The following is a 72,089-nucleotide window of genomic DNA, read 5'->3' on the forward strand; positions in this document are numbered from 1 at the left end:
TAATTTTCACATAATCTAACCGTTGGGATTTTCTGACCTAAAGCTTGTGGTGAGAGAAATCTCTCTTTCACCTAGCTTTCATTTTTTTCGCATACACCCAAATTTGTCCCAGTAAAACTACGATCCCAAACTCGTTAACCGTTGGATCATCGTCAAAGTTGAACATTAGGTTGGAAATTATATTCACACATCTCCACCATTGGGATTTGAAAAATAAGGCCTACGGAGGGAGAATTGCTCATCGCACACAGACAGTGCAACGAAGGTTATAATCCCTTCTTCTTCTCTCTAACACTTGAAAACTCTAGCAAGAGGAAACGTTTGGGGAATCTTAGGAAACCACTAGAGATTTCTCTCACTATCAAACTACACTCATGAGCCCACTTAGAGGTAAGAGATGAGTTTATCGCAATTAGGGTTAGAATGAACATTTGTAGGGATCCGTAGAGGATCAAATTTAGGTTTATTTTGGGATGTTTATTGTATTGTAATTCTTCTAGAAATTGTTTGAGGAGTTTTACTCCCCATTTTGTGAGAAGCATCTTCATATAATTTATTTTTATTTTGGACAATATTTACTAGATTAGCGTGATAAATTATTATATTGAAATCATGAAATTGTGATTGAAATTGTGTGTAATAGAAAAATTGAATATTTGTTGATTTGTGAGATACACGTAAACATATGATAGTGAATTGTGCCGTTGTGATATGTTAAAATTATGAACATGAAATTTGGTTGTGAATAAGTGTGTGGTTAATACTTGAGGTTTAATTACTTGTGTTGTGAGTTGTGAATTATACAATAACCCGACTGATGTTTACCTTAAGAAAAAATATTTATGTGCGAGGTGTTAAACGGAAAGTGTAGAGTTCCAAGTTAGGAACTTGAGGTGTTAAATTGTAGTGCATTGTGTTAAATGTGTTTGAAAATAAGTGTGAGGTCGTGGGTATTGTATAATTCATGAGTAGTGTCTGCGTGCAAAAGTTGCTTCAGAGGTTGGACCTAAATCAAGAAGGTGGAGCCCTAACGGATTCTTCGAAGTCTAGGCCTTGGGGGAAAATGCACTTGGTTTGAGTGCTCCTTCAAGCCTATATTGATCCCATATGATTAGAGCATTCTCGCAAAATAGAGTGACTATGATTGGTCACCTTATGATTTTACTTAGTGAGAGTGACCTGACATACATGTTGTGTAGCGTGTCTTGTTATGTACTCCTAAGTGCCCTGGTGTTATTTTTCACTAACATAGTACCACATTGCATATAGATTTGAGTCTTAGTATAATTGTTGCATAATGCCTATGAATTGTTTGTTATGAAATTGGTGAGTGTTGTTATGTCTTGAATCGAGTGTGCGATTCATATGTAATGTGATTGGTGATTGAAAAATGAGTTTTAAATGATAAAGTGTTGAAGTGACATGGATTGTAGTAAGTTGAGCTATGTAATAAATATTTTTATAATGTATTTTGCTTATGTATTTGTTTATCCATATTTTATTTAGGAATGTGATAGCTCACTCCTTGTATGTATTTATGTTTGGATCCTGTGATGATCTCAAACTTTGTGTTCGTGGAAGCAGATGGTTAGGTGGATAACTATGGAGAACCTCATGCTAGATAACACTGGAACACAATATTATGATAGGATGTGACATTGAGACATGAGTTTCTATATTATTTTGCATAATATTCTGAACATGTTACTTTGTTGCTTAACATGTTTCCTTTTGTAAAAAAAAAATTGGATGGCCTTGTTTTCGGCCAGAGATGTTTTCATACTTTTATTTGATAAGTTTTTAATTTTTTGATTAGTGTGAATGTGAACCTTTTATCCATCATCTCTTCTTTGCTTACAATAAAATCATTTTAATTAATTTCAAATTTTCATGTATGACATTATATAAATATGTATGTTGGAGTAGAGGGTGTCATACAATCAAAAGCATCAATTCACTTTTTTGTTGGGATTCAAGAATGAATTGTTCAAATATATCATTTGAAGGGTCAATGATGATTCCTACATATAATAATCAAAATAATTCTTCAAAAATGCTTCTTAAGGTATGGTTTAACTTCCGTGCAATTAATCAACACATGAACATGGGCTGAAATCAACTTTTTTTTTAGTGAACTAGTGAATCAACTCATTCCTAGAATGACGACTAGGTTGATCAAAGATCGATAAAGTTGATGGGCTCCGTACACTTTCAAATTCCATTTCATCTCTATTATTTCGTGGTGACAACATGAAGTTCTTAAAATAATGTGAACAAAAATGTGTGGTCTCACGGCCTAAGTATGATGCACAAATTGATCCTCCAACCTTTGCCTTATTTTTCACTTATTGATTGGAAACGCCTATGAATCTCTAAAATTAAATAATCCAATGATGATTTATAAGTATAAAAAAATCAATTTAAATTAAATATTATATTATTTTATTACCTTTCAAATGGATACATCCATCTATATTTGAATGGTCCACCAAGTCTTACTTCATATTAAATGAATAGGAAGATGTTTCATTGAATTAAAGAATCCTAGGGGGATGTTCTCTTCAACTTGCATAGAATGATTGGGATGGTTTGCTCCGTCATACTTAGGTCATCTTCCTTCAATGTTGTTGAGCACAAATATTTGGAGAAATGACTTGCTTCAGTAAGTGAATTTAAAACATGCAATCATAATGAACTAAATGCAATAGGAAGTGGGCATTCTATAAATACATGACCTTTCATCCCATGCACCCTTTCCTTTTCAACATCAACACTTCTTGTAAAGTTCAAAGAATAACCATCTGGCATCCTAAGTTCTTTCATCCATTGACAAACTAACTTTATTTGTTGCGGAGTTGAAGTGTAGTTAGCTTTTGGCATTAACATGTTCCCATTAGCTCGTGGTAGGGCTATGCAAAAAAATCCAAATATATAAAACCAATCTATATCCAATCCAATATTATCCACTTTAAATTCATTTAAATGGTCTGGTTTCATATCCAAATCCATTTTTTTGGATTTTAAATCCAATCCAATTAATTGGATATGGATTGGATATTTTTTTGGATTTTTAAATCCAATCAATTTTTTGGGACAATGATGGCTAGTTTTTTTTGGTCAACTTTGGTATGAGCCACTTTTTGGTCGATCTCATCTAGAGTTATTTTGGACAATGTCAACTGATGATGTTTTTAAGTTATCATCGGTTGAGATTGTTGCTTGGTTAATGTCGATAAGGGTTTTTCCAGCCAACATTGGTCGGGACTATTTTTTGGCCGATATTGTCCAAAGGTTTTTTTACCAACATTAGTTGAAGTTATTTTTTGGTCGACGTCGGCTAGGGTTTTTTTTTGTTGATGTCTGTTGAGATTATTTTTTGGTCGATGTTAGGTAGGTTTTTCAACCAACATCAGCGAGGATTTTTTTGGTTGACGCCAAATAAGACATTTTTTGCCGACATCAGCTATGATATTTTTGGCCAACATTGACCAAAAAACATCATCGACTAACATCAGTAACGTCGGCCAAAATATTCTCTCAATTAACGTCGATTGAAAAAACCCTAGTTGATGTCAACAAAAAATATCCGTAGCCAGCGTTGGCCAAAAGAAATAGTCATGGTCGATGTTAGCCAATAAACCCTAACTGACGCCAACAAAAAATAGTTTCAACCAGCATCAACAAAAAAACCTAGTCAACATTGACCAAAATATAGTCCCAACTGGTGTTGGCCAAAAACATCAACGACCGTCATTGGCCATAAAAAATCCTAACCAACGTTGACCAAAAATTTGTCATGATCAATGCCAATTGAAAACCCCTGGTTGATGTCGGCCAAAAGATATTATCGATCGACATTGAGTAAAAATCATAGTCGTCCTCAACCAAAAATAACCCTACCTAAGATCAACCAAAAACATCCTTGATCGACGTTGACCTAAAATGCACTAACTGGCGTCAACCGAAAATAGTCCTGGTTGGCATCGTTCTAAAAATGTTTGGGACGATGTCAACCCAAATTGCCTTAGTTGAGGTAGGCCGAAAATAGCCTAACCAAGATCGATCGAAAATAGTCTTGACCAAGGTTGGTTGAAAATAGCTCTTAAATGGGTAGGTGCTAAGTTTTTATCTTTTAGTGTTTCATGACTAAAATTTGTAAAAGAAAATCCTTATAATATTTAAGAGGATATGACCAAATCCATATCCACTTAAATGGATTGGATCTTAAATCCAAACTGTTTTAAAAAAATATATATATATATATATATATATGGATATAGATTTAAGATCCAATCCATTTAAGTAGATATAGATTATATTCTTAAAAATCCAATCCATGCTCAGCCATATCTCGCGGCTTTAACTCCAATTTTTTTCGCCTACAATACAAAGTTATGTTCATCCTAACTTTCTCATTGACTTTTGTCTTGCTACCTACATTCATCATGTAACATCCCATTTTTCGTAAATAAATTAAAAAGGTTTTCTAGTAAAAATAATAATAATAAAGTTTTAGAAAATAGTGGGGTTTTATAATTAAATAAATAAAGAGAAATAGTTGTATTAAAATAATGGTTTGAAAAAAAATTGATTTATTCATTTGATAGGAAATAAAATAGAGTTCCTTTTTATAAAATAATAAAAATAAATAAATAGAATAAATAATAAGTTTTAAATACCTTGGTTATAAATAGAGACGTGTTAGGTCAGTTTTCACACACCGACGATGCCTCCTCTTCCTCTCAATTTCGTTTTCCCCTCTCCTGTTTCCAAAACCCTCTTTTTTCTAGTAGACCATCAAACCCGTCTCAGAAAAATGATGATCTTGGACCCATTGACCGTTGGATCTCTGTGAAATTTAAACACCAGGTTTTCAACTGATTTCCAAGAATTTTCACCATTGGAAATTACGAAAGATGTTGGATTTGAGAGAAATACCCTTTGCATCGTAACTTTTTCTTTTCCTGCAAAAACCCAAAATTGTCTCAGTAAAACTATTATCCTGGATTCATTAACCGTTGGACTGTCTGGAAAGTTTGGTATGTGGTTCGCGATTCAATTTTGCACTTCTTCACCGTTGGGATTTATAAAATAATGTCTATTAAGGGAGAAAAATGCATCACACGTAGGACCATGGAATGGAGGCGATGATCAACATCGACAATGATCAACATGTTATGTGTATATAATTATTGTAATACTAAAATAATAAATTAGATGAAGTTGTAAGGTCAATGCCTAGTGATAATTTCTTTTGATGCAATGTTAAATTAATTGTTATAAAAACTCTTTTGATTAAAAACAATGTAGCTTGATATACTATATGTGTGTGTGTGTGTGTGTGTGTGTTTTGTGTCATGCAAATATGATTACTGTGTAATGTGTATATGAGTTTTGAGGTGTAATAAATTATTATAATGACATTATAATATTATTATGGAGATTGAGTTGTACAAAGTTGAACATGTGTTAATTTGTGAGATACGTGTAAACATGTGATGGTGGATTGTGACACTATGAGATGTAAAATTGTGAATGAGTTTTGACTGTGAATAAGTGTGTGGTTAACACTTGATGTGACATTACTTGTGTTGTAAGTTGTGAATTGTACAATAACCCGACCAGTGTTATCTTGAGAAAAGTGTTGATACGCAGTGTTAAAGAGAAAGTGTAAGTTTCCTATTAGGGAACCAATGTTAAATTGTAGCGCAATTATGTTAAATGTATTTAAAACACGAGTGTGAGGTCGTGGGTATTGTGTAATTCATGAGCAATGTCTGCATGCAAAAAAAAATTATTTTAGGGGTTGGACCTGAATCAGGAGGGAGAGGTCCTAACGGATTCTTTGGAGTGTAGGCCTTGAGGGTCACCCGGTTTGAGTGCTCCTTTAAGCATGTGCTGATCCCACATGGTTGGAGCATTCTCACAAAACAGCGTGACCCTAACTGGTCTCCCTATGGTTTTACTTAGTGAGATGACCTGACATAACCATTGTGTGGTGTGTCTTGTAATGTCGCCCTAGGGTGGTTTTTCACTGACATGGTACCACATTGCATATAGGCTTGGGTCTTAGCATAATTGTTGCATACACTTGCTAATTGTTTATTATGAAATTGATGTGTTATTATGTCTTGATTGGAGTGTGTGATTCTTGTGTAATGTGATTGATAATTGAAAAGTGAATTTTGAATGCCAAAGTAATGGAATTGCGTGAGTTATGTTTAAGTAAGTTTTATTTTGTTTATATGATATGTATATCTAGTTGTCATGCTTCTCTATTAGTTAGGAATGTGATAACTCACCCCTTGTGTGTTGTTTGTGTTTGGATCTTGTGATGATCTTGAACTTTATGTTCGGGGGAGCAGATGACTAGGTGAATTGCTTTAAGGAACCTTGTGCTGAAGGACGTCGGGACACAATGCTCTGATAGGATGTGACATTGGGACATAAGTTTTTATATTAATTATATGATGTTAGTCTATTTTATTTTACCTCATTGATTTAACAAAATATTTTTGTAAATTTTGATAGTATTGTTTTGAGCCGAATATATCTTTAATAAGTTTTATTTGGTAATAGTAAAGTGAATGTGAACCTTTTATCCACGTGAATTTGATTACTAATATTTTTATATATTTTATTTATTTATATATATGTCGGGGGTAAAGGGTGTCACACATCACAGTGTTGAATATTTCATTAAAGAAATTTTTCTCATTGTGCATAACATAACATTGAGATTGTGTCATAACAAAATATCTTTCCAATATGGAAGATCCCAAAAGATACTCTTTTTTGTCCAATTATGCCATTCCATGTATCCCTCTATTGTAGGCACACCATTTTCTGTGACTTTTGGAAAATTCTCAATTCTATATCAAACTTGACTAGGGGTCAACCCAGTTTGGAGGACCGTCCCTATCATCTTTCGCCTTTATGAAGACACTCTTGTTCGTCCTAAATGTATGTTGGTCGGGCAAAAACCTATGATGTGAACCAAACCAAGTAATCCCCCCCCCCCCAAACCCTTTTATCCTTCATGCAATGCAAACATGCCATTCTACCAGAAGTCTCCCAACTAGACAACATACCATAAGCAGGGAAGTCATTAGTTGTCTACATCAAAGTTGCCCTCATCATCAAATTTTGCTTCCTTGAAATATCATATGTCAAAACACCACTCCACAACTTTTTCAAATCATCAATTAAAGGATTTAAATAAACATCAATACCATCCTTTGGATTGTGTGGGCCTGGTATGAGGCAACTCAAAAACATATAAAGTTTAGACATGCATATTTTAGGAGGAAGATTGTATGAGGATGACAATTATTGGCCAACGGGAATAAAGTAAAGATGACGCTTGAAGATATGGGTTAAATCCATCAGAGCATAAACCAAGACGCACATTGTGTGGTTCCATGGCAAAATTTGGATGTACTTGATCAAAGTGCTTTTAGACTTCACCATTAGACGGATGACATAACACATCCAAAGTTCTTCTATTCTCAAAAGCCATGTCATTTTTCCTGTAGTTTGCATCGATGCAAACATTCTTTGTAACCTTAGAATTACAAGGAAATAAAGCATCCCCTTGTTAGGAACTGTTTTTCTATTACTTGTTCTTGTATTATGGTCAAGATATCTTGGCTTACGACAAATTCTGTATTCAGTCAATGCTTCATCATTTTTGTCGTATTCATTGTCATAATAAAGCATGCATGTAACATCCCATTTTTTTTCGTATATAAAATTTTAGAGAATAATGATGTTTTATAATTAAATAAATAAATAAAAATAGTTATAATAAAATAATGGTTTGAGAAAATAGGAAGGGTATTTTATTATTCATTTGATGGAGAATAAAATAGAGTTTCTTTTTTTTATAAAATAATAAAAATAAATAAATAAAGTAAATAATAGGTCGTGAATACCCCTAGTTATAAAGAGTGACATGCTAGGTCAGTTTTCAGACTAACTTCTCAGCCTCCTCTGCCTACCAATTTCGTTTTTTCTCTCTTTCTCTCCCAAAACCCTCTCTTTTTCCCGCAGGCCATCAAACCTATCTTGGAAAAATGACGATCTTGGACTCATTAACCGTTGGATCGTCGTGAAATTTAAACAGCATGTTCGAAACCCATTTCTGAGCATTCGCACCGTTGGGAATTTCGATATCGCGTCGGAGATAAGAGAAATACCCCTCTCATTGTAGCATTTTTCTTTCCCGCAGAAACCTAGAGCTGTCTTGGTAAAACTACGATCCCGGTTTCGTTAACCGTTAGATTGTTGTAAAATTTGGATATGTTGTTTGAAATTTAGTTTGTCACGCTTTGACCGTTGGGATTTGTGAGATAATGTTCTTGGAGGGAGAAAAAAGAATCACATGAAGAAAGTCCAAATGGAGGCTTTAATCCTTTCTTCGTTTCTCTCACGTTTGGGAACTCTATCGGAGCAGTCGGAGGAATAATTGGAGGAATCTTAGGGAACCATTAGAGATAACGCTATCGCTGTGGGAAGACACGTGAATCCGCTTAGAGGTAAGGAATGAGTTATTCACGCTTGGGGATTAGAGAGAACATGTGTAGGGATCCTTAGAGGATTAAATTGGAGTTTTATTTTGGGATGTTTGTTAAATTGCAATTTTTCCTTTATGATTATAAATAAAATATTGATGTCCTAATGAAAATTGCTTGATAAATTTTTCTCTTGATATTTGTATATTTCGACCTATGATTTTGATATAATTGTGTAATATTATTTGAGGGATTTTAGTCCTCATGTTGTGATAGTCTTTTATATAAATTGTTATATTGAGGATATGAAATGATGATTCAAATTGTGAGTATGCGATGAATTGTAGAATAACATGTTGCTTTGAGATTATAATATTGTTATTGAGATTGAGTATAAGTGTAAAGTTGAACATGTGTTAATTTGTGAGATACGTGTAAACATGTGATGGTGGATTGTGACACTATGAGATGTGAAATTGTAAATGAGTTCTAGTTGTGGATAAGTGTATAGTTAACACGTGATGTGAAATTACTTGTGTTGTAAGCTATGAATTGTACAATAACCCGACCAGCGTTATCTTGAGAAAAGCATTGATGCGCAGTGTTAAAGAGAAAATGTAGGTTTCCTATTTAGGAACCAATGTTAAATCGTAGCGCAATTGTGTTGAACGTGTTTAAAACACGAGTGTAAGATCGTGGGTATTGTATAATTCATGAGCAGTGTCTGCATGCAAAAAAATTATTTTAGGGGTTGGACCTGAATTAGGAGGGAGAGGCCCTGACGGACTCTTCGGAGTGTAGGCCTTGGGGGTCACCGGGTTTGAGTGCTCCTTTAAGCCTATGCTGATCCCATATGATTGGAGCATTCTCGCAAAACATCGTGACCCTGACTGGTCTCCCTATGATCTTACTTAGTGAGAGTGACCTGACAAACCCATGGTGTGGTGTGTCTTGTTATGTACTCCTAAGCGCCCCAGGGTGGTTTTTCACTGACATGGTACCACATTGCATATAGGATTGAGTCTTAGCATAACTGTTGCATATGTTTTCTAATTGATGTGTTATTATATCTTGATCGAAGTGTGGGATTCTTGTGTAATGTGATTGATGATTGAAAAGTGAATTTTGAATGACGAAGTGGTGAAGTTACGTGAGCTATGTTTAAGCAAGTGGTATCTCATTTATATAATATGTATATTTAATTGTCTCGTTTCTCTATTAGCTAGGAATGTGATAACTCACTCCCTGCGTGTTGTTGTGTTTGGATCCTGTGATGATTTTGAACTTGTGTTCGGGGGAGCAGATGAATAGGTGGATGACTATGAAGAACCTCATGCTAGAGGACACGGGAACACAACGCTCTGATAGGATGTGACATTAGGGTATAAGTTCTATATTAATTGTATGAATCTTAGACGACCTTGTTTGAGTCGAGAATACTTTATTATTTATTTGGACAAGTTTGAATATGATGTAGAAGAAAATGAATGTGAGCCTTTTTCCCCTTTGAAAGACTTGTAAAAAAAGAAATGTTTTAAAAATACTTTTAATTAATATTTGAATTTTTTTCCTTATTAGTATATATGTGAGGGGTAGAGGGTGTCACAATGCATCTGTCCACATAACAATCCATCCTCTTAACCTCCAATCCCAACTCTGATATTAATCTCTTAGCATCATAATAGTTTTTAGGTAAGTCACTTTTTATGGGTGTTACATCCAAAAACATTTTGGAAATGGACTCTAAACATTGGTCAAGAACATTTTGAGTTTGATGCCTCTTCATACAATAGTTTTTATTTGCCTCTGGCAAAAAATTATAAAATTTTTTAGTTTCTCCATTCGGAGGCTCTTCCATGTCATTTGACTCAGGCACTTCAAATGACCTGTCTTACTTAAGGCTAACACACAACCTTTCCTGCATTGACACAAATTGTCCACCATGGGCTAAATGTACATCACTACGTGAAGCACCCACAAAATTATCATCAACAAGTAAATCATCATGTGACATCTCTTCACTGTGATCAGTCTGAATCCGATAGTTAGGCTTGTACCCATTTTTATAAAGGTGAACCTTAACAACTGGATCATCCAAAATCTGTGTACAATTACATTTATTTCATAAACATCTAATCCCCATCACATTGATAACAATCTTACTGACATGCTTTCTTAAGAAACTCATTAACCCCCACTAAAAAAGTCACTTTCAAAGCTCCTTCGCCTCTTGTACACCTATCATACATCCAATCATGTTGTATTGTTTTGCCACTAACTCTCACCCAATTGGCATGGACCATCATTTAACATTGTGATTTGTGAGAATGTAGGAAATGTATGTTATTATTAAGCCCATGCCATGTTCATCATCATGTTATAAAGGGATTTTTTTTTTCAAAGCATATCTTTGATTTAATTGAATTATAAAAAAATTACCGATTATGGTCCTTTTTTATATAAAGATCCTATATCTTTCATTGGAGACAATTTTTCTCTCGAGTAGGAAAAATCATTATGAACAACAAAGCTCTTTCTCTAGTATTTAAGATAACTGAAACTCAAGACTTTTGATTAAGAATGACTAGTTAATCAAGATGCTCGATGATACTAATTATGATCTATGTTTTATAGTTATTATCTACATATTATATATATATATATATATATATATATATATATATATATATATATATATATATATATATATATATTCAAATCAAGTTAGAAACATTTTTTTATAATGAAAATAATAAATGTTGATTAATGTACTCACACAAATGAGTAATTACTTAGGAGGTCTACATATTAATTTTTTTTCTAGTTTTTTATTTTTAAAAGAGCCTTAGTTTTAGAATGGTTAACAAAAAAGAAAAACACATCTTCAAATAAAATTTTATTTTATTTTGTAAAAAAGCTAAAATATGTTTCTTTTAAAAGTTTAATAGACATGCAAGCATGTAAAAGTTAATCATTTATAAATTATCAGTAATATGAATTTTAAAATAATCATGGTAAATATTAATAAAATTACCCTTTATAATAATCTATAATTAAATTAAATGATAGTATTACGTTGAATTGTTGATATGGACGACTCAAAGACTTGAGAGGCCTAACGTAAATTTAAGAATAAGATCTTTTATTTACTTATAAAATAATTTATTAAAATTATCATTGTTTTATTTAAAATTATTTTTGGGTTTTTTTTATTTTGTCAACCTTTTTTAAGTCAATTTTATAGACCATGTCTCTTTTTTTCTTTTTTGATTTTCCCATGCCATGAATAATTTCTTATAGAATAATGGCATTGTTTGTGGTGCCTCTCCGAGGTAGGAAGGAAGCTATTCTAAAGTGGGTCTATCACATCATTTAGAAGATTCATGAAACTAGTTGGACATTGGATCTTCACTATTAAAAGATATGGTTCAACGTGGGTCAGTTAACATCAATTCTAATTAAGACCGATGTTAACAAAAGTAGGACAATGTTTTTGTAAATAAAATATCTTAATATCTTTATAACCCATGTTATGAGTTTTCCTTAACATCAATTTTTTTAATATCAATGATGTAAGGGCTAATTGGTTTTTAATAAAACCAATGTTGTTATTTTTATGATTAACTAGTATGCAACCCATGTATACGCACGGGTCGCTTGATTAAGGCAAAATTCCAAAGTTTGATATTCATCTCAAAAGACATAATATGACCAGAATTACCCAAACTGTAATGCAAATTAATTTGCCATCAATATGAAGCATCGAAGAAAGGCTAACTACTTATATACTATCATCTACAACTAATTAACTTGTCCAGACTAAGGTACTAAGGTGTATGAGGATAGTTTCTGAAGCTTAACTATTACTATCTTCTAGCCATGTTGTTAACTTTATTCAACCTCACTACGTAAATGGAAAGACAAATTCCTTAAAAATGCATTAATCCCTGATTTCTTTACAGTGAGATTAGCAACATTAGGCCAACATGATAAGAACTCATGAAACAACGTTAATTTTATAGTAGTTTCACTTTCTAGACAACAATGCAATTACAAAAGGGTTCTTTTAGAGCTATGATGCAGCTGCTCTAGGACGCAAATTTTGGTGATGCCAATGTAACGCTGAGTGAATTCTTGCTCTCCTGGAAAGATCAGTCGGGTAACTAACGAAATGAATGTAACAGAAAGTGTTAAAAGGCAAGCAACAAAAGTGTATGTCAGCACTGAATAAGAGATTGGTATAGATACAACAGAAAGAAACCCACGATAGAGTGCATACCTATCTTGTAAGTTTAGGAACAGAAACATTACTTATCTATGTTTCATCATTTAAATAACCATTATATTAAGATGAATCTCATGAGGTTCAAACATAATAAAGAAAATAAATATTTAAAACTAAAAGGGGTTAAAAAGAAGAAAAAAAGTGTAGTCAAATTGAGAATTGAAATTTCAAATAAGTCAAATAGTTTTTTTTATAAACACATGGCATCATGTCAATTATAATACAAATTATTCCATATTTACATTTGTCAGGTCACATAATAATAAGTTGATTGTTAATTTACCCTTAAACAACTTAAATTTAAAAGAGAATGCAAAAGAATAGGACTCACCACCATCCCTATGGCCTTTTTCTCATTGCCATTCACTTCACCATCCTTCTTCCCAGCCTCCATCCTCGACAACATCATCTTTTATCCAAAAAAATAAATAAAGTAAACTCACATGAAACAGACCACTACCCAGAATTTTTGATTGAAAAATAAAAAATCAAACACATAAAATTAATAAACTATATAGCAAAATTTCATAATAAAAAATAAAAGGGTCGATAGATTAAGTACCTGGTAGTGTTGGAAATGAAATCTAGTTCTGCTAATTTAATCCATGCACACCCACCTTCTCAAATTCAAAATTGAAACTCTGTAACCCAAAAGAATCCAATTTTCAGTCACAAGTCAAAGTGAGAGAAACTAAGATGAAGGAAGCTAAAATGAAAACTTACGAAGAGTTTCGAATTTTTTTAGTAGAGCGTGTTATCTTTTTCTCCAATCTCTCTTTCTTGTTTCTTTCTCTCTTTAGGAATTGTTGCAACCTTTTTCAAAACCAAAGAATTTAACAAATAATAAAAATAATTTTAATATTTATAATATAAATGTTTACAACAAACAAAAATTAGAGAAATCAGACTTACTCTGAAGTTTCTTGTCCATGTACGCGCCGAATCCCCAAAACATAAAAGACAATTGCAGATCAATATGCAGCGAGTGTAACAGAGCATGAAAAATTTGAAAAAAAATTAAATTCAAGTGAAAAATGAGAGGAACACTAAGGTCTTAAAATCCTGTGGTTGCCCTGACCTACTCATGGTGGAGAGAAAGGATCACAAAAGAGATAATGTCATGTATTTATGTCATTTGCAACATATAAAAGGAAGAAAAACATGATAAAAATGACAGAAAATGAAAGAAAAAAGAGTTATCTTTTACTTATATTGCACCTCCCGTTGCACATTCACTCAACAAAGCAACAATTTATTTTCTGATTAGAAAATAAACTAAGAAATTATAGAAGAATAAAGACTACATAATAATAATAATTTTTTTTATCGGCACATAATAATAATAATAATAATAATAATAATAATAATAATAATAATAATGATGATGATGATGATGATGATGATGATGATGATGATGATGATGATGATAACAAACTTATAAGCAGTGTAAATTAAATGCCAGTAAGATAACAACATACTGTAGCTGATACTTTTCCAGAATTAACCTGCACGAAGTGAAAAGGTGTTAACAATCAACAAATATGTGAAACTCAACATAATCAAGCAGTTTAATGAGCTAAAAACATGTATTCAATCAATTATGTACATGTCGAATCCCCAAAACAAAAAAGACCAACTAGTGTAATAGAGCATGAAAAATTAAAATAAAATAAAATTGAAGTGAAAATGAGAGGAACACTTACTTCTTCAAATCCCGTGGTTGCCCTGTTCATGGTGACAAATTTGAATCACGGAAATATCCTAGGCAACACCCTAGCATAGTCATGGTCACTTGACTTGAGTAGTAGTAGTAGTAGTAATAATAATAATAATAATAATAACATGAAAAATTAAAATAAAATAAAATTGAAGTGAAAAATGAGAGGAACACTTACTTCTTCAAATCCCGTGGTTGCCCTGACCTACTCATGGTGACAAATTTGAATCACAAAAATATCATAAGCACACCCTAGCATAGTCATGGTCACTTGATTTGAGTAGTAGTAGTAGTAGTAATAATAAACTGGAGAGGGCTTTGCTTAAATGAAATTTCATTTCATACCTACTGATGAGCATATTTAATGTCTTCCATGTTTAAATCTCTAACGTCCCCACTACTGCATAATGCTAGAGCTGGTTGCCCTTCTGCTAGAGCAGCAGCACGTTCCCGTCGTGCATCGAACACATTAAGCATACATTAGCTCCTTTTAATCATAAACTCATATATTTTGTAAAGGATACAATAATTCCCCTTCATTAAAATTACTGGCTAACAACTTAATCAGAAATAAGTTCAAAATCTAAGATCATCAAGAAATAGAGAACTCCATCAGATGATGACGACCAAAACTTCATGCACTATATTTGCTGCATCCAAAAAAAGATAAACCACAACAATTAAAGCATGAAAGGGAGAAAAAGGGTGCACTACCCAGGCAATTGAATGGAACAACTTCTGGATTCGGTACCAAAAAGGACTTCATACATAGAGCATCTCATAACATATCCATCTCATCAAGGATACTGTCTTGAGAACAAAAATACAAACTCTGCATGCAAATTGAAAATCAGACTATGTTAGTAAGTTGGTGAAAAACAGGTTGCTTCCATATAAGGATGGCATACTTCGGATGGTCGACAAATGGATTCCGATTGTGCTGATAAAATTTGTATATCCTTTCATTTCTCAGTTTTTCATCCCTCGATGGTGGATCAACTTCATTCGATTTTAATAAAGTGGAAAGGAGTTCAATCTCCCTCTTTTCTGCATGTAAGACGTAAATATCATTTTTACCTTATATCTGCAGCGAGAAAGGAGTTGCAATATGTAAACGAATAACAAACTAAACATCAGACTCAAAGCAAACTTTAGTTTTAAGTTCATGTCAAATTTTACACTTGCAGAGTAATGCAATAATCAAATTAAACTTTTTTTGAAAAGATGTTTTAAGAATTCACCATAAAAATAAAAATAAAGAAATTTTCATGAAGAATCAAACACGTTTTAAAAATTTTTAATTTTAGATTTTAGAAAACTAATTTTTTTTAAAAAAAAGAGTAATCAAACATGTCCTAATTCAAATCGTGTTCTCCGTATTGGATGCCAGGTTTAAAAGATTCTTACATCTATGAGACTATGACTAAACATGAGCTTGATATGATAAAATTGCCATCAAAAGAAATGCTACATAATATCAAGTGATAAAATTAATCATTTGATAAACAAATGCATAAAAAGGAAGATAGTTCACTTATAATTTGATCAACACATGTAAATGTAAGGCATGTATATTCCCCCTTGGGGTTTGAGCTAAAAACCCAAATACTATTGTCAAATGAGAAATTCAATAGTTCAAGTGTTGAACCTACCAACATTTGGGGCATCCGAGAGGTGAAGGCCTGGGATTCCCCTTGGTTGTTGGAACCCATAACAGACTGCCATGTACATTAATGCCCTTGCTATATCCCCTCTAACCTGAAGGAGGTAACATCCCAAACGTTGTTTGAACAAAAAATAAGTTAATTGTCCAGGTGAAGAAACATCAGAACCAATTATAAATAGATGAAGTACAACATTGAGACTTTCACCATCTATCCAGGTTCCTTTAACTGCTATTATTGGTTTGTAGTTAGCAAGGGTAAAATTATAAATAGATGAAGTCAGCAAGGCTATATATAATTATTATGCTTACCACAAGCAAGTGTGCTACTATAGATAACCACATTTTGAGAATTTTGTAAGTGAATTCCATCAGTGTTGGGGCTATCACCAGGTGATGAAACACTAATGCCCGAGACTTGAACATTTGTGCAAGAGTCAAACTTGAGATGGGTTTGTTGACTATTCTGAATTGTTATGCATGTGACTGTTACACCATCACTTCCATAGAACCTGAGTGCCTAATTATAATAAAGAAGTAATTAATAGCATAGCACATGAGAATTTCAATTTCAATATGTTAAGAAGTTCAACGATACAAAAGGACTTTTAGTGTTGGCTTTGTGCTAGGAAGTCTTCCTTTGCTTTCCAGCATCACTTCTGTGGGATTGTAAGTAGGAGAGTCATTATTCCACCAAACAGAGCCTTGACCATCAATGACACCTTTGCCTCTGATTGTAATATTGTTAAGCTTTCAGAATTCAAGCCATTGCAAGGTACCAGAGCCCCAAGCTACAGAGCCTGTAGGTGCAATGATTTTGCCATCCAACTGCATGTATTTTTATGAACATAATATGTGAGTATTGTATTCCATCTTAAAATCAATTGACATTACATAAAGTTATCCAACATGTATATAACTTGGCACTGGGAATTTAGGTAGGTAACATGAGATTTTTTAATATCCCTTATAAGAAAATGAACTATAGACTCTAATATTATATTAAAATTTATCTTTAAACCAATTTACATTATATTAAAATTATGCTTACAGAAAGATCAAAATCAGGAGTATCTAATTCCAGTGAATCCAGGATAGAAATTCCCCAAGATTCATGATCATTTCTAGCCCTTTGGGTAGCATAGTCTGCAATGTCTTCAAGATTGGTGGAGTCCAATCCAGGGTCATTTAATATAGCAGAAGAATCTAAGATCTCCTTGCACAATAAGACGTCGTCACAACCATCATATTTGGTGTTTTCCTCGGCCCGCGATTCGCCAGCTAACCATGCAGCATTGCCAGGAAAGTCTTGATCCTGAATATCTGATTGTGGAGCATGTGATTCTCCAGGGATTGTCTTGGTATCCTAGTTCATAGAAAGTAAATTTTAGGGAACCAAGTAGATGGTAAAAAAATGTCAAGTAAAACTATTGCATCACTTGTGTACTCATTACTCATTAGATCTACAAACTTCAGGGAGGATCAACACAATTAAAACTTCTCTAAGCTAATACAAAAAAAAAACTTTTTTATTCAGAGGTAGAATATATATTTAATTTCTCTTTTCCATTTGATTTCTCTTTTCCATCTTCTATTATAGCTTTCGTCTTCCCGGTCTGTCCTGTTTTATTTTTTCAAACATCAATTTAAAGACATGCATTGAATTCGAAGGTGCAAAAGGCAGTCAAATTACATTGATGTGTCATTCATGGAACTTTTCCATAACCTGTTCCACAAGGGACATCTCTTGTCACTTACATTGATCAGTCTTCCTTCCAGATGTTTGTGTGGTTTGATTAATGACTTTATTTTACAGGTTCATTGATCAATCAAGTATAATAAAAAGAGCGGTAAAAGTTTACATATTTGAATTGAAAGCAAAAAGGTCAGAGAAATCTCACCTGGAAGATTTTTCGGATGTGTGTAGCAAATTCCTTGGTCTCCTTCCAGTGTTGGGATGAACTCATTGATAAACATGTGTTGCTGAGTGTTTCCAATGCCACATTTTGCTGCTAAACATTCTAAGAGTTCTACATCAGAAGGATCAAACTTTACACCAAGAGGAAAGCCAGGCCACTCAGTAGAAACCTACATGCAAAGAAATATTTCTAACGAAACATCTTCTATCATTCAAACTCATGCTAAACTTTTTCAAGAAATGAATCCTACTACAGAAGTAAAGTATGCAAACTTTCCCGCAGGCACATTAAACAATTGAATTAATTTTGTGTACCACAAGGAAACAAAAACCCGAAGGATAAAGGAATAGGAGCATAAACACTCTCTATAGTAACATGAAGAGCTCTACTGTAAAAGCAGAAATTGCTTCTAACGTTACTGCATTTTTAGTGCATGTGTGAATTTGAGTAAGCTGTTATGAACATAAAATGAATATAATGTCAAATTGTAACATGCATCACTATTATCAATATGATAAGAATAGTTTGGACATTCACGATATGCCCCACAATCCTTGATTTGATCAGTTGAAGATAAAGTAGTGCTTTTCACTTTCTTTGCAAATCCTCCAATGCCAATAAGCCAACTCCTGTAGAGAAAATTAGCAAATATACTCTATATTGCCAGTTTGTGACTAACAAACGAAAAAAAGCTATACCAAGCATAACACTAACATAAAGAAGAGACATACCTTTTTTTCCTTTTCTAATATCTCTTTAATAGGGCGATCTACTGCAGTTATACACAAATTCTGCAGTATAAGGGCAAGCATCAAATATTGAATAATAGTAACTTTAATTTCAAAGAATAAGGTAACAGGAAAAAGAAAACCAGGAACCTTAAGATCACTTCTGGAATATCCATCAGTCATACTTGCTACTGCATCTAAATCAACATCAAGAGACAATTCCTCTTTTGCCAGGATAACTTTCAATATTTTCGCTTTATTAGGAGCACCCCGGCATAAATAAATGATTAAAGTGTGACTCCCCCTCTTATCTAATTTCCACTAAACCCCCTTAAAATTAAAAAATAGGATTTACAATTTCATAACTCTTTTCAAGCTTGTGTAGCGGTAATTCTAGTTGGGAAAAGGTTTTCGCACCTGTTACCCAGATGTCTGTGCAACTTGATAATAGTTTCCTCCTCTTCCTCGGTGTAGTTCCCTATTTTTAGGTTTGGCCTTAGGTAATTCAGCCACCTTAGTCTGCAACTTTTTCCACATCTTGCAAGACCTGACAAATAACAACAACAACAAAAACCAATCACAATGGATTCATATATGATTTTGGTATAATCTGTGCATGTGTATAATTAAACATTGAATATTTCCTCCTCTTCCTCGGTGTAGTTCTCTCTTTTGAGGTTTGGTTTTGGAGAAGGAAGAACACGCTTCTAGAACCCTACCCAAGCCAAGCCCAAAAAGGGAAACTCGGTTGAGTGCAAGAACGACGACGAGATAATGCATGGCTACCCAACCCATCCTCAAAGCCAAACCAAAATCGTAAAAATAAAGAATAGAATGAAGATGCGAAGAGAAGCAAAAATAGAAAATGCTCTAGCTTTGTGTAAAGAAGAGATGAAGAGAGAGGAAACATCTCAACGTGGCAGAAAAAAGACAACACAACAAGCATGTGGCACAAAACAAAGCAACAAGTGGCACAAAACCAAGCCAAAGATGGAGGGCTATAAAATAACCAAAAAACCAAGGAAATGGACAGCTGTTGCAGCCTCAGGCATGGGTATTCTAGGAATTTCCATATTCTTCTCTTTTAATATATACATAGATAACACTTTTCATTGTCGTGCCATTCTCATTCCAAAACCTCTTGAGCCCTAGCCTCTCATTGCCACTTGTCATCAATTTCGTCGCCTCTCATCGCCACTGCTATCATCGTTGCTATTGTTGCTGCTGTACAGAGGCCCCTGTCCTCCTTAGCCTCATTTTTCGTCATTCTCCTAAGCTGCGCCCTCTCTGACATCGCCTTCATTGTCGACGTCGCAGGCACATCCCCAATCCCTTTCTTCTCTTTTTGCTTAGCACAAAATTATTTCTTGTGCTCAAGATAAATTTATGATTTTACTTATCAATTTCTAGGCTGGTGTGATGTACCCGATATTAGGCCACAACATGACTTAGCAACTTATCATAATTTCTTGTGGTTGGGTCACGATATCCAGGTCAAAGGCAATAGATGCCATTCTACCTTTGAGGGATTACATGAACTGCATCTTCATATCATAGTCATAGATTTTTAACATGATAATGGAGATCATATTGGGAGTATTTCAACTTTAAAAATAGTGTAGAAATGTATAATTGTATATACATCACTTGTAAACTACTTTATCAGTGATATGTCTGTCAAGATTTTATATTTTGATAAAAAAAATAGTTCTAGGCATTAACTGATGCTTCAGGGCCTGCAACCCACAAACCTTGTTGCACTGAACGAAAAGGCTTTCAATAAATTCAGTTAATTAAAAGACAAGACAAATATGATTTAGAGAGAATGAACAACCTATTTTTATCATAACACTATAAAATTCTGAAACGTGAAGCATTATGAACCTCAATAAAGATTCAATTTTATAGTAGCTTAGAAATTTATGATATCTAGAAATATTTTAGCATACTCAATAAGGAAAAGAAAGCCTTTAAAAGTGGGAGCAATAGGCTAAGCTCAACCAAAGAAGTAAGTGAATCCCTGGACCATACAACATAATCCCCATTTGTCTCAGTCCAATTCCTCCCCAGCCCAGCCCAGCTCATGCCCATAAATCATGAAGGGTGTTGCTAGGTGCATCTAACAGTATTGTTGGTGCACTCAACATTTTTTATTAATGTCCAAAATGTCCCTGGCTGGTTGTTCCTTTTTAAGTTGCTTTTTTTGGCTGAGTGATAATCCGTAAGCAGATTTTTCACATATGGATGAACTTGATCCGTATGAATTATACAAATGAACTTGATCCGTATAAATCATATGGATGGAGTTCATCCGTATTGGTTTTTTGTTTTTTTTTTTAATTCCTTGAAGTTTTATTTTTTTTAATTATTAATATGTTAAATTACTCATTTGCACATTAATTTTTTTTACTATTACAAAATTTAATATATATTAAATTTTGTAATGGTAAATATTTTTTATTTATAAAAAAATATATGAATTAAATAATTCGTATGAGTTATATCAAAATTAATTATCACAAAATTTATTATTTAAATATACATGCGCATTAAATATACATTAAAAATTTTAATGTTATGTATACCAATATTATTTATTTTATAATATAATTGGCTCTGGCTTGGTTAGAGCTAGGGGTGGGAATAGGCTAGGCTGGCCTACAGGGCCCTACGACCTGGCCTACATAAAGCTTGGACTGACCTATTTAATTAAAAGGTTAGGTTCATGTCTTTTTAAAAACCTATTAAATTAAATAGATCAAGCTTAGGCTTATTAAAAAGTCGTATAAGTCTGATAGGCCTACCTATATATATATATATATATATATATATATATATATTATTTTTCGGGTACAATTAATATTATTTTTAAAAAGCTAGCCGATTTCATTCCTATAATTAAGTAAAATTTTAATTACAAGGTATGAGTTAGATGTTCCTTTATATTTCTCATTATTTTTATTAGTTTTCCTATATTCTATCATATCCTTACCTATACAAAAATCATCCTTTTTCTATCATGTTTTCTTTTTTTTAACTTTCTTATTACGTTTTTAAAAAAAAAAATCATATCGCTGTTACGTTCCTATACAAAAATCATATCCTATTAGGTTTTTGTAAAAAAATCATATCCTTTTTCGATCATGTTTTTTTACGTTTCTAACCAAATAAAAATCATATCTTTTTGACTTCAAGCTTTCTGATAGCGGTAATTAATATTCTGTGTTTAGTCCCGTGTGTTATTTATTTATTTTTTTAAAAAATAACTAGAAATATTAAAGATTTAATGTGAAAAAGACTTTTAATAGAGTTGTGATAATAACTTTGGTTAAAATTTAAAACCCTGTGACCCAGCACCTTCGTTGAAATTATCATATTTTAATTCATGATTTTTCACATTCGTTGCTACTGCAACGTTCAATCAGCTTCTCGATCTTGACATATTCTGGAAACCTCCGAACGCAGAGGAGAAGTTTGGTGGTACCTCCTTCAGTCCGCCGTGAGCTTGGAATTGTGCCAGCCGCAAGCTTGTTATTGTGTGTCTAAGTGTTAACAGCCAGCCGCAATCTTGGCCGTACCTCCTTCACTCCGACCGTTGTGCGGTAAGTAACAATATTGTTTTCAGCTGCCATTGTTTGTTGTTCGTGTTGTCCTCAATAAAATAGGTTTCATTCATGCATGCCTGGTGTTTATGATATTATCAATTTGTTGACATTGTGAGTTTGTGTTTGTTTAAACCCTAAATTTACTTAGTTTTAAGTAGAAACCCCTTTCATCGTTTCCAAGCTTAGTGCAGAAAATTCTTCATCCTGTATGGCTGCAGCAGATTCTTTAATCTCCCTATGGCACTTGGTATGTGGATTGTGGAGCACCATTCCTAGTTTTAACATGTTGAGATTCTTCTGAGTTTTCCTTGCGTTGCCCAGTGAGGCGATGAGCAGCAGTAACATCAGCTTCAGCAACTGCTGCTGAGGCAATGGCCACTGTTAAAGCATGCTTGCTCTGTCTCACTTAGTGTTGTTCCTTTTGAGGGTAGGGGAGCTTTAATTGATGGCAATCTCTTGCTCTTTAGCCTTCCAAATAACCAGTTCATTCTTTTCTCCTTCTGAATAAATTTTTTTTCTGTCCATGAGAAACAGAATCCAAGTTAAAGACTTAATTTGAAAAGGCTCAAGAGTTAAAGACTCACCTTATCTTGTGTGGAATGTGTGTCCCATATAAAGAGCCTCTTCACCAGACTAAAGCAGCTCTTCTTTTTTGCCATTTAAGGATATCAATACATAGGTCAACTATACATAGGTCAACTTCAATGTCTGTGATCTGAAAAATTGCCCATAAGCATCCTCTTATACAGAAGATATCTTGGTAAGTTTGTGGTTATCTAATTCCAAACCTCTCACATCAAAGGCCAAACACAAACACTTGTACATGAAACAGAACCTTGATTTCGGATCAAAGTAGTATTAAACATGAATGCACACAAGTCAAGATAGTTGGAAATTAGAAAATATTAGATGAGGAATGTAATGCAGATTTGGAGAGAGATCCAAGTTAATTACTTACCCATTTTTTCAAATCCCATAAAAAAAAAAAGAGGACAAGAGGCTCCGTTTCAGAAAACTTGGTGTATGGGAACAAGTGCAGTGCTGTCATTCATTAAATTCAGATGGAATAGCCTTGGAACCAGCAAACATTCTTTATAATATCAGTTACCAAAACCAAGAATGAGCAACTTTGGCTGGATTTCATCAGTGAATGTTCACAAATACCAAGAAGACTCTTTCTATACTCTGGTTGAGGGGCAGAAATTCTCCTATTCCTATCACTGAAACCCTCTTGTGGAGTGGATATGACTTTTTATGTGGGTGCAACTGCAATCATTCATAAATTTCCATCTTCCTCAATATTCATGATGAGTTTTTCCTGTTCCAAATTGTGGGGTCTCCAAGCAAGAACAAGCATTGCTTGGGATAAAAGCATAGCCACTTTGTTCTCATTAGCCATTCCTCTTAATAAGATTCATGGGTCCTCCCATTTTTATTTTCTCTCCATCTCTCTTTTTTCCAACTGTAGCAGACATGTTGGTATGTCTGTTGGGTTTGAAATGGCAGCACTGTCCCTCATTGAGCTTTGATATAATCATGAAATACCAAGCAATAACTACCCTTCATTTTCATGTGTTTGTCAATTAGCTGAGGGAGGGTAGTAGGGCCATGTCTTTATGTGCTATACGTATGACTACCAAATACTAACTTGTTACAGAAAAATAGAGATAGATAGAGATCTCAACATATGTATGGCATTGCTTTGCACCACTTGTCATATCCTTATATCATATATATATGTTTGGCCTAATCATAAATTTCAGCTTGCTTATGTATGTACGTAAAAGGAAAAGTAGAGTGTAACACTTACATACAGTCACACTTGATATTTTTCATCCTGAACAGGTAGCTATGTGTGCAGAGTAGTCACATCAAGTACACAGATATGAAGATGTGAATATATGTATGATTAGCATTATTAGAAATGTAGTATGACAATGTACACAAGTATTTGTTGACATTGTTACAGGTAGGTGTGGGGAAGTGCATAATTGAGTAGTAGTGTGGACACTGGACACATAATGTGCAAAGGGTAGGGAATGTGGGGGGAAAAAACAAAGAAGATTTTGGTTATAAGGAGGGAAGACAGTTGTAAAAGGACCCAAAAAGAGGAATTGCCATAAGATGAAGTTGAAGCAAGTGGGGGGGAGTTTGTTTGAATAATAGTAGTGTAATACTAATAGCACGTATGATTACAGTGAAAAGTCTAGTGAAATAGCAGCTAGAGGTAGCCTCGGATTAAAATGGAATCTCTTTCTCTTTCTTTGTTTCTCTTTTCTCTCTCGCTCTCAAGGTGAATTAATGTCCTTTTCACCGAAATAATCACCCAGACAGAATTTGTATTTAATTTACCATTCCTTGAAAACTTTGACCCACAATTCTGTCTTTACTGAAAATGGGTGGAATTAGCATCATAGATTGTCAGTCCTTCTTCCATTTTTAATGTAACCCCCCCTCTCTCTTTCACGTTCAAAGAGAAAATAATGCATCCCTCCTTCCCATCATGGTTTTAGAGTTGCTTCAAACCTTGTCCGACTTCTCTCATATAACAATAAGGTTTGACCTTAATTAAGGCCTTTTGTTGGTAGTTTGATTTGCATGGTGGAGTTTCCTTCTAATTTTGATAGTATGAATACCACGCATCATGTTTCTAAAATTTGAGTTTATTCCCACATAGCTGGACTTTAAGGCTTGCTCTGGTAAAGGTTTTATTACCCTATGTTTTATTGTTCAGTTTGGTGATTCTTTATGAGATTCATTTTAGAGCTTATGCATGTAAACTGATAAACAAATAGAGGGCATGCTTCTGTTTACAAATCCCAGTAGCTCACTTATGAAACTTGTTCAAGTAATAAAATATTGGATTCAGCTACAGCTTCTTAAAGAAGTTTCACCTCTGTCACTTTGTGTCCTGCTCTAAGATGTTTGAGAACTACACAAGATTATTGCCTCTATTGAAGATTGCACATAAGCACAGAGATTGTTTGGTGCCACTAAAGCTTCCACCATGTCTTTTTTGTCTAAAACTCTGGGGCCACAACACAACTATATTTTAAATGAGAAAGTGCAAGAGATCGGTTGCTAAACTATAGCAGTCAATGTTCAGTAGCTTACACCACTCTTGTTCAACAGCATATGTATAATCCCCACCACTTCTAGAATAGTATTTCATTTTTTATTATATTTAATTTTTTAAAACAATATTGTAGTTCTTATATCTTAAATAAATTTCATTAAGTACTTTTAATTTTTATAATTTTTTGATTTTGTTCTCAATGTATATAACTAATAGTCTATGATCTATTTAACTTTTCTGACTTACACTTTTATTTAATGTCTATAATTAAGACTTATTTTCTATCAGCAACCCATTAGAAAGATTTATGGATTCATCCCAGGGAAGACATGACTAGACATCTAGTTTCACAATACCAAATTTCTCAAAACATTTTATTCTGCAGATAGATGCATTCAATAAAGGGTTCAGGACTATTTTGCTGCATGAAGGCCATCCAGTAGCTTTCCTGTCAGGCTTTATTAGAACAATCACAAAATAAGTCATACCTTATCTCCGGCAGATCACTTGCAAATATTACTAATTCCCACAAAGGTATTGGTGATTGCAGAAAAGTTTCAGAAAGTGGCTACATTCTAAAAGGGGTTTTAGGTAACTAACCTTAGGTAGTGGTATAAGGGTTTTGCTGCTGCTGGTGTTTGTACCTAGTTGATTTCTATAATAGATTATTGGGTGTCATATGCTTATTAATTTGATTGATTGCAGACAAAATGGGATTGTTGGTGATCAATTAAGTAAGGTCTATTTCATAGAAAGGTGCATTACTACTAACGATGTAATACAACCAAATATAATTATCGGTTATCAGTTTGTGTTGTATGGATACCTAAATAAAAGATAGCTTATTTCAAGCAATGATGATGTTGTCATGCTATAGGACTTCCAAGAACATACTCTTAATCCTTGCTTTCATTATCTATTCCCAGCAGCACTGCTAGTTCAGTTTGTAACTTGGTATTAGCAAAGATATGTATTTATGTTCTTATTCTCAACAAACAAGATAGCATTACAATACCAATCGCAAACATAAGACTTAAATGCATGTTTCAGTACATATACCTCTCTGCAGGTCTTAATGGGTCACCATTACCAATCTCAAGAACTAGATTAGCATAGGCAAGCCTCAACTGATCTGGGAGATCCTTCACTTGTACATAGTCTAGCAAGGCAACCTGAATTGAGGGAAGTTAGTACATTACGATAGTTAAGAGTTAAAAAAAAATAAAATACAAAAAATTAGATCCTGATGTGTAGAACTAATTCTCAATATTCTACCCATAATGGTCATTTCCATATGTAATTCATGTTGATTAAAACAGCTCTACAATAACTATATGATACTCACCTAGAGATGAAATCACAGTTAAGGAGATATTACAAAACCAATATAGCTGATGACTTGCCTCTGATCCTTTACAAATCAGGATATTTCCTGGATGAGGATCTGCATGGAAGAATCCACTTTTCAAATCATTTGACCATATGCTAGAGTCCAACTTTGAAGAATTTTCCTGCACTTTTACTAAAGTTAATAGTGTAATACAGTTAAAAATGCATATGAAAAATCATCTAGAGCTGCAAATCTTCAGGGAAGAAGTTGGTGTTATTGTTATCAAAACTTCCATCTCCCCTTTGTTATCTGATTCTGACATTTGTGTACACTGTAAAACAATCAGGAGTGAGGACAGCAACCAAATACGTTGAAATCTGTTGCAGCTGGGCAGGAAAGGTTCAGGACTCTACACAGTTCTTACTATAGAAAAGCACAAGGAATCATTCTCAGTATGCTAACTTTATTTTGCCACTATAATCTATCTGATCACGTTCAGCAAGCAAACTGGATCTTGCATTATCAGCCAGATTAGAGCAACATAGAGCCCTAACACTTTCACTGCATACTCATAGTAGCATTTGTTATTCAACTCAATGTCAATTCAGTCAATTATGAATATCTGGATTGTTACATGCATGCACTTTATGCAGCACTAATTAAGCCCGCAATTAACAATTTAATTGACATTCCCTTTGAACTTAATTACCAACTAGGTAGGTTGTGTGGTATTAATATTATCTATCCTCACAAAATGCTAGCTAGCATTTTCATGAAAAATTGGCAATTAATACTAAATAGCTGGCTTGCCAACAAAAACAAATCGGTTTCATAGGAGAGTTGGTAATTAATTAACAAACATGTTTGTGATGAAGATGATGGGGATTCATTCAGCTCATTTATTTATTCAGTGATTATGGATAAAGATTATTTTTGGCTTGTTGGTTGTCCTATAGTCCCCCTAAATTCTGTGTCGTTGATCACTATATATATAGTGTAGAGGTCTTTTTCAGGTGTAAAGGCAAAGCAGTTTGGCTTAATTGTGTGCAAAGCAGTTTGGTCTATTTGGTTTGGTTGTCTTCGAGATATAAAAAGTGAGGTGTTAGACTCGATCGGTTCACTATTATCAGTGATAATATAATTTCCCTTTGTGGTTGGTGTAAGAGTCCACTTGTATATATATATAATCCTAAACAGTGAACAGGGATCATCTAATGATATACCTAAATGGCTTTAGTAATGAGTTAGAGTATATGTCTTGTACTCATCTAATAATATATATTTTCGGCTTTTGATTAAAATCTCACATCATCTAATAATGGATATTTATACAAAATTGCAACTCCCTTATTTATACAAGAGAGAAGCTTACTCAGTAAGCTAGATCTAGATCCTAACTAACTCCAGCAAGCACAGCTGGCTATCTAACACTAACAGTTGTGCTGAGTCAGCATTCTGACTCAGCTTACTATATAACTGTAACATCTGTTACATGCCCTGTCATAATTTCATTATTGTACTTGGATTGATGTGTGGAATACTAATTTTGAATGAACAGAATCTTTGATTGTGCCAGACTTAAGAGTAGTGTGATATAGAATTTAGGTGGGAAAGAGAAAGAAACAGAAAGACAGAAATAAAGGGGAAAAGGGAAGAACAGAATAGAGAGGATAGAAAGAGGAGAGAAACAGAGAGATCAAAGAAACTGTGCACTGAACTTATGTTATTATTGTTCCAGCCTGTCTAAAATATAACAGTCCTACTTTATTTATAGGCAGCTACCCAACTGCTATGAAATCTTATCTAACAGTAGCTGACTAATAACTAACATTCTTTTCTTATTTATATTTACATATCAGCCTTGTTGTCCAGAGTTTGGGAGCCATGGCTCCTCCAAAATTTTTAAAACAACATTACTTTTCTTGTCCTTTATTATAATTATAATGTATTTGAAGGGGAGTGAGGTGACAGTTTGTTTCATTTAATTGTAAACAAAATTATTTAGTAACAAAATAAGGTGCTTTGCGTGGACTGACTTTCTTTTGAGTGATAGGTGATTACCAGATATGTACTCATCTAATAGTATATATTTGAGAGGTCTGACATGAGATGATGAAAATCTCACATCATCTAATAATGGATAAAATATAAGTGAGAAATAAATTTCATTTTTAAAATGATTTTTATAGTTGAGTTAGATCCGATACTTACTTCAATTTGTGTTGTGATTGATGAATACCCACCAGCATGCAATTTCAGTCCAGTGGCAGTGTTGACCACATACAGGCATGCATGCATCTGCATATATATTTTGTTTCTCACGCTTTGAAGTTCAAAGGGCCATCAATTAACAATTAAACTGATGAACAGCCTTGTGGAGATATATGAACTATGACATTGACGTTGTCTTGCATTGATGTCATTTTCCAATGCATATAGCATAGGTTAAGATTATAAGATGCTTAACTTGATCAAAATAATAAAAAAATATATAGACCCCCCAACTTTCTAGGATTCCTAGGAATGAATCCTCTCACATGAGATTTTCACATGACAGGAAGCACTGCCCCCATAATTTTGAGTTTATTAATTTCGTAATGGCTTATTTCTGTATTTGTAGGACAATCGTAGGGCTGTGAGCAGGGAAGAGGGTTTAGCACTTGGTAAAGAATTGGGGTGTTTGCCTCTTCAATGTATGGTAAAACAAGGGAAAATATGGAGCAGTGCTTTGAGGAACTTGCTCTAAAGGTACAGTTTTTAGAAGTTTGGTTCAGTGTTGTTTATGTGTTGTACGTAAGACAACTTTCCAATTAACTGACAGTAGGATCATCAATTCACCCCAAGCAGAGTATGAATTTGTTTATACAAATACTGATCTGAAAGTAAATAATGTTTGAGTTAGCTATCTGTCATGATGGTGTAGTTATGTGGTCCTGTGAATGAAGCTTGGGTGGTGTGATACATCAGTATGTGTTCATAGTTATCTATTATTATATGTAAGAAAATCTGTGATTAAACAATAAATTTAGCCTTTTATAGTTTTCTATTAGTGTACTGGTACAGGTTTAAAAGGTTTTTACTATATCTTTATCAGTTTGTTTGGGTAATTGGTTGTAAACCAACAGTGTTGGAAGGAATGTGATTGCTAGTTTTTTCATTGTAATGACCTGGATCGCCTTCTTACAATCATTGTCAAACTTGTTATGTACTACTTTGCCTGTTTGCCAATGATTCATTCTAAACACTGGATTTGTGAGTTTTTATTGTCTAACAATAGTTTCCACATTTGAAAGTTAACATATACGAAGATTATTAGGTGTTACCTTGTGTACAATTTTTTAAACAGAAATATATATTTTCTACCTTCTATAATGCATGAAACTCCTTAGAATTTCGATTTTGCTCTAGCTGCATCACTGCAAAATGATGGAGGAACAGGTAGCTGGAGTCCCAGCTCTTATAGTTCCATCCACTTTTGGAGTATTGATGCTTAGACCCTCAACAGAAGATGATATCATTTGTTGACGGGAAGCATTACCATTGATATGCTGAATATAAGTAGTAGCACTGAAGCACCATTTTTTATTTAGTTCCTGAACTATGGCATTTATGATAACTTTTTTTTTTTTTTTTATGTATAATTTTGTTTAGTCTGTTTTTAACAATCATGAATTGAATCAATATGGTCATAATTTCTTCTTACAAATAGATCAGACATAAGACAACTAATCATATAAGCTTAATTTGTTGCAATTCTATTTACTGTATTGTTTGATGTTCTTGTTTAACAATGCAGATTTAATACTTCAGAGGTTTCTGTTGAGCATGTATATTGATGTTCAACTATTGTTGCTTTAACTCTTCTGTTTGATAAGCATGAATTGAATCAATATGGTCATAATTCATCTTCTTAGTACTAACTTACATGAAAATTTCTTCTTAAACAGGTTTAACTTAGACTCTTAAAGTCTCATAACCGAACAGTTCAATGCAGAAAAGTTCTGGAAATATTATAGGCCATTTCCTTGGAGGTTTATATTGTTATCTAAGAAGATGCATGTTTGCCATTTTATCCGTGGGTCCTGTGCCAAGTCATATTGCTTTCATCATGGATGGGAATCGAAGGTATGCAAAGAAGAGAAACATGGAAGAAGGTGATGGCCATAAGGCTGGATTTACTGCTCTCATGTCCATCCTTAGATACTGTTATGAATTGGGAGTGAAGTATGTCACTGTCTATGCATTCAGCATTGATAACTTCAAAAGGAAGCCTAATGAGGTTCAGTCCTTGATGGAATTGATGCGGGAAAAGATTGAAGAGTTGCTTCAACAAGAAAGTCTTATCAATGAATATGGTGTTAGATTACATTTCATTGGAGACTTGCAACTATTGACTGAGCCTGTCATAGCTTCTGTGGAAAAGGCAATGAGAGTTACTGCTCACAACAACCAGAGAGTTCTTTTGGTTTGCATAGCCTATACTTCTCGTCACGAGATGGTGCATGCTGTTCAAGAATGCTGCAAGGAAAAATGGAATGAAGTTCAAGCATCAAAAGAAGCAAAACTTACAAATGGTGCATTTGCAAGAATTGATCAGGGCCTGAAAGGAAATGGTTTTGATTTGCTTTTTCAAGATTTATGTAAAGACTATCAAAATGCAACCAAAGCTTGTAATAGTGTACCTAAACGAGTGGAACCTGCTGGAGAGAAAGATGGCATGTTGGAGCATACTGTTGAAAAAGGTAACGATAGTGAAGCTGAAATCACATCATGCAATGAGCTGGTTGAAATGACTGAAGAGAGAAAGTATAACCAGGGTGATGTTCCTTTAATAAAACTGGTGGATATTGAGAAGCACATGTACATGGCAGTGGCACCTGATCCAGACATCTTGATCCGAACTTCTGGAGAGGCTCGACTCAGCAATTTTCTTCTTTGGCAGACTAGTACCTGCCCTTTGTATGCACCAACTGCACTTTGGCCTGAAATAGGCCTAAGACACTTGGTCTGGGCAGTATTGAACTTTCAGAGACACCATTTTTATTTGGAAAAGAAAAGGAAGCAGTTTTAACTGTATCCTTATTGTCAAAAATTCATAGTGTAGTTCATGTGATGGCAGTTTCCTTTTTATAAAGACTAGTTTTTGTTTTTTTTATTTTATTTTATTTATAAGAATTGTTGAAATTATAAGAGTTTAAGTAGCCCAAGGGGATAAGAAAGAGAAAAAACTTTGGATAGTAGAATGTAATATTGATATGTGCTGTGCAATGATGTCTTATCAAATACAATGAACAAGAACTTATTTATTTCAAGAATTACTATAAATATGAAAATTATGGTTGATCATTTAAAATATTTTAAGATTCAGTATTAAATTATGTCTTTTTAAAATATTTTATTAAAACTATTACATGTTTTATACTTCATACGCAGAAGACGTGACTGATTCTAGTATAGGAAAGATGTTTTGGTTTCCTTGCATGGGAAAGTTATTGTAGCCGTTGAATTTAATAGTGTTGAGTTCAACGGCTGAGGGGTGCCGTGAGTGTACCGTAGAATTAGTGCATAGAGTTAGTGATTTTTTAGTGTCACGTGACTGTTTTGCATTAAATAATAATATTTTCAAATTAAGGAGAGAGGAAGTATTGTTTGGGGCGCGTAGGAAGGTGTTGTTTGCATTTTCACTTGCAAGCTTTTGTCTCCCATTTCTGCAACATCTTCCTGAGATTGACTTTCCTCCCCAATATTTCGAAGTCTATAATCTGCATCAACGAGTCCCGGATGCACTTGGATCTTGCTTGTATCTGCACCGTCCCTCCACCCTGAGATCAGATCAGGTGAGATTCGTCCCCTACTCTGCAAAGCCGGTTTAAATTTGATTTATTAGGGTGCTTTTGACCAAATCATTTTTCTGCTGTTATTTTATCGAAAAAATAGTGATTTGACTTTGTTATTATATGTGGTTAACTGAGTTGTTTGGTTCTCTGATAGGGGGTTTGAAGAAGCTTGATTTAATGGATGAGTTTTGTGTTAGATTTTAGTGTGCTTGGCTTGTATAATTTGTTTGTTAGTATTTAATTTTTTAGGAGGATAAGTGCGAATGATTTGTTAGTTAATTGTTTTTATTTATTTATTTGTTGATTCATTAATTTTGTCTTTAATGATGAAAAAACTATGTCGTTTAATGTTCTGGTTTGTCCTTATTGACTTAGGAATTTTGTTGTGTAATTTGTGACAAATATGAGTGGAAGGGGTGAAAATATACATGGTGAGAATGGTGGTGATGCATCGGAAACATTTTTTGTGGTAAGACTAATGAATGATATATGGTATTGTTGTTTTGTTTGTTTAAATTTTATGAGAAGCATTTTAATGATTTTGGTATCAGGAACTGGATGACATAGTGGTAGATGATGTAGACAATGTTGACATGTTTGACGATGTTCTAGTGTATTCTTATGAGGATGAAGAGGATGCTGAGGAATATTTAAAATATGAAGAAGACTATGGTGTTGGATAGTGGGTCACCGTTGATAAGCTTCGATTCGATGGTAGACATTTACAATATAGACATGCATAATCTAACGAATGATGAAGTTGAACATTTGGATTTTTTGGATTGGGAGATGGCTTGGTATTCTCGACTTATTGGGTTTTCTGTACGCAAAAGCCATGCTGTGAGGTCCCAATTTGGTGAGATAGTGCAACAAACATTTCTATGCTCACGTGGACTGAGGGAGGATACAGGTTTGACTTAGAAAGCAAGCATCAAAAAATTATGCAAGCAGTGAGCATGGGCGAGGTGGGCAACCGCCCAAGTCCCCATTTTTAGAGGGGCACCCAAAATTTTATGTAGTTTGATGAATAGTAAAATAAAAATTTACATAATTAAAATTAACATAATATAAAAAATTTATTATATAAAATAAAAAAATAATAAAAATAAAAAATAAAAAATTTATTATATAAAATAAAATAATAAAGACATAAGTCAACTACTCAATTAAAATTTATCTTATTTCTGAAAAAAATTGCTCATAAGTTTTGGAAAGAATGAACACGTGATGCTTTCACTACTCAATTGTGCATAATTTTGTGTTTGGATGGGGCATTTAAATAAGATAATTCATTTTTTCTAGTGAATTTGAAATACCCCTTTATCATAATTCAATTGTTTGGATATAGGATTTCAAAGAATTTAAGTTTAGATTATGTTTGGACGAGGTAATTTAAAATTCTAAAGAATTTTAAATTCTGAAAATTTTTAATGCTTTAATTTAAATTTTTTCATTTTAAAATTTTGTATTTGGATAAAAAATTAAATTTCTTCGTTTCCAAAATTGTGTTTGGATAAAGAAATTAAATATATTTATTTTTAAAGTTTATTTTTTTGATAAAATAATCAAATACATTCTTTTTTAAAATTTTATATTTAAATAAAATAATTTTTTAATAAAATAAATATTTTTTGCATGTGAAATAAAAAAAAATCAATGAAATAAACCGCTAACACCCAGGTAATTCCACAATACACACCAAACACAACCCAAAGTCCTACTCTTGCGTTAGCCTAGGCCTTCTCTCCACATCATCACTACACCTCCACATACAACAACAACAACCTTTCTCTTCAACAATCACATAATTACCACCAAATAACAATCCCAGATTTCGCACGAAAACCAACCAGTCAAACCCAAATTCTCTTCTCTCCCCTAAGCTCAACCTTTCCCTCTTCAGAAAAAGCTTCGAATTCAGAAAAAGCTTCAATCACATAACGACGACATATTTGAGTTCCCTGGCTTTTTCGTCGATCCAAAGCCTCAATTCTCGTTGAGACAAAACAACAGTGGTGATTTGAGGAGCGTTCGAGTGAAGCTGATGCCGGAGTGTGTGGTCAAATCAGTTTCGCAAAGCCACCAAACACGTGCTTTGGTTTAAAGAGTGAAAGCTCCACTAGTGATGTCGTTGCCGCGAAGGCGACAACCTCCGGTGGATCTCGTGACAGTGCTTGACGTTGGCAACAACATGAGCGGTGTGAAACTTCACATGCTAAAGCGCCCAATGTGGTTGGTTATATCTTCTCTCGGCGCGGCTGACCGGCTCACCATTGTGGCTTTCGCGGCTGATTCCAAACGGGTGCTATAATCACAGAAGAACAACATCAAAACCTGAAAGTTCATGACAGAAGAGAGAGATAAGTTCAGGAGTGAGGTGCCTATCTGTCAACTCAACAAAATTTTCGAATTCACTCTCTCTTAAAGACATAATTTGAAATTGGATTCTTTCAACTAATTAAAATCTCTTTAAAATTCTAAAATTTTGAATTCCTTTTACCAAAATACCCAAATAGTTACTTTTAATAAAAAAAAAATTAATTTCCTATAAAAAATACATTACCTACTTAAATTATCCTATCCAAACACACTCTTAGGTCAATTTTTAAAAGAATTTTAATAGACTAAAATCATAGGAATTGAATTCCACCCAATAGGTAAGAATTTCAAATTCCCTGGTCTCACACAATAGACCCTTCGTTCTCTCTCTCACACCCGATCTCCGATTACAAAAACCACGAGAGCGAGGCTCGACAATGTCATCAGATACACTTCCATGCACGGAGGTGATTGCGAGAACAAGAATCCGAATCCACAACAATGAAGTGAATGTGGCAGAGGCATGTATTTTAATTACACTGGCAAACACAACATTTTGGATTGCGGCCTAGTCATTAAGCTTTTGGAGGAAGACTTCGCATAGTTTGTCTTTGCGGGGTAAAAGCGCAACGGCGGGTTTTTTCTCATTTGTGAGTGGGTGTCAGGAAAAGGTGGGAGAGTTGGTCGAGGACGAGGCATTCGTCGAGGATGGGTTGTTGGTGGAGGTGGGGAGAAGGTGGCAGTGGGTGGAGAGATGAGAGTGGGAAACTGTGTGTGGAGCTGAGAGGGTAATGGGATTTGGCGAGACGCGTGAGAAATCGAGAAGATCAAAACGTCATTAGTGGTGGCCGGTGGGTGAGGATCACTACGAACACCGGAAGGTGACCAAATTGTGCATTAAGGTTACATGTTTTTTTTTTAAATGAAAACAATGTTAAGAATATTTGATTGAAAAAAAAAACAATATACAAAAATACATATTCATATTATGTATTTTAATTTATAATTTATGATATAGAATAAATATATTAAATAATATATACACACTCATAATATGATATATTTTTTTGAGTAAATTATAGTAACCTTATCTTCTCTCCGTCTTTTATTTATACAGACTTTGTCAAAGTCTTATATTTAAGAAAATTATATATGTTTATTATTATTTTTATAATAGATCTAGATTTTATATTATTATTGTTATATGAAGTTGGTTAGATAATTTGGTGTGTTGGAGCATTAATAATTTGATTAGGATAATTTTTAAATAAATATTTAAAAATAAAAAATTGAGTTTTATTGAAATTGATTTAATTTATCCAAACAAGTAAATTAAAATATAAGAAATTGAATTGTTTCATCCAAACAAAATATTTATAAAATGAAAAGTATGATTCTTTCTTACTCTCTTTGAACGTAAATCTAAGAAAAAAATTCTTGAACTTTCTTTTTTTCTGACTCTATCTCTTATCTCCTTAATTTATTTGTTGCCCCACCCTCCTAGATCACTTGGACAATTGAACGTACTATCACAAAGAATATAACAGCCGAGTCAAGCTACTGCTCTTAATTGATAATTGGTAAGTTTAGTCTTCTGTTAGAGAGCTTTTTGCAATTCGCTAAGCCCAATAACCTATATTTCTATTGTGATTTCAATTGAAATTGAATGTTTGCTACATTCCTCGGATCAACGTACGGATCACCTTGATCAGTAAGAAGAAAAACAATAATTTATTAATTAGTTTGTTATATATAGAAATCTATTTTTTTAGTTGAGATTCTTGTAATTGAAAACGATTATGCAATACATGAATTCAAACAGTACATTAACTTCAACATAGTCGAACGAAATTAAATTTCTATCAAATACTACAACTAACTAACTCATGCTAATTTTGCGACAAGGACAACTCGTCTTCCATTTGCGGTACAGGTTTACTGAAAACAACTAAAATTTCTATTGACCCAATCTTTTTCCAGTACTTAGACTCAATGAACACCTTCATCACGTCCTCGTTGGTTTTGAGTTCAATTATTTCAAATTTTATAACTTTTTCTGAATACTCATGGTGACTTGGTTTCCGAAAAAACAATCGCCTTACCATTTATGTTTCATCAACACCATAAGGGGGAATCCCACGAGGCGCAACTTGTTTGATCAAATCCTTCAGTTCATCCATGGTACATCCGGTGGAAATGTCAAAGTTTTTGGGATTTTTTCCTGTGAACGAGTAACCAACAAACTCATTTTGGCGTGACATGTTCCACCTCCCATTGTAATATAGCAGGGCATCATGAGTAGGGGTCATAGTAGTTTCAAGTAAGTTTAAAATACCATCTGGGGTTCTAGCAATGCTACATAATAACTCAATCGGACCAACAAACGAAAATTCATGATTACACATTAACATTGTGTTAACATCAACATCATATTTCAGTTGCATACATTGAAACCGAAATTGATTACCTGCATACGTGAAAGGCTGCCGGTAGTAAATTTCATCCAAAAAATTGCTTGTCGGTTAGCTTAAGGGTATTGTGTATTCTGGTTTTTAACGTTTGAAAATTACACCCGTTAGGTACTCGAATGGGAACTAGAGTGGAAGCTTGAAAGGAAACACCACCGTCGTTGTGAACAATGGATCCATTTGGAAAAATAAAACCTAATGTGGAGTTCACAACTATCTGACTGCTTGTCTCTCCCAAGAATGCCATAGTTTTTTGTAAGACTTGGGTTAATACTGAAACTTGTGCTTTCTTACAAGGTTAGGTTGTGCCATATATATAGATGAGTTTTAATATCAGTGCTGCATTTTTTAAAGATTGAAAATACACATACACATGCTTTCTGTATGTGTTGTCAACTACATGAATGACATGACATGCTTTAGCTTGCATCAGATCTGCATGTGTAGTCATGTTGTGCAGGGTCCTTTCACGCGCTTTATGTTAATGCTGACAACAATTTATCATACACGGTTTTCCACAATGTGTAGTCAAGTCAGACAACGATATATCATACATGCTTTTTTAGAACTAAGTATAATTTTGTTGTGGACGTAATTTAAGTTTTCTACCAGTATTCATTTTAAGTTTTCTACCAGTATTCATTTTATTAAATATGTGACAAACATTAACATTATAACCTGAGAAGTCTTGAACGCATCCGAACAATCAACATGTGGTTCTTCGCACCACATGATTCTGCATTTTCATAATCCATATCCGCTCGTTCAGACATTATTTCATACATCCACTCATCTTCATCCATCTAACCAAATCAAACAAAAAATGGCCATACAAAAAAATTAGTAATTTAAAAGAAAAAAGGAAAATAAATGGAAAAATAGATGCAAAAATGCAAAAACAGATGCAAAAACAGCAAATACCAAAAATAATACACTTACGGATCAAGTTGATCCAGAAGTCATCCGTACGTCCGCGACGAAAAAACACCATCTGCGTACCTCGTTTGCCGCCACCAACCACCGCAAAGCTTGACGCCGGAAACTTCACCTTCACCGCTGCGCTCAACGTTGCTACCCCCACGAACCGAAGGCAATGCCGCACGAAAAAGAGAAAACAAGAAGCAAAACTTTTTGAAAATGGAGGTAAGAAGCTTTTCCAGAAAAAAATGGCTTTTCAAGGAAAAAAGGTGATAGGAGCAATTTTGGCATTTCAAAGGTTTGCTGGGTGCACCAGCAAAAATGCTGGGTGCACCTAGCAACACTCATTATCTAAAGTCCAATGGCCATTTTTTTTGTTAATGGCTATAATTATATAAGTGTTCATTGTTGAATATGCCACCTGGTGTTGAGATTTCTTTTGCAAATTTGTTATTTGTTACATTGATAAGATGTTTGAAATTTGAAAGTTGATTGATGTCGTTGAATGACTGTTCAATTATTAGTTAATACTGATAACGACTGTTAATTTCAATTGAATGAGCAATTCATTATTTACGAATTTCAATAGATGCTATCCCTATTTCAATAATCAGGATTTTAATTGACACCATCTGGGTTCATTAATGGTGCTATACCATATATATATATATATATATAGAATTTCAAAATAGACAAATTCTGGATATAATATATGTGAATTATTTATTTCATAGTTAATTTGATTATTTCATTGCTTTCAATTATCGTGTAGTATATGTGTTAATCTCCTGGTTTTTTTCTTTAAATATTTAAATAATAACAATTTTCATGATTATTTTCAGAATCAATTTAATTTGAAGCCTGGTGCTCTGAAACCTGGCAATAAATTGAGGCTTAAAGTTTAAGACTTGAAGATTTAAAATCAGAAACCAGGTACTATTGTTTCGTCTCATTGTTACTTTTTATTAGACGCTCCTTGTGTGATTTATATATTTTTAATTTTGTGTATACTTGTTATTTAATTGTTTGAACATGTTGCCTAGAAAACAACTTTCTGGTCATCTAAAACGATAAAGAAAGAAACAAATTGAAATTGATATTGAATCTCAAAAGGGTGCTCTTGATAAATTTATTGCCAAACATCCTACTATGCCCGTTCAGAATAAGAATGATGCCAATCTAGATAATCTAGACTCCATAGCTGAAAATTTAGAGAATGATAAGAATAATGAAGAACAAGATAGTTTGGTTGAAAACAACGAAAATGAAGATGATCATCATGATGAAATTGAATATTTTGATGACATAGGTAGTAATGAAAATGAACATACCCATGCTTTTGTAGATGAACAGTCTAGTCAGTCTATAGTGATAGATCCAAGACCCTAAGTCAGTGGATGTAAATTATAAAAAATAAAATTTGTGAGTTCACTTATATAAATATAAATAAAATAAAATATAAAAATATAAGATTTTATTTACAAATTTGATGAATTTTAAAAAATGAGGGGGTGCAAGTGCACACCCTCACTCACATGTAGGTCCGCCACTATCAGTCTATTCCATTAGACATTTATGATCCAAGAACATGGAATAACCTTAGAAGTGACTTACAAGATGAATTATTAAAAAATGGACCTAAAAGAGATATGTCAATTGTAAATGATCCTAATGATGCTTTTGGTAGGCACTTCTAGTCATTGCAATATATTCATTATTGTTCTAAGGGAGAAAAACAAGATAAGAGTTGGTTTGTTTATTCAAAAGAATTGGATAAAGTTTTTTTTTTTGTAAGTTATTTGAGACAAGTCAATAAACAAATCACTTAGCAAATGAAATTTTTAATGATTGGAAACATGTTTCTGATAGGCTTAAAGAACATGAATCAAGTGGTTCACACATGACTTTCATGAGTAAAATGGATTGATTTACAGATCAGATTTGAAAAAAACATAACAATTGATAAACATCTTCAAGAGCTTATAAGAAAAGAAAAAAAAAATACTGGAAGGATGTTTTAGTTAGGATAATTATTGTTAGATACACTACTACAAAAATAGCATTTTATGACACCCTTTCTACGACGGTTGTTTAGGGACCGACTTAGAAAGTGGTGCGGTGACATTTTTGTAATTATTGTAAGGATAAGAGCATTTTACGATACACATTCTAAGACGGTCAATAAAAACCGCCTTAGAGTGTTATTTATAATTCAATTCACAACGGGCTTTATAAAATAACTGTCTTAATCCTGGAAAACATAAACGCGCCCTCTGTCCTTCCAACTTCTCTTTTTAGCAGTCTCGCGCCCTCCCTCAATACTGAACCCTTCCTTTTTCTAACCCTAGTCTTGTGCACTCAGGACCTCTTGCTTCTTGTTGAACCTTAGTTGCGCGCACGTAGCACCCCTTCGTGAATCTCTTCCACATTGAAGCAACCTATTTGTTGAGTTGCTTCAGCTTCTTAAAGCCCATAGAGCCTTACTCATCTTTGTCTACACCTTCTTCCTTTCCTTCCTCCTGTTTATTCTCCTTCGCCGGCGCTGCCTCTCCACCACGGCTGGGCCTCCTTCTTCGCCAAAGAAGCATTTGAGGCAGCGGTGGCTCGTGCACGAGAAGGAGGATACGTGCCGCAAAAGGGCGCTGGCACAGTTGAGCCTACTTTAAAAACCCGCACAAACCTAACTCGTGGCTCCGCCATTTTTCGTAGTTGCTGTTCTTGCGCGCGAACAAGCCTTAGGTAACTCTCACCTCTCTTCTTTCTTTTTGATGCTTCATTGCAACGCTGCGTGTATTTCTCATTTTGGATCTTCATTTTCGAGACACTGCTCGTTTTATTCTTGTTTTGAATTTCGCGTCTTATTTTGATTTTGAATTTGGATTGTTCTTGTGGTTTTGTTCGTTGTTTTTCTGGATTCGTAGTGCTTGGGATTTAATTAGAGGTAGATCTATCATATTTTTCGATGTTTTTTTTCCCTTGTAGAGGTTATCTCGTATTTTAATGGTCAATTACACGAAAATAGAATTTGGATTGGGTTAGTTTGGCTTTCTTTGATAGTTTAATTACTGGAAATCTGCATATTAAATGAATGTCAAATAATTTGTAATGGCAGACAAAAGAGTTAATGAAAGATGTCTTGTTCCTTATTTAAAATCTACTGATTTTCATTTATTCTATACTTACTCTTGGTGTGTATGTGGCAGTGTTGTTTTTGCCATTGGAGTCACTCTAATTTTCAGCCATGAGATGATATATGATACCCAAATGATTTTGAAAGGTGAGTGAATTGATATATGTAATGATTGGTTTATTTCTCTATATGTTAAGGTTAATTGCTTTGACCTAGCCTGTTTTGAACTTCACTTTGTCCACTTTCTTATATTGTTTCATGCATGGAGTTTTTAAATTATGACTTGTCATCAAACCCATAATTGTGTTTTAATGTCTGATAGTTTTAGTACGTACTAAGTTGGATATCAATTTTAGTACTTGGATATGAATTTTAATGTCTGATAATTTGTCACTTTCGATGTCTTTTCTAAGACGGTTATTACGAAATAACCGTCTTTGAAAGGTTTTCATTTTGACATTCAAAGATGGTTACTATGAAATAACCATCTTTGAAAGTTTATACTTTTAACATTTAAAGACGGTTATTATGAAATAACCGTTTTTGAAAGTTTCTTCTTTTTGACATTTAAAGACCATTATTACGAAATAACTGTCTTTGAAAGGTTTCTTCATTTGACATTCAAAGACAATTATTTCATAATAATCGTCTTTGAAAGATTTTTGGTTTTCACATTCAAAGACGATTATTATGAAATAACTGTCTTTAAAAGGTTTCTTCGTTTGACATTCAAAGATGGTTATTATGAAATAACCGTCTTTGAAAGGTTTTTGGTTTTCACATTCAAAGACAGCTATTACGAAATAATCGTATGTGAATGTAAATGTTGACACAACATACAAAAACAGTTATTAGCTAATAATCATCCCTGAAAGGTTCGTACATTCAAAGACGATTATTATAATAACTGTCGTAAAAGCTAAAGTCAAATAGTCCAAAAAATTAAAAAAGCGAAATACTTTTATGTGGTTCTTGATTGCAATTTTGATGTCAGTCATAAGGACAAATGACTCTCATACAAAGTTGTGTGGATGTTTCTACAAGTCCAATAAAGAAAATTACAAATATTTTCAGACGGAAAAATTAGCTTACGAATGATGCCCTTATATTGGATTGAATATTTTCCGTCTTGCATTTTTTGTTGCAAAATTATCAATAAATCGTTCATAATCAAGATTTTTTAAGAAACTAATTTCAATAGAATTCAAAGCAAGACTATTTAGTCTATCTTGTGACATAGTAGATCGCAAATATGATTTTAACAATTTTTATTTTGAAAAACTTCTTTCGACATATGCAATAGTAACATGAATAGTTAATATTATTCTATAAGCTACAAATGCATTAGTAAAACAATTCAATGTCTTCAAAGAATTTTATATCATAAAGCTAGATTTCAATTCAATTGTTAAAACCATTATAATGAATTTTAATTCTTCAAAATTTTTGCCATCAAGATCATAAGAAGTATCATGTTTTAGATAAGTTTCAAGATGTTCACAATGTAATTTCAAGTCCCGATTAGAGAATGATTTAAGTCTCTCGACACTAAACAAAAATCCAATAATTTCCTCATATGTATCATACTGCTCAAATCTTCTTTTAAGTCAGCAAATTACTTTATCTATGATGTATAAAAAATAATGGATCCTGAAAGACTTTTTAGGAGACTCAAGGTTTGATTGTGTGCCTTTAGAGAGATTTTCATCATAGTATTTCTTTTCCTACAAAATTGATGATTTTGAACAAATGCACATTCGATCTCCTTCCGGTGTCCATAGCAATGAATAGAAAGACTCCTTCATCAATCATAACTAATGGTGATATTGCAATGAAGAATGTCATAAGGAAAGTATTCCCCAATGTGTATCATATGTTATGTTCTCGACATTTGTTGAAAAATGCTTTGACAAATATTCACTTTCCAGAGTTTTTGAATCACTTGAAAAAATGCATGCTGCGTGATTTTGAAGTTGTTGATTTTGAAAATCATTGGGCTAACATGATTTCAAATTTTGGTTTAGAACACAATAATTGTATAGCAAAATTGTATCAGAGGAGGAAAATGTGGTCAGCTCTCATTAGGGGCAATCTATTTGTTGGCAGCAGAACTACTTATCATTGTGAAGCCTTTCATAGCCATGTGAAGAAATATTTGCACTCTAGAATTAATTTGACTAATTTTGTTCTTCAATTCAGCAAGTGTCTATTGTCTAACATATTTCAGACATATAGAATTTGAGGCTGATTGTTTTTTTCCTGACTATGATGATTATGGTTTACAAACAAATTTTACAACCCTTAAAATGTCTACAACTAAATGGTTCACAAAGGAGATTTTTATGAAATTTTGCCCCTACATTAATAAAGCTTCAATGTTTACGGTTGTGGATTGTCAAGAGATAACAAACTTTGTAGTGTATGTTGTGTCTAAATATCATTCTACCGGAAGTACGCGGTATGTGTCATATTGTCCATCTGTAAATGAAATGAAATGAAATATTCATGTTTAAGAATGAAGTTTATTGGGTTGCCATGCGTGCACATTATATGTCTACTGTTGTATTCAGACTTCAACAAATTCCCTAGTTGTTTGTTGCTTTTTCGTTGGTCAAAGCATGTAAGGGGGGAAATAAGAAGAAAATACTGTAATGATCCTAACTATTGAGATACTGAGTTTATGGAAAAATATGTTAATTTGATTTTTGTTACAAAAGAGGTATGTCATTACTCATATCGTGATCAAGAAGATTATGATAAGTTGCTTGGATACATGACATGCCGATTATCTACATTGAAGTTGAAGTATAGTGATTCACAAACTGCACCATAAGGTGATATAAATGTGTCTGTGCAAGAGGAACAAACACAAGAATCTAACATCAGATATCCTCCACGTGTAAGAACCAAAGGACATGGTGCATCTATAATCACCCCCATTCGGCAAGAGACGTAGAGTGCAATGTTGTTCAAAAAGTGGTGGAATTAGACATAATAAAAGATCATGCACTAGTTGTGGAAACTCAAAAAAGGCTTCTAATGATGACAACAGTTGTTCGCTCCTAGTTGTCCCACATAATGATGCATTCAACAATGACGCAGAATATAACCAATATTTGGTGAGTTTTTTGTTTCGTTAACTGCATAGTAATTCATGAATTACAATAATTTTTTATAATCATAATTATTGTGACTAATTTTAAGACATTTTATTTTCTAATATAGTTGAATGAGCATCCCAAAACTTTCATCCCATCTACTGGTGGGAAAGGCGGGTAACAAGTTCATTTAACTGTATTTTGTGTAACCTTATGGAAATTAATTGAGTTATGACATGTTGAAGGTTTATGTGTACTTATATGTATTTTGTAGTTTGCAATTGATATTTAAGGTCTATTTTAGTGTAGTAAATTTGCTATAACTTATACTTGTTTTGTGTGAACAATTTTATTGTAAAGTTATTCCTGAATATGTTAGGTGTTGCATACCCAATTCACCTACCAACACCCCCAAATTTGTTTGGTTTCATAGCCCAAATGAACCCACTGCATGAGAATAATGCAAGTATCATGTCTAGTTCAGTTACTGTTGACACTGCATATCAATTTTTTATGGATATATAAATGAACATCCAGTCCAGGTACATACCCCAATATTAAAATGAGTGATGCTAGGTGCACCCATCAATTAATGTGAAAAGTCAGAAATACCCCTTTGGTATTTTTTAAAAAATATTGTGCACCAGGCACACGCTTTTTCCTTCTCCCATGACATGCCTCTTCTTCTTCCGCCCGGGACATGCCTCTTCTTCTTCCACCCATGAGCCTTCCTGCTATGCCGCGAGCTGCTTCTTCTTTTGCGAGAGCCTCCTACTATGCCACGAGCTGCTTCTTCTTCTTCCGCGAACCTTCCTGCTGTGCCGCAAGCCTCCCTGCTTCATCCGCGAGGTGGCTATTCTTCTTCTGCGAGGTGCGTCTTTGTCCCTCCTGCGAGTGTGTCTTCTTCTTCCGTTCTTCCACGAGATTTCGTTCTTCATCGAGGTAAGCCTAACGTCCCTTTTGTTGTGTCGTTCTGCTTCCATTTTGCTTGTGTAGTGCTAGGTAGTAGAGATGAAGTTGATCTGCAATGGCAATAGTTGATCCGCATTAGGTGTTTCAGTTACGGATCAAGTTGATCCTCAATAGCATAGATGATCTGCAGTAGGTTTTTGTGTTACAGATCAAGTTGATCCACAATAGAATAGATGATCTGCAACTAGCTTACGAATCAAGTTGATCCACAAGCTTCTTACGGATTAAGTTGATCCGCAACAATCTTACAGATCAACTTGATCTGTAAGCTTGTTGCGGATCAACTTAATCCATACACAAACTTGCAGACCAACTTGATCTGTGCGCAAACTTGCGGATTAACTTGATCTGTGAAAGTTAATTTTTTTTAAAAAAAATGGCGATTAGGTTATAGTTGAAGAAAAATGGTTTTATTAGGGTTTATGGTTAGTTTTAAGGCTTTTAGGCTGAAACTCTATTTTCTGTAACTTAGTTTTAAGTTTGTTTATTATTGATTTTATGAATGATTTATTTATTATTTAATTTTGTTTGTAGGATTACATTACAATTTAGATTAGATTATATTAGTTTTTTAACACAAACAACATTAGATTAGAAATAGGAAAAGTATAGCAAAAATAATAAAATATTCTTTTGTCAAGTATATTTCAGAATGTCACGCTCTCATGTGTCGTCATCACGTTGGACCAGCGTGAATGAGGAACTCGAACACCTTGTTGCGAATATGCCTAGTAAGAATTAACATATAGTTATTTGTTTTGTGCTTGAATACCTGTTAATTGCTTGAATGTTAATCTTGTAAGAATTAACAATTGAAGAGCATGGGGAATGGAAGGAGTTGGCAAACATGATGCAGCATGTCGTAGCTCCACCAGAGGCTTTGTTCCAGACCATTAGTGCCAGGGACCAGGTCATGTTCATTTTCATTTAATTAACATTTGATTTTTTTGTTATTTTGTGTAACTAACCAACCTTATTTTGTGATATGACATGTAGATTTTTGGTGAAGTTGGTAAAGTATATGCCTTCAAGTGGAAGTATGTACTCAACATTGTATGACATTTGGTTGACAAAGACAAAAATTATCATAACGTTGTGTACAACCAAGATCTGGACCAACCAGCCATTGTAGCAGGGTGGACAACACTGCGTGATTTTTACCAGCTGACCGGAGATCATCTAGTATCCCTGCATCATTATGGTAAGAGTGTATTTTTTTCTTACTATATTCAAGACCCCTTGCCTGCCATGATCGTTCCCAAGATGACACTCTTTATATCATCAAGTGACAAGTTCTGTGACCTTCAAGGTTTATCTCACTGAGCAGAAAGTTTCCCGTAGCAGTCTGATAAGCAACTTCCTAATTTCATTTCTTTATTTTTCAAGTTTTAAATTTCATAACATAAATTGTTGACATAACATTTCTTTATTTGTCAGGACGTTCCAAGTAGCATGTATTATTTTTTGAAAGACAGGATGGACTCATTTGTACTTAGGGAACGTTGCAGAATGCCAGCTCGTGTTCAATCACTGGAGGAAGTCACTAAAAATTGGAGCCGGATGGAAACATTTCTATGAGACCTTGTCATTCATCGCTGACATGGAAATAGTTTTCGAATTCATTGATCCCGATGTTAACTGCGTGCTTTGTTGGCCGTGTTTATGAATTGCCTTAGGATTGTGAACATTTTTATTACTTTGAACAATTTTATTATTATGCATATTTTGATTATTATGAACATTTTAATTAATTGTGAACAATTTATTTATATATTAGTTGTTTTATAATAATTGTTTTTTAATGTGTATGTAAGGTCTCAACGTAGGCGGCGCACGAATCAGTCATAGTTTATTCACACCTTTGATATTATCATATTAAGACGATGTATTTGTTGGATCTAGTGGCCTCGGAATAATTAAGAAGGGGGGTTGAATTAATTATTAACGTGTCTTAACTAATTAAAAATCTATCATTCTTAATGTTACTAGATTCAATTAGGCTTTTACTACTAAGTTAAAAAAGTAAAGAACAGAAATAGAAACTTAACCAAAAGTAAAAGCGATAATTAAAAGTACACAGCGGAAATTAAAGAGTGTAGGGAAGAAGAAGACAAACACAAGAATTTTATACTGGTTCGGAAACAACTCGTGCCTACATCCAGTCCCCAAGCAACTTGCGATTCTTGAGATTTCTTTCAACCTTGTAAAATCCTTTACAAGCCAAAAGATTCACAAGAGATGTACCCTCCCTTGTTCTCTTTGAAAACCCAAGTGGATCCTCCACTTAAACTGATCCACAAGAGATGTATCCTTTCTTGTTCTCAGTATAACAATCCCCAAGTAGATGTACCCTCTACTTGTACCACAAAGGATGTACCCTCCAATGTGTTGGGACAAAGAATTCTCAGGCGGTTAGTCCTTTGAAATATTTTGCTTAAGGGAAATGGAAGAATCAAAAGAATTCTCAGGCAGGGTCCTTTGAATTCTCTTGGAAAGGAAGAAGAGAGACACAAAAGAATTTAGGCGGTTAGTCCTTCGTTCTTTTGACAAATGGAGAAGAGAATGAAAAAATGAATAGCACAAGTTTTTGAACAAAGAACTTTTCTTGGAAGAGAAAGTTTTGAACAAAAACTTTTAGAAAGATGAAGAGAAAAAGAATCAGAAAAAATCTGTTGAAAGAGTTGAATGATGTTGAGAGAGAAGATTGAAAGATAGATTTCTTGATTGTTGAAAAAGATGTTGAAAAAGATTATTATTTTTTGTTTCATGCCAAGGTCACATATTTATAATTTCTTGATGACTCAAGTCAAAACTTGTAACTCTTGACAATTTCTTTAAAACTAATTACTTAAAAAGTTATGACTTTTGAAAGAATATTCAGAAACAAGTCACTTGAAGAATTATGACTTTTGCAAATGAATTTTTCGAAAACAGTCATTGGTATTCGATTACCATTAATCAACAAATGTGACTCTTCATTTTGAATTTTGAAAATCTTAACGTTTTAAAAATACTGGTAATCGATTACTACCTTCTGGTAATCGATTACCAGAGAGTAAATCTCTTTGGTAATGATTTTGTGAAAACTTCTTGTGCTACTCAATGTTTTGAAAAACTTTTTAATACTTATCTTGATTGAGTCTTCTCTTGATTCTTGAATCATGAGTCTTGAATCTTGATCTTGATTATTCTTGAATCTTGAATCTTGAAACTTGAAACTTGGTTCTTGAAACTTTGCTTAACTCTTGATTCTTTGGCATCATCAAAATAACCTTGGAAGACATTTCTTCCACAGTATTTAATTGTACATTTTGTATATTTTCAGTTATTTTGGTTAATAATATTAGTTTATAATATTAGTGTCAACGTTTAAATGTTATTTTTAAATTACTTGATTCGAAATCAACGAAATATTATGAATGAAAGTAATTAAATTAGAAATGTTATATTTTTCTTACTAATTAATTTATTGCCTTAGTAAATTGGAAATGTCATTTAAAAATTAAAACATATCTACATTATTTATTACTAATTAATAAATTTAATGAAAATTCGTTTAAATAAAGGTTAAAATTTAAAAAACATAGTCTGTTACGGATCAAGTTGATCTGCAAGTCTTTTACGGATCAACTTGATCCGTAAAAGAAAGGAAGGAAAGGGCAGTTTTGTGATTTTTTAAGAATGCTAGGTGCACCTAGCAACACTCTATTAAAACATAGAGAGAACAAAGCACATCAACATTAAAACACATCCACTCATTGTGGGCAACACTATTATTAAAGCAAGGATGAAAGTGATATAAACTAGTTTTGAGAGCCGTGAAGAGGATAGCCAACCAAAAATATTGATTCAAAAGTAATCAACTAGGGCAAACAAAATTGTTAATGGATTAAGGCTACATCACTAAATAAAAATTTACCTCCAAGTTGACTATTGGTAGGGCAAATAGTCTCAAAATCTCTTCTTGTGCCAATGTTGTTACCAACTTTGTACTTGCTAAAATTTGGAGCCAGTTCGACGTTAGAGTTAATTGTTGTCAGTGTTGACTTCGGTAATCTTCGTGGTGATGAATTTGTCGATATTGTCTGCCTGAGGAATGGGGAGAGTGTACTTGCAAAAGGGATTTTGATGTTCAAGTAAGTGCTTGAGTGAGTAGTACATATCCTCAGGTGCGATGAAGAATTCAGACATACGTAGTTCTTTAAGTCTGAATGTTTGTACGTTAAATTGATTTTTATGTTTTTGAAAGATTTCATTTTAATTGCGAACAAAAAGTTGCTTAAGGCGTTGGACCTTGAAACAATATTTTAAACTTTGAAAAGCAGAGAGAATCGTTAAGGCGTTGTACCTTAAAATGATCTCAAGTGATATTTGATAAAAAAGAAGAGGTTATGAATTGGTTTTATTTTGGTTTTGTTTATTAATTTTCAACCTCTTTAAAGACGACTTTACAATACTAGTGATCGATTAAGATTGAACTTTACAAAGAAAACGAGATCGACGATGATAGATGGAGGAAATGAATATGCATAAAACAATACGAGAGATCCCTAAGGGTGCATATATCTCATTCAAATCTTAAAAACAAAACTAACTAACGGTTGCACAAAGAACACAGAACAAGAAATGAAGTAAGGAATGATCCTGGTCGCGATTCGGTAGCGCCTCGACTTCGTTTCATCTTTTTTCTTCTTCTTCTTTCTTAATTCTCTCAATTTCCTCAACTTTTGAACCTTGGACCCCTTCCTCAGCCTCCCTAGTGCGCCTATTTATAGGAAAATGGAAACTTGGGGCAAAGGCAGCTCGCCTAGACGAGTTGGTGTCTTCACCATGAAGTTATTTGGTGGCCCGGGTGAGCCAAAGGCTAGCTTGAGCAAGCTAGGGTCCAGGAAACCATGGAAAAGACCCTTTTCCCCCCTATTTTTGGTATTTTTTTGCATTACTAATCAAAACACTGAATGATCCTTCGTTTCGCACTGTAGCTGGTATTCAACACTGTAAATCGACTAGCAAGGATCAAAAGATCAAAGAACTATAGTCCACAGAAGAAATTAGAGTATGACACTACAGTTGCAAGGATAGGAGGTAGCTCACATGGGGTGAACTAGTATAATTTCTCTATGTGCTTTATCCTTCTTATTGCTTTTCATCTGTGTGTTTCTGAGTTACTACATTGAGCAACTTCATTTTTAAATGTTTGTACTTTTTATATAAAATCTTTTTAAGCTTGCTCAAATTGTTTTACACATGAAAAAGCATACACCTACTCATTGTATTGAATTGAAAAAAAAATTGACTTGCCCTAAATATGATGTTTTATGAGTTATTTGTGAAACAATATACGATAGTATTTTTGTATGTTAGAAAACTATTTTATACAAAATATTATTAAAGGATAATATTTTCTCTTAATGAAGCTTCTTGAAATTGGTACTTTGACATATCTTAAGACTTCAGAAATTGATTGTTTTTTTGCAAAAAAAGACAATCAATTAAGTATCATTATTCAACTCTCTTTCTAGTGACATTTTGATCCACTTTATTTGTGTGTGTGTGTGTTGCAAAATTTAATGTGTATTAAATTAATTTCATATTAATTTTATTTTTTCATTAAATAAATAAATTAAAGTGTAGAAAAGTTATAGTTTTGAATTGAATCGATCCAACAAGATTAGTAGTGTTTTTCACAACCTTAAATCAAGTTGTGATTCAAGCCAAGTCAATTCTCATCAAATTGAGCTCAATTCATTTTCATCCCTAACATAAATTATGATTATTTGGTCAACTTTTAGGAGGGGAGGGGATGGAGGTGAGCAAAATCTTTCTTCATCAAATGTTTTACTCCCCTTCAATACGGGAGAGAAAGAAGATTTAAAACATTTGAGTTAAATGACTAAAATACGTCAAGTTATGTGTTGAAATTTAAATAGAAAAACAAATTTATCTTTAGAACCCATCCTTTTCCCTTAATTGCGCTTACATAAAAATTTATTTTTTGATTAAATATGATTTTAATTCTTCAAATATTAATTCATTGGTTTTACACACCCACACCCACACCCCACAAAATGGAGTAGCCGCAACGTGAAATTGAATACCCTAAACAAACACACACACACACACAACAAAATGGAGTAGCCGTCCAACGTGAAATTGAATATCCTAAAATTTATTTTTTGATTAAATATGATTTTAATTCTTCAAATATTAACTCATTGGTTTTATTCCTTCAAAAATAATTTCATTGTATTTGATACTTGAAATCTTCAAAACTGTCCTTCTTGTCCTTTATTTAGCTCTATTAATTTTTTCTAATAAATAAAAGTTACCTCCACCCATTGCAAACTATGTGACTAAGACTCCAGTTGTCACACTCTCTAAATATTTGTTCCGAGATATCATGTTCCACCAACAGCTATGGTAATGAGTTCAATTATTTGTTTGAAAATAATAAAGTTAGGAATCCAATTTTTTCCTATTCTTTCTAAAACACTAAATGCTAGTGCTGGAAATGAAAACGCAATGTTGAAACTACCATAAACTTTTACCAGAAAAAAAATAACATTATAAATAAATGACTTGAAAGGATAACTTTAAAAAATTTAGGGACCAAATACAATAAAATTATTTTTGGAAAACTAAAACCAACATGAATCAATATTTAGAAGACCAAAATCATTTTTTTTTTGTGTGTGAAATACATCAAAGGATAGGACTAAAATCCTCTCAAGAAAGAAACAACAGCTACATCAGCTGTAAGAGCAAAAAGAAACAAAACTAGGAGCAGCATTATAATCTTGACAATCCATAATCGCAGACACTGCATTCTTTGCAAGTTGGTCAGCCACTTGGTTGGCCTCACGAAGAATATGATTCCCTTCAATGATACCTCCATCTTCGTACAGAGATCATGAATCTCTGACAATTCTGTAACATGGATGGGTATTGTCACATCTGGATTGAACTAGCCTCACTGCATTAAGCGAGTCCAAGTCTACACCAATATGAATAAATTATTTGGAAGACCAAAATCACGTTTTACCCTTTATTTTATGTATGCAGTTTGCCTTGAAAAAAAAGAAAGGAAAAAATTGCATTTACTAAAGGCCGTTGTAATTTTATTTTTTTTGAATGACTGGCAAAAAATTTATGGATGTAACATTAAGCTAACTTAGACATCAAACTTGAGACAAACTTAAGTGAAAAAGATTTTGAACAGATTTGTGCAAAATAACATGACCAAAGTCGAATTTAAATCAATCAATACGGTAGTTCACATCACATTCTACCAATTGATATTTAACGGATAGTCTCCTGTCCCTTCCCACCGGCCAAATCAGTAATTGTGGAGTTATTAAGCATTAATAATAGAAACAAAAAAGCACAAAAATCAATTCATTTGAAATATTTAAGATCGCCTGCTGCGTCTAAAACTAGTTTCAATATAAGTATGTACATAAGAAAATTGGACCATTAGAAGGAACAATCACAGTCCAATATATATAACCTACACCATTTCAGCTCTGGCCACTATAATTTGGACAGATTTCTGATTTTATTTAATATCCAACAAGGCACTTAAACACCACTGATTTCAAAGTGGCTAACCTTGGAAATCGACAGAGGAGAACTTGCCAAAAGGAATTTGCCAACATTGTCTGCTACTGACCAGAGTTCCCCAATAGTCGTTCAACTGCTGCATGAACATTACCTGAAGTGGCGATAAGAGCTCTAATGTTCTCTTGTGTGTCAAAGAATCCCATCTCTTGAAGCTGTGAAAGTTGGGAGGCATACAGCTGCTCTGGCGGCTCTGACAAGACAACAAAGTCAGTGAGAGGCTGAGCAGAGTATAAAATTTAGGTAAATAATACCTAGGTCCCTATGTTTTGGGGGGCATTTTTTGTCCATTCCTATATTTTGAATGTTTATAATGTGGTGGAGTTTCAAAATTTTCGAATTGGGTCCCTACTATTAAAGCACTGTTAAATTGGACCAAATAACAATCTGAGACTCCATAATTCAAAATATTTGAATAGTGTCCCTGACATCAGTTTACTTAGAAGCTTAAACTGCTCCTCCAGTAGCAGGAACTTAATTGGAAATTGGAACTTCTTTAAAATTAGGGACCCAGTTATGAACTTATTAAATATAGTGATGATCAAGATAAAAATCACCTAATAGTCTAGGAAGCTACAGATTAATTTAATCCCATGTTTGGGAACAGTTTTCCTCTGGGAAATAATTTAGTTTATCAAAGGCTCTCAGGAGCCGAACAAAAAAACAAATTCTCCAAAACAAGTTGAACCAAAGACAATTATTTAGAAAAAATAGAAGACAGCAATGCTAACCATTTGATCTATTTGGAACCGCTAGGCTACCAGCTCCAAGTCCACCAAACATGCTCGATAACATCTCCAATCCCAAGTTGTTCATTGGTCCTACCAATAAAATCACTCTATCGTAATTTCAATGAACTATTAAAATTACATGTTTATAGTCAAATGGCAGTGTATCATCCAAAAAAGTCACCACCAAACTTGATCCCCCCACCCCCTTCATTACTAGGGATACCATCAGCCCAAAAGATTTTTTAATGCATCTGGTCCTTCTAATGGTAGCCCACGAATTAATGGGTCATTGCCTCATAGGATTTTATCAGAAAAGGCTTAAATTTGGTTTTGAAAGGATTTTAGGAAGTGTCCTCTGCCACCCACACACAGTTTTTGTGATTTATGAACCACCTAAAATATGAGTGAAGGAAGTCATCAAAGTAACTGAAGATCAATTTTCCATTCTCATTTTAAGCAAAACAGGGAAAAAAAAAACCCTGCTTACCTAAATATCATCTCCATTAAATTCTGAGATGTTCAACCAATTTATAAAATTATAATTCATATAACTCAAGTATGATGGATCATCTTAAAAGATGATTAAGCAACACCGTAGCAACAACATAACAGTAAATAGTTTATATTAACAGAAACCAAGAGCATAGAGGGATGTCTTGCATACCAGTGCCTCCGCCAGTTTGACCAGATTCCCTGCAGAAGCTTAGCAGGTTAATAGAAAATTAAGCATGCAAAAAGTGACAGGAATATAAAGTCAACAAGGACATACATGCATGTTGTATTTTAACAGATTATGCCAGCAAAAACATTAATCACCACGAAACTAATCTAAGCAATGACATCAACCATCCCAAACATTAACTGTGTCATCCACCACATCATGATTTAAACTTGAGGTACTGTTGTAAGTCACAGGGAAAAATCGCATTCAAGTGGCACAATGTTGAATGCAGATTTTTTTACAAGTACCATATCCTTTAGTAAGAGAATATCTAATTTCCAAGCTCACAAAGCAGCTTCGCTTCATTTTTTAATAACATGTAATATAATTAAAAACTTTCAAATTTTTTACTTCCAAATACCTATTATGCATAACAATGGGCATCATCTATTACTGATCTTAAAATGATATTTACACACATTAATCAGCTATCTCTATTTCTGAAATTTCTTAAAATAATGGAATATATAACTTTACTATTGACACAACGGTAAAGTTGCACCTTGATGACCAGTTAGGTCACAGATTCGAATCCAGAAACAGAAACTTTGCATATGCAAGGGTAAAGCTGCATACAATGACCCTCCCTCATACCTTTGCATAACGAGAAGCCTTCCAGTACCAGGGTACGTTACTTTTTTACTCTTGGAAAGACAGATTCCTTCAATTACTTTTAATGAGATGTTAAAAAAATCTTGGTTTTCAAGCATAGTATGTTATAAGCATGACCAGAAAAATGGAAGTTATAAACGAATAGCTTCTAGCATAGTAATCATGAAAAAAAAAATGCAAAAATGCTAATACAACCACTTATTTATAGGATGTCAAATGGGGCATCTAGGCTTTAAAGGCCAGCTGTGATGGGTGTGCTAGTTACTGGGTCTTAGCAAACAATACATCATTGAGCTAAAGGATAGAGTTCAACAAATTCGAAGTTTATTTCTTTTCATGGATGAGCACAATACTGGGTGAGCATGGAAAGGTCAGGATAGCAGAACTACTTACCGTGTTGATTGTTGCTGGCCAAGCTGAGACATAAGAGCTTGCTGGAAAGACAAGAGTTGCTGAAATTGTGCAATAAGACAGAACTGTAAGAATATTAACTGAAAGCAAGGAAGAATAAAATTACATAGCAGGCAATGTAGCCTCTTTATCATAATAGATCACAATTTATAGAATAAAATATTCTGCTGCAAGCCTGCAAAAAATACAAAAAAAGTCAATTTCCCCCAAAAATGCTTAGGTCCAAGGGTTTTCATTCAACCATTTGACCTATGCTTCCCTTGGTCCAATTAGGTCTGGATGCTGATTATTTATTTCATACTAAGAACACTAGAATTCATCAAAGGAAACTATAAGTAAACATCTGTGGCAACCGATATTCATTGAAATTCATCAACAGATATAGAACTTTAAATATGTGTACCTGCAACGTCTCAGGTGAAGAAAACAAACGAAGGAATTCTGGATTTTGCATTACTTCTCTAAGAGAATTTAAATCCGGCATGCCACGCTGCTCAGTATTAGCACCAAGGATCTAAGATGTAAATTAGATATTAGAAGGATCAGTTCAACACATGCACATAGCATGTTATACTTGTACTAGGTCCGGTATATAAATACCTGATTCAATGTTTGTGGGTTGGAAAGCATACTTTGCATCATTTGTGAGATAGCTGGATTTTGCATTAGCTGGGTCAATAAAGCAGCATCTGGCATAGCACTACCACCCATCATGCTTTCAAGGTCTGGCAGACCAAGCCCACCTAAGCCAGTAGGTCCTTGCTGTCTGGCATCCACACCAGTAGTCAACGACCTTCTGGGGTTATTTTGAGCACCTCCAGCTACAAATACAATGTTCACCATCAATAATGACAGTATGAGTCATATTAGTCACAAGCTATGTTACACAGGTATGATATGTGTATCAGATCAGATGCAATAAATGTCCAATATGACAATACAATTTTTCTAAAAGTATATAGGATATAATCCATGTAATATATCTATTCTAGATATCTACATATGTATTAAAAATATGAAACATAATTAAGTATATAATTGCAACTCTGCAAATCCAAATCAAGATCATACTTCATAGACATTACTAAACAGAAAGAAATATAAATTGTCATTATAAAGTATTATTTACAAATAAGAACAGTGCTATCAAACTCATTCATCTCATGAAATCATCCATACGGAAGACAATTTTCACTTTTGGTTCATCAGGAGACAATGCTTCTATACTTCTATATTATTCATGCTTATGTCTCATGTAGCAGTATTGGGTTTTCATAAAAAAATATAAGGCTTGGATACTTCACCAATATGTATCAATGAAGTATACTTCACATATACGTATCAATGAAGTATCTAAGAGTATTGGTATCGAATACGGATACATAAAGCAAATTAAGTATCAGTGCTTCATAGGTAACAAGCAACAAAATTACATAGCCAGTATCCTTAACACAGACAAAAATATCAGCATAAGGAAAAATGCTTTTGAAAAACAACTGCTGAAAAGACTCACTTAGTCACAGGATTCTGAGAAGAAAAATTTAGTATCAGAACTTACTTCCCGTAGAGGACCAAGGATTTGGAAGCGGGTTAGTATTGGGTAAGGGAGAACCAGCAGTTGCTTCAGAACTAGTGGTGGAGGGATTTGTTGATCGGTCCCTTGCATGGCCACCATGAGTCCCTGAAACTGCTGCATTATTATTTCCTGTATTACCAGCCATCGTAGTGGCATTCAAAAATGGTTCTTGAATATTTTCATACATGCGCCTCAGCATGTTGAATCCCTCGGGAGAAGATTCAATGTTGCTCATTGCTCTGTCTGTATTTCTCATCATTTCACGCATGATCTCAGGGTTCCTTGTAGCTTCAAGGGTCTGGCGGAGAGTGCTGGGATCATTAAGTATGTGTGCTAGCTCAGGGTTTCGATCCATGAGCTCTTGCATCTGCGGATTATTCATTATAAGATTCCGTACTATTTCAGGATTATTCATTAGATTCTGCATGGTGGGTGAATTCATTATTTCTCTCACTAAATTGGGATTAGAAATAAAGGGTTGCTGCATCTGTTCAAGATCAGGAAATCCCTCACCAAATAAACCATTGCCCCCAGTCCCATTGACACCTAGCCCAGGGAATAGTGAAGCTCCAAAACCAAGCCCTCCTAAGCCCCCACCTTCATTGGCACCAGCACCTCTAGCATTATTTGTTGTGGTATTGGTATTGGTGCTACTAGTATTGGTCCCACCAGTTGGATTGGCAGGAGCAGAGCCACGAACCAAATGGACAGTGTGATCTGCCTCCAAACCTATAAAGATAAATAGAAATTTGAGTTATGTCCACTCATTTGACGAATAGTTTCTCAATAACCTTAGAGTTCAGTGTGAACAGATGTAGGCTGGTTTTGAGGAACACAATAGAAAAATTACCTTTCTGCCTAATACAAGCTATGCTGGCAAAACATTCTGAGAATTGTCAAAAAATTAACCCTACATTATTAAAAGCCACACAGAAGCAAAGAGAGATATTGTAGTCTAAAGAATCTGTGTGTGTGACATGTTTGAAAAATATTTACAATATACAAACTACCTTCCTGTATAATAATACAAGCTAAAGCACTCTGAGGATTGTCAACAAATTAATCCTATATTATTACTATGCCACACCGATGCAAAGAAGAGAAGATATTAGACTCAAGAATCTTATGTGGCATGAATATAAAAGTATTTACAATTTTCAAGAAAATGACGAACATGATACAGATGAAATAGTAAATAAGGATCATGCCACAAGTAACCTAAGAGCACTGGTTAAATAATTAATAAATAAAAGGTTTGAATAAAAAATCGCACTGACACTTTTCCATGAAAACTTCCCACTTTGATTCCTTAGACAATGCCACTTGTGAGCATTCTCCTCGAGGATACATATGCAATAACATTATCCTATTTTTCCATTTTACCCATACCTCCCTTATACATAAACTTCACAAACATAAAATACCCTATCAAACATAAATTCAAACATGGTATTCTGATTCCAAGTCTTCAAATAAAAAACATTTAACCAAATAACACAAGTGTTATCAAGGCAGAATATGGAGGAAGGCCAAAATTTTACCATATAAACACACCATTGCAGCCTATGGTGCCACCACAGCAGGCTTCCTATCACATATTGCCTATAGTGGTTGGCAGAAATCCACCATGGCAGCCATGGTGCCGCCATTTAAAAACATTGAATAACACACATACGTATAACTCTTCGCAAAAAAGTAGGGGTACACTATATGGCATGACACAAAGTTCTGCTGAACAGTTTTAATAATTAGTTTAACCTAGTTACTTTGTCAAACATTGATTTGGGCATGTCAATTTCACTAAACAAATAAGGATACTTCACTAATGAAAGAAGAATAAAACACATCAAAGGCTAGGTGATTTATCCCAAAGTATCACCTAATATAGCTTTAACATGTTACTTTATAACTGTACTGAGACCAAGAAAGGAATCAATCCATTATTATTGTGGTAAAAGTAAAATACATATGGTTATTTAAATATGTGTAAGCATGACTTAGGCTATTATTGGTCCAACAGTTTTTACTCTTTTGGCTTCAAATCTACTTTAAAGTTAAAATTCAAATAAAATCTTTGAAAGTAAAGTAAAAGTTGTTTGAAAATTTTCATTTCTTTTTAATTTATGAGAGAGGACTCAAGGGTGAGCAACAAAGAAAGAAAAAGAGAGCAGGAAGAGAGAAAGGAGAGAGAGAGAGAGAGTAGAGAGAGAAACAGTGGGTGGGAGAGAGTTAGGACTAGAAGAGAGAGGAGAGAGAGTGCCAGATTACGAATGACGGAGGGTTCCGGTCTGACCATTGGAGGGAGAACAACAGGACAACATCATAGCTACATGCGAGCGAATTGGAGAGACCATAAGGACATTACCTCGTTCTATTTCACCAGGTTCCCAGAAGACGCAACTGCAGAAGAATTATGGTATCATTTAAAGCAGACAAGAGACGTACGAGAGGTTTTCATACCTCGGAAAAGAAACAGACAAGGAAGGAGATATGGGTTCGTGAGGTTTAAAGGGGTGCGAGACATACAGCAGATTCAAAAGAAACTGGACAGCATGGTGTTTGGAGGAATGAAGATGTATGTTAATGTGCCTAAATATGAGAGAGCAAAGAAGGAAGAGCCACAAACAGCAGAAGGGGGAAGAGCAGAGGCCAGACAACCACAAGAGGGGAAAAGATACATGTACCTGAGCAGGAATGCAGAAACGAAGGTGGGAGTCCAAAGAGGGTCGTATGCAGAGATGGTTACTCGGAATAACCAAAGAGCAGAACAGAGGAGAGCACCAGCCAAAGTCAGTGATATTCGTCACAATTCGACATCCGAAGTTAATCTTGATATACCGCTAACAGGCCAGCAGTGGCTCAAGGAGGCATGGGTGGGCAGGCTGCAAAACCTAGCAAGCTTTGACAGCTTAGAAGATGAAATATGGTGGGACAGCGGACAAAACATTTCACTAAAATACATCGGAGGTGATATGGTTTTGCTCCTCAGTCTCACAAAAGAGAAAGCTGAACGAGAAAGCTGAACGATGAAGATGAAGGATGGGGCGAGTTATTTTACTCCATAGAGAAATGGAATCCCAAACTACGGCCTGGGTTCAGATTGACCTGGCTTCAATGTTGGGGAATACCTTTGGTAGCATGGGATAGGCATCACATTCAACAAATAGTTTCGGGTATTGGCGATGTGGTGGATGTTGAAGACTGCGTAGAGGAACGAAGGAGTTTAGAGGTGGCACGGATCCTAGTCAAAACGCCGTGGAAGCCGCTGATACAACACACAGTGACTGTCAACATACAGGGGGAGAAATTTCAGGTGCACGTAGCGGAAGAGTGTGGGCACTCAGGAGATAGGTGGCAGCAAAGGAGAGGAAGTGATTTCAGCTCATCTGAGGAGATTAACTCCGAGGAAGGAGATGACGAAGTGTCGAATGGAGGAGCGTTTCCGTCACGGTGGCACAAATTCCAAGTACTAGACTCGACAGCAGGCAGAAAAACAGCAGATGAGGACGTGGGCGTAGAAGTAATAGGGATGGAGGAAGATCCCACGACGGGAGTTAAGGAACAAGAGGATGACGCCCGCCGTGGGAGGGACAGTGATGACCCAGCAAAGTCCGAGACGAGAGCTCGAAGTGCGAGGGATATGACTGGCGGCACAGCGGCGGATTCCGACAGATAGGAGATGGCGGCACGTGGTGAGGAAGGTCGACGACCGCTATTGATAAACCATTCACAACCACTAACACTGGGAACGGACAGCGCGGACCAGAGTAACAGGGTGTTTGGTCAAAGCAACGGACCAATGGATAATGCTATTGTCCGATGGGTCATCAAAGGCACGGACACTGTGCAAACCAAAGCTCAGTGCGCGCAGAGCTGTAGCGCAGTGGCGGCAGAGGTCCAAGGGGAAGGTGTGCATGTAAAAGGGGGTGAACAGAACCTCGGCAACTGTGACAGCACTGCCATTACACACAACTTGCACGAAAATGGAAAAAGGGAGGAGACAGTGAACGTTTGAGGAGAAGAGCTTGAGGAAGGTCAATGTAGTTTTAAATCAGCAATCCAAATGTCATGTGACTTGGAGGTAAAGGGGCCAATGGACCTGGGCCTTGCTATTCACACTGCCCCTAAAGCTGTTTCCACTCATAATAAAGTCCCATTTTCACGAGAAGCTAGATTTTCTACTCCGTGGCTAGTGTATTCCCAAAAAGGGGGAAAAGAAAAAAACACAGCCCACACTGCTGGTGCTATCATAAATCAAGTTACTTTAAGCCCAGTACTTCTCGATACTGAACCAAGTCAGCAAAAAAACGCTGCAAATGGACTTCAGGATCAACAAGGGAACATGGATCAGTCACCAACACAGCAAAGGCTTAACATACAAAACCAGGCGGAAAATCACGACCATCATGCAAAGAGTGTGTGGAACATGGTTACTGAACTGGGGCTGACAACAGGAACTTCAAAAAGAAATTATGTTCAAATGTTGGAGGATATGGAGGAAAGAGATGGAGAAGAGGCAGCTAGCTTGGGAATTAAGAGATGGACCCCATGAGTATCATCTCATACAATGTAAGAGGGTTAGGGAGGGGGGTTAAATGGCCGACAATCAGAAGGATGGTTAGCGAGCATCGCATTGATCTGCTGTGTTTACAAGAAACAAAAAAGGAGAGTATAAGTAAGTCAATGTGCCAGGCCTTATGGGGAAAATCTGATTTCAGTTGGGAGGAATATCCAACAGCTAATTCAGTTGGGGGTATACTCTGTGTTTGGAATGAGACATCCTTCAAGGTGGAAAGCAGATTGGTAGGAGCTAGTTTCATATTGCTGTCAAGGAAGTGGGGCCAAGAATCACATTTAATACATGTCGTCAATATCTATTCCCCGTGCAATCTTCACGAAAAAAGGGTATTGTGGGATAGTGTAGCTCAGTTGAAAAATCAAAACCCAAGCGGATATTGGTGCATCTTAGGGGATTTTAACAAACATTAGGATGCCGTCAGAGAGAATGGGGTCTTCTCAAAGGGGGCTGGTAGATGGAAGCATTGCGGAATTCAACAATTGGATCGAGGAGTTGGAGGTAGAAGAGGCATCTTGGGTGGGAAAGTGATTCACATGGTTTAGACCAAATGGTACAGCTAAAAGCAAGTTGGATAGATTCATGGTTTCCCCAGAATGGCTGGCCAAATGGCCTACGTCCACCCAATCAATGTTGGTTAGGAATTTTTCGGATCATTGTCCTGTCCTGTCAGGTCCAAAAATGTCGACTGGGGCCCAAAATCCTTCAGATTACTAGATTGCTGGCTATCCGATAAATCTTTCAACAAAGTCGTAATTGAAAGTTGGTCATCTAATCCTCAAAGCGGGTAGGGGGGTTACGTGCTAAAAGAAAAAATCAAAGCACTCAAGATAAAGGTGTGGAACAAAGAACAATTTGGGGACACTTTCAGCAAATTCAAGAAGATAGAGGAAGAGTTAAATTGGAAGAGGTATCAGCTGAAAGACAGCGAACGGGTAGTTAGAAAGCGGCTTCAGCAAGAATTATGGGAGGCAGCCCAAACACATGAGTCCCTATTGAGACAGAAGGCCAGATCCAGGTGGATTAAGGAAGGAGATTGCAACTCGAGATATTTCCATTTGCTGATAAACTCAAGGCGGAGATCCAATTGTTTGAACAGAGTGATAGTGGATGGCGTGTGGAAGGATGAACCGGCAGTAGTCAAAGAGGAAGTCAGGAGGTTCTTTGCTCGGAGGTTCCAGGAAGATGATTTCGATAGACCAACTTTGGATGGAATCAGTTTCAAAGCCATTAATTCTATGCAGAATGACATGCTAGTGGAGCGTTTCAAGGAGGAGGAGATAAAAAGGGTTGTGTGGAGCGGTGGAAGTGATAGAAGTCCAGGTCTGGACGGGCTTAATTTTAAATTCATCAAGCAATTTTGGGAGGTTATCAAACCAGATTTTCTCAGATTCTTTGATGAGTTCTATGTTAATGGAGTATTCCCGAGGGGTTTGAATGCATCTTTCATAGCTTTAATCCCGAAGGTAGCGGACCCTCAAGTGCTGAATGACTACAGGCCTATCTCACTGATAGGGTGTACGTATAAGATTCTTGCCAAGGTGTTGGCTAACAAATTGAAGAAAGTTATGCATAGCATCATTAATGAACGACAGTCAACATTCATAGAAGGCAGACATATGCTCCATAGTGTGGTGATAGCAAACGAGGTAGTCGAAGAGGCTAAAAGATGCCAAAAACCTTGCTTTGTTTTCAAGTGGATTATGAGAAGGCTTACGATTCAATGTCCTGGGAATTCTTGTTTTATATGATGAGGATAATGGGCTTTGTTTCAAAGTGGATCCAATGGATGTCTGGATGTCTAAAATCAGCTTCGATATCGATTTTGGTTAATGGTAGCCCTTCATGTGAGTTCATACCGCAGAAAGGACTCAGACAGTGAGATCCTTTATCACCTCTTTTGTTCAACATTGTTGCTGAAGGACTAAGCGGTATAATGTCAAAGGCTATTGATAGAGGCCTATACAAGGGATACTTATCGGGCATAAAAAAGGTTGAAATTAGCCTGCTCCAGTATGCAGATAATACAATATTTTTGGGAGAGGCAACCATGGAGAATGTAAGAGCTATCAAAGCTATACTGCGTGCTTTTGAACTAGCATTGGGGCTCAAAATAAATTTTGCTAAAAGCAGTTGTGGGGCATTTGGTATGTCGGAGCAATGGACCCATGGTGCATCCAATTACCTCAATTGTAGCTTGATGTCTTTTCCTTTCACATATCTTGGCATTCCTATTAGTGCCAATCCCAGAAGATGTCAGACTTGGGACCCTATCATCACTAAATGTGAGAGAAAATTAGCGAGATGGAAACAACGGCATTTGTGTTTTGGGGAGAGAGTGACTCTCATAAATTCAGTGTTAACATCCATTCCGATTTATTTTTTCTCATTTTTCAGGGTTCCTAAACAGGTTGTAGACAAGCTAGTCATATTACAAAAGAATTTTTTATGGGGAGGTGTGTCGGATCAAAACAAGATTGCTTGGATTCGGTGGGAGAAGGTATGTTTACCAAAGGAAGAAGGAGGACTGGGAGTCAAGGATATCACCGCGTTTAATGTATCATTGCTGGGAAAGTGGAAATGGGATTTGTTTCAGAACCAGGGGGAGACTTGGGCAAGAGTACTTGACTCAAAGTATGGAGGATGGAGGAGTCTAGATGGAGATCATATGGTTAGTACCGAATCCCTGTGGTGGAGGGACTTGAAGATGGTAAATCAACACACTCTTCAGGGACAGCAACTGAATAGATCAATTTCTTGGAAGGTCGGGTGTGGGGACAAGTTCAAATTTTGGAAGGACAAGTGGATAGGTGGAGGAAGCCAATTATCAGTGAAATATCGAAGACTGTACACCATATCGGCTCAGAAACACCATCTCATTCAGCAATTAGGAGCTTTCAAAGAAGAAGGGTGGGAGTGGCCTTTCCAGTGGAGGAGGCCGCTGTTTGATGGCGAGATAGAGTTGGCAGTCGCATTCATACAAGAAATTGAAGGGATCACAATCAGCCCAGATTTAAATGACCAATGGAGATGGGCAGCAGAACCAAATGGAAGTTATTCTAGAGAAAGCGTGTTAGGAGAGGGGCAGGATGGTGGATATAAGGAATTATGGAAGCTTAGGGTACCATCGAAAGTGGCTATTTTCGCTTGGAGGTTACTAAAGGACAGATTGCCAACCAGAGGTAATTTGAAGAAGAAAAGGGTTGAATTGCAAGAATATTTGTGTCCTTTTTGCAGATCGGCAGAAGAGAGTGCAAGTCATTTATTCTTTCAATGCAGCAAAATTATCCCTTTGTGGTGGGAAGCGGTGGCGTGGGTGAATCTGGTGGGGGTATTCCCGCATCAACTGAGACAGCATTTTCTCCAGCATTTCTATGGAGTCTATGACGGAGTGCAGGCGCACAGATGGCAGTCGTGGTGGTTAGCACTGACTTATACAATTTGGAAGCATAGAAATAGCATCATTTTCTCCAATGTTGTTTTCAATGCTCATAATATAATGGACGAAACAGTGTTTTTGCTATGGACATGGCTCAGAAACTTAGAAAAGAATTTCACATCTCATTTTAATCAGTGGTCTTCAAATATCAAAGATGGTTTTCTTCGGACACGAACATAGGGAAATAGGATACAGTTCTGCACTATTACCCTAATGTAGTTTTCTTTCAGCTTGTGTAATCTCAAGGCTTGTTAGAGAATCAGCTATGATTTGTACTTATAAAAATATGTAACGATTTAGTACCTCTAGTACTTATTAATGAATATATTATATTTTTGGCTGATCAAAAAAAAAAAGGAGAGAGAGAGAACTGGCTTTTCTTAAAATGCTAATTATTTCCTTTTGTTAAATAAAAACTATGTTGCATACGTGCTTGTCAAACAATATGTTTGATGCTCAACTTCTCTTGTAATGAAAAAAGAACAACAACAACAACAAAGCTTTATCCCAATAAGTGAGATTGCTGCATGGATCGCACAATGCCATTTAGCTTACTTAAAGACCAAATCTTTAGAAATGTTATTTATTAACAAATTCCTCAAGTGTCCTTTGTCTCCCTCTCCCCCTTTTTAGTTTTTATAGGACTAGAAATCATGCAATCTACTCTCCTCAATGGTGCTTCCAGTAGCCTTTCCTAAACACCTTAACCGATTTTCTGTCATCTTATCAGTGTCACACCAATAACTTGTTCGGATCCAATTCCAAGATATAGTACTTGAGTCCTACATCTTTTAGTATGGAATTCTAGTGTGGGCTTTATAAGGCTTTGAGCTCTTCAACTACAAGAACTAGCTTTGCCAAGGTTCTACAAGAACTAGCTTGAGTCCTACATTTGTTAGTATGGAATTCTAGTGTGGGGTTCTGCCAAGGTTCTTATCACAACTTTGCCTAAGGTTTCATTTTCATAGTTAGTCCCAACCCAAAATAAAGGAAGAGAGCTATATTAGGTCCTCTGCAGCTAATGTAAAACTCGTTGATATGCCAAAAATGGATCACTTGCAACAAATTATTTTTAAGGAAAAAAGAAAAGTCAAAAAAAGCTGGACCAAACACTTTGTTAACTGAAACTCGAGAGACGAGACTAATCTCCCTCAGAGAGAGAAAATAACACCCTTCACTTCCACATCGCACACTCATCTTCTCTTAGAAATGGGTTAAAGAAACTTGATGCCATATTCCCTTTAAATCCTAACCCATCATAACCCTTACTCCAATTCGACTTGAGCCATTTTATTTGACGAAAGAGTTACACATTAATTTAAATACAATCAGAACCACATTCATGAACTCAACAGAATCTACAACACCTACCCTAACATCATTCAATTAATAAAAAAACATTTAAAATAAAATAACACTGTCGAAATGGTATAATGGAAATACCGTAGCTTCGTAGGGTTTGATCATCCTTCAAGATGCGACCCTTGTAAATGAGGCGCTGTTGTTCGGCAGGGATGTCGCAGTTGCGAGCGACAACGTCCTTGAAGGAACTAACGGTGGAATCGACGGCAATCTGAACGGAAAACTTGAAACCGTTGGAGCAGCGAACGTTGATGTTGACGTTGACCCCTTCGGATTCCTCAATGGCACTGTCACCTCCCATGGCGTCTCTCGGGAGGCGCGTCACTCTCACGCTCTCTCGCAGATATTGAAGTTAATTGAAGAGGGACCAAACCCTAACCCTAGGGTGAGGAAACCAGGATCAAGAGACTCTGCGAGCTGCCGACTTGAGACGCGGATCACCGAAAGTGAAGAAATAATAATGGCTAATAACAGAATTAAATTACCCAATAAAATATATAAAATGCTAAAATATATTTTCATCATTATCACTCTATAAAAAACATCATCTTTATCCTAAAATTCGATTTCAACGTTCATTTTTTTTTTGAAAGATTTATTTTGATTTCAAGAAAATAATTGATATGCATAAGTTTAAAATAGTTATATTTGATAAATTTTGGATTTTTTAGAATAATCATTTAACAGTTCACACTAATAATTATCTTTGAATATGATTGAAGAATAGTTAAATTGTTTTATACCATCTGTCCATACATTAAATTGTTTGGGATGTTTGTTTTAAGAATAATTTTTTTAGTACTTGAAATATAACGTCAAAATGTTATTCTTAGTTATTTTATATAAAAATATGTTTTTTTAACAACAAAAATGAATATATAATGATAAAATAATTTTATACAATCTTTGAATTACAATTTATTATATATAATAAATTTATTAATTTTTGATATAATTATTTAAAATTATTATAAATAATGATTTTAATTGGATGATAATATAAAATTATTTTTTATTATTAATGTGTGAATCATTAAAATTTTATTTAACTATTAAAAATAGTTAAAAATATTTTTTATATGTTCAAAAATAATTAAAACATACACCTTTTGTTGGGATTATATACTATTGAACATGAGATTATGGCTTTCCTATGAAAAAAAATATAACCAAGATTAATTATTTTACTAATTTGTGACAAACACACAGTAAAATTTCTCACTCCTGTATATTTAGGACTAAAAAAACTATTCATAAAACAAAAGACCCCTTAATCTTTTATCTCTTAAATTTGAGACATGTTTCATGTTTTAAATCATTAAAAATATAATTTAAAACTGGAAAGATTAATGTTTCACAAGGATAATATTAACTCAAATTTCATTCATAAAAGACCAAAATGATAAAGGACTAAAACTGAATTTTTGTAAAAAAAAAGTAACTAAAGTTATTTTACCATATATGAAATATAAAAAAATATTTAATCTAATTTAATTTGAAAATCATAAATTAATTAGACAAATAATATTTTAACAATAAAAAGTGTTAAAACTTAAATAAAGTATAATTTAATTCAAATTTTAAAACAATACTAATACTAATAATAATAATAATATTTTCAAATTAGATAAACAGAAAAGGAAAAAATCATGACTTTCGTTGTGACTCTTACCTACATTTTATAGACTTCATTGTTAAGGATTAGAAATGTGAAACCGAATTAAACAAAGTGCAATTGAAGAAGGTACGTTTTGAGTTTTAATTATTTGGCTCACTTGAGGGCAATTTGTAAATTGTGTGTTCGTGGTGTTGTTATGTCCTTAAGAGTATGTTTTAATAGAAAATTTTTAACTGAGGAAAAGTAATTTACAAGAGAATTTGAATTTCTATAATCTAAAATTCATTATTTGGATGTTTTTTTTATGAATTTAAAATTTTGGAATTTTAAAATAGAATTTTAAACAATTAAAAATATGAAATTTCAATTTCCTTCTAAAATGTGAGAAATTGAAATTCTCTTCTTATTTAAGAAACAAATATTGTCTGAGCTCGTGCAACATCGGGTGTGAGCGTAGAAAAACATGTGTATAACTAGCACACCAACCATGTTTTCTCTTTATTTTTATTCATTTTTTTCACTCTCATAATTTTAATTTTTTTTATCCAAACACAAAATTTTGAAAATAAAAAAATTTCAATTGAAGTATTTGAAATTCTTAGAATTTAAAATTTCTCAGAATTTAAAATTTTCTCATCCAAACACACTCTAAATGTTTTAGGTGTGGACGTGGTGATGTATTTCCAATCTAATGCTTGGTTGATCCATGAATTTTCAAAAGAGTTGGATAAAAATTGAAATGATCAAAAGGTTAAGTGGAAAGTTTGAAAACTTACCTGAAAATAGTAAACTTGTCTCAATCAATTAAATTCATATATAATTGATTAAATGGATCTTATCTCTAAAATATTAAATTTTGAGCAATCAATCCATCTATCTTTCTGTTAATCAATTAAATCTCTACTCTTGAAACTTTAAAGGATTTGCTTATATCTAAATCAATTAACTTAAGGTTAAAGTATATTTGGAGTCTATAATAAATATTTGAATTTTGTGTTTAATCATGATAAATTTGTTCATTTGTTAGTAGTTCCTATGAAAAAGACTAATAAAAAATAAAAAAAATTATAAAAAAACAAACAAATTTTTTTTAATTTATCAGAGACCAAAAATAAAATTATTATTTTATTAGGAATTTAATGGAAATAAAAAAATTATAAAAAAACAAACACAAAATTTTGATATTTATTAAGGATTGAAATCATATTTTAGTCTTAAATTAATAATTAATTAAGCCTCTAAAAAATTATTAATTAATTAATTAATTAAATGAGACTCAATGGTTCATAGCTTATGTTTAATAGAAGAGATGACATATTGAATGTAATGCCCTAAAGACTAATATTAATAAATAGATCTTAGGACTTTATCATGAATGTCTAAACAACAAAATTCTTGAGCTCAATCATGGATCGTCATCAAGATTGAAACGGAGTTATCATCATTTTTAAATAATTATGTACTTCGAATTATGTATCTATCACAATCTTATATGCTATAAAGCTCTTTTCTATAATTGATACTTTATATTCTTCTTGAGATGCATTTTCTCAAGGTCACTTATAGTAGATTTTCATGAGTTTCAAGATTCTTGTAGGGTTTAATAATCTTGTGGCATTAGTGATTTGTGTTTGTAATTCTGTTTTTTGGTTTATGTGTTATAAATAATTTGAATTAATAGTGAGAAGTCTTAAATCAAGGTTGACTAAGGATTGGATATAAATAACAAGGAGTGATCGAACCAGTATAAAAATTATTGTGTTGTCTTCTTCCCACACTTCTCTTTTATCTTGATTGCTTATATTCATTTATCATATAAGTTTTGCATTAAAAGTTTAATTAAGGGTAATATTAAATAAACATTCAACAAAAAATTAAATGGATTGAATCAATGAAAATTCAAAGTATCATTTTAAACATATTTGAAAATCTTGTGAAGGACCTACAAAATTTTAAGATCCAATTCATCCCTTCTTGGATCCTGCAATCTTGACTAACAAGAAATGTGACACTTATTTTTTATTTGTTTTATGCTGCATGTTTGGTATTTATCTATGGATATGATCGAGAATCGTGACATATGGAGAATCTTTGTATGCTTTAGTGATTATAGTGTGTGGTTTCATGATGACTGCCTCATCTATAACACTTATAAGGGAGGAGTTTCTTTCATACATGTAGTAACTAGTATTTTAGTGCACCACTTGTTACATTGGACATACCCTTGATTTTGACTATGTCGTCAACACTTGGTTAAGTATGGTTTGTACCCTTGTCGTTACATTTTTTCAATTCTACAATGTTGGATGCACAAATTATTCATACTGTAAAACAATACATATCTCTTACTTTGAGGAGTGTGTTACCTTTTATTCATTTGCCTATCTATTCTCCTAGTTCTTAATTTGGTTTTCCATCTTAGGGTTAGGCATATAAACTTGTCCTAAATGGCTAGAATGAGGACAATGTGTATGAGGATGAGGTTGTAGGAGATGATCCATTTGATGGATAATAATAGGATTGTAGTTGATGGATATGTGGGTAGGGGATATAGGTTATAGGTATATTGCTCTAACAAGGATTTCCTTATTTTGTTGTATATTATATCACGAAGGGCTAGTTCAAATCTTTTGATATGTGGTAATCAATATGACAAGTCTAGTTTTCATGATTGAGATACTTTGCTTGTGGTGGCAAGTTTTATATATTATTTGGTGTAACACTTTGATATGGCCATCTAACACATATCACATATGTATAATGGCTTAGCATAAAAAAATTGTGTGGTATCTTTATTTTTGTTGAGCTAGAACAAAAAACAAATATACATATTTTCTACAAATGGAGTTAATTGCTATAATTACATATTAAATACATAAATTCACAAAAAATAAATATTATGCATAAACAATGTCATAATAAAGGTGTCATAATTAGAAATGCAACTCATAATTTTAAACCCTAGATAATTACTATAAGTTTCAAATCCTACTACTTACTAGGGATTTACTATATCATATCAATACCATAGTCATTACTTGTTCTCTAAAAGCCCCAGTATTTACCAAGGGTTACCAACCCCCAATAATACCATAGTCATTGTCCCACTATAAAACCCCTTGGGCTTACTAGGATTTTATTAAACCTTATTAATAGTATAGCTCTTACCTACAATTTTGAAACACCCCAAACTTACCGGGGGTTTACTAACCCTTGTTAATACTATAGAACATATGAAAACACATGTTGATTTATGTGTTTAGAATTTTTTTTTTTTTTTTGTAAATCCTTTATCTTAAAATAATGATTTTTTGGTTCAAAACATATGATTATTCTTGGTAAAAAAAATTCTCCACAAAATGAGTTTGCAAATGTCCAACGAAGTTAATAATTCAATTACCTAGGTTAGTAAACAAATAGTAGATGTGAAATATAGTTGTTACTTCTTAAATATGAATAAGTTAAAAAAAACTTATTTAAATTCTTAAGTATCATCATGATTTAAACTTTAGAACAAGGTTTTCATCAAAAGTAAAACAACAATGCAATAGACAAATATGAGAGACAACAGAATGATAGAACACAAAAAATTATATTGGTTCATCCAGAAAACTTGGGCTACATGTAGTCCCTACACATACAACAGACCTTGTTGTGCCCAAAAATTACTTCAAAAGTACTAGTCCCTTTGGCTTCGCTTATGAGTTTCCATTCATTAATTCAGTTTGGACAAACTCAAATGTTCTTCTTATCAATGCTCACCTTAATGAGGTTACACAAAATAAGGAGTCTTACATACACTCTTTAAGATGGACTTAAGATTGGCTATAATCCTAGAGGATTTTGGC

At 34.2% G+C, this 72,089-nt stretch overlaps 2 protein-coding genes and 2 long non-coding RNA genes across 31 annotated transcripts; 2 read left to right on the forward strand and 2 right to left on the reverse strand.

The window, feature by feature from the left end:
- Nucleotides 1-12,438: 12,438 nt before the first annotated feature.
- Nucleotides 12,439-19,780, reverse strand: LOC100775901 (uncharacterized). Of its 20 annotated transcripts, none has more exons than XR_005888933.1 (19): nt 18,976-19,776; nt 18,829-18,888; nt 18,635-18,726; nt 18,080-18,266; nt 17,230-17,544; nt 16,777-17,006; nt 16,491-16,698; nt 16,168-16,273; nt 15,424-15,562; nt 15,230-15,347; nt 14,861-14,943; nt 14,694-14,767; nt 14,502-14,571; nt 14,277-14,303; nt 13,711-13,720; nt 13,522-13,611; nt 13,361-13,439; nt 13,130-13,207; nt 12,439-12,676 (listed from the first exon to the last, which is right to left on the reverse strand). It is a non-coding gene; the product is annotated as an uncharacterized lncRNA (long non-coding RNA). The 20 variants fall into 20 exon arrangements; XR_005888929.1 differs by having other exon boundaries at nt 19,243-19,775; XR_005888931.1 differs by lacking the exon at nt 18,635-18,726 and having other exon boundaries at nt 15,424-15,599; nt 16,491-17,006; nt 18,976-19,372; nt 19,545-19,778.
- A 2,388-nt stretch (nt 19,781-22,168) lies between these two features.
- Nucleotides 22,169-32,119, forward strand: LOC100775552 (rubber cis-polyprenyltransferase HRT2). 5 transcript variants are annotated; one of them, XM_041010228.1, is made up of 5 exons: nt 22,169-22,427; nt 25,892-26,040; nt 27,183-27,288; nt 29,457-29,584; nt 30,784-32,119. In XM_041010228.1, the coding sequence occupies exon 5, from the start codon at nt 30,825-30,827 to the stop codon at nt 31,905-31,907; it is 1,083 nt and encodes a 360-aa protein (XP_040866162.1). In that variant the 5' UTR covers nt 22,169-22,427; nt 25,892-26,040; nt 27,183-27,288; nt 29,457-29,584; nt 30,784-30,824; the 3' UTR covers nt 31,908-32,119. The 5 variants fall into 5 exon arrangements, with proteins under 5 accessions (XP_040866162.1, XP_006599294.1, XP_006599296.1 ...); XM_006599231.4 differs by lacking the exon at nt 25,892-26,040; XM_006599233.4 differs by lacking the exon at nt 25,892-26,040 and having other exon boundaries at nt 27,183-27,235.
- Nucleotides 32,120-46,580: 14,461 nt separating this feature from the next.
- On the forward strand, nt 46,581-47,319 carry LOC121173658 (uncharacterized). Its single transcript, XR_005888937.1, has 2 exons — nt 46,581-46,779; nt 47,016-47,319. It is a non-coding gene; the product is annotated as an uncharacterized lncRNA (long non-coding RNA).
- Nucleotides 47,320-52,238: 4,919 nt separating this feature from the next.
- On the reverse strand, nt 52,239-67,106 carry LOC100776447 (ubiquitin domain-containing protein DSK2a). Of its 5 annotated transcripts, none has more exons than XR_001385496.3 (9): nt 66,705-67,106; nt 57,229-57,975; nt 56,271-56,491; nt 56,074-56,184; nt 55,653-55,711; nt 54,591-54,619; nt 53,927-54,016; nt 53,187-53,388; nt 52,239-52,505 (listed from the first exon to the last, which is right to left on the reverse strand). XR_001385496.3 is itself a non-coding variant. In XM_003547848.5 (8 exons), exons 1-8 carry the CDS (start codon nt 66,922-66,924, stop codon nt 53,240-53,242), a joined length of 1,626 nt encoding a protein of 541 aa, XP_003547896.1. In that variant the 5' UTR covers nt 66,925-67,106; the 3' UTR covers nt 52,959-53,239. The 5 variants fall into 5 exon arrangements, 2 of the variants coding, with proteins under 2 accessions (XP_003547896.1, XP_014624386.1); XR_001385497.3 differs by having other exon boundaries at nt 52,239-52,551; XR_001385495.3 differs by having other exon boundaries at nt 52,239-52,572.
- Between the last annotated feature and the right edge of the window lie 4,983 nt (nt 67,107-72,089).

Source organism: Glycine max, chromosome 16, assembly GCF_000004515.6.
Source record: "Glycine max cultivar Williams 82 chromosome 16, Glycine_max_v4.0, whole genome shotgun sequence".
NCBI classification, from domain to species: domain Eukaryota; kingdom Viridiplantae; phylum Streptophyta; class Magnoliopsida; order Fabales; family Fabaceae; genus Glycine; species Glycine max.

Coding starts and splice junctions, on each gene's coding strand:
- LOC100775552 (XM_041010228.1), top strand. CDS start 30,825: ATGCAGAAAAGTTCTGGAAATATTATAGGCCATTTCCTTGGAGGTTTA.
- LOC100776447 (XM_003547848.5), bottom strand. CDS start 66,924: ATGGGAGGTGACAGTGCCATTGAGGAATCCGAAGGGGTCAACGTCAAC. Junction 56,492..57,228: donor TCCTTGGTCCTCTACGGGAA/GTAAGTTCTGAT, acceptor TTGTATTTGTAG/CTGGAGGTGCTCAAAATAAC. Junction 54,017..54,590: donor TCAAACTGGCGGAGGCACTG/GTATGCAAGACA, acceptor TTTTATTGGTAG/GACCAATGAACAACTTGGGA.